General features: G+C 38.2%; 2 protein-coding genes across 2 annotated transcripts; both read left to right on the top strand.

The window, feature by feature from the left end:
* Window positions 1–10,925: 10,925 nt before the first annotated feature.
* TMEM128 (transmembrane protein 128) lies at window positions 10,926–24,305 on the top strand. Its single transcript, XM_020992289.2, has 5 exons — window positions 10,926–11,131; window positions 14,878–15,019; window positions 16,810–16,968; window positions 21,273–21,380; window positions 23,630–24,305. The coding sequence occupies exons 1-4, from the start codon at window positions 11,020–11,022 to the stop codon at window positions 21,370–21,372; spliced, it is 513 nt and encodes a 170-aa protein (XP_020847948.1). The 5' UTR covers window positions 10,926–11,019; the 3' UTR covers window positions 21,373–21,380; window positions 23,630–24,305.
* A 9,769-nt stretch (window positions 24,306–34,074) lies between these two features.
* OTOP1 (otopetrin 1) lies at window positions 34,075–71,346 on the top strand. The gene is given in 7 exon segments (XM_020992063.2): window positions 34,075–34,456; window positions 52,759–52,895; window positions 56,324–56,382; window positions 62,214–62,344; window positions 64,381–65,022; window positions 65,025–65,308; window positions 71,075–71,346. Coding segments are annotated over 7 exon segments (1,806 nt in total). The 3' UTR covers window positions 71,246–71,346.
* The last annotated feature ends 743 nt before the right edge of the window (window positions 71,347–72,089 follow it).

The following is a 72,089-nucleotide window of genomic DNA, read 5'->3' as shown; positions in this document are numbered from 1 at the left end:
CCCAGCTTTCTGCTTCCCTTCTAATCTTAGTTGCACTGGCTTTGTTTGAGCAAAAACTTTTTAATTTAATGTAATGAAAGTCCTCCATTTTGCATTTCATAATGTTCTCTATCTCTTGTTTGGTCATAAATTCTTCCCTTCTCTATATATCTGACAGGTAAAATATTGTAGGAAGGAACTTCTTAACAAGCAGAGCCATCCAAAGATGGAACATGTAGTCTCCCCAGATGGCACATGACTAGGCCCTGGAGCCATCTAAGAAGAGGCTATAGAGCACCCTTGTTGGGGATTATGAAGAGGGTACTTCTTGTTTTCGAGGCAGTTCAGGAAGTCACCTAAGCTTCTTCCCTTCAACTAACATCTACAAAACTGTGGGTGGAGGGAGATCCTTTGAGAAAATAACAAATCCTTGAGGTAGGGGTTAGACTAGATGACCACTTCTGACCCTTTCCAATTCAAGAAATCAAAGTCCTTTTTTCTCCCCTCAGACTTGTGACTACATTAGAAAGGGGAACTTCAGGTAAAGAGACTCTCCACTAATACACATCAGTAGCTGTACCTTACTTACCATATTGGAGTGTCTAGACCAGGGGTGGGAAACCTATGGAACAAACCAGATTTGTTCTGTGAAGTTTGGATTCGGTCAAAGGGCCGGCCACACTCAAGGACCTAGAGGGCCACTGGCCTCAAGGCCACAGGTTCCCCACCCCTGGTCTAGAGACAAAAATACAAAAATGAAATAGCCTGTACCCTAAAGGAGATTACATTGTTCTGAAATTTTAGATTCAATTTTTCAAATTCTATTTTCACAGAATTTTAGAGCCGGAAGGGACAAGAGTATAATAGATTTTTGAGCTTGAAGAAACATTGGGGGTCATTGAACCCAACCCCTTCATTTTGCAGAGGAGATATCAGAAAGGTAAAATTACTTCAAGTATCCAGATGATTAATAAATGTTTGGTGAATGAATAAATGAATATATATTGTTTACAAAATGATGGTATGGCATAGAGGAATAAACATAAGCCTTAATCACTGAATGGATGTTGCCTCAGTCAAATTGAGACCTTTTAAAGACCTTAGCTTAAAAAGGTCAAGTTTTCCTACTCCATCGGGTCCATCTCCAGTCATTCTGCTCTATATCTTGCCACTGGACTGGATGGCTCCAGAGGAGAAAGTGAGGCTGGCGACTTTGCATAGCTCTCCCTCACTTAAATCTAGTTCACTTTCGTCACCTCCTCTTCAGAACAAAGGACAAACAACAACAACAAGAGATTGGGAACCAGGACACTTGGAAGTTAGTTCCAGCTCTGTTACAAAGTCCAGGCATTTTCACTGACTGTCACCTGTGTCTGGAAGCTCTTCCTCCTTACCTCTGCCTCCTGGCTTCCTTCACATTCCAGCTAAAATTCCATCATCTGCAAAAAGTCTTTCCCAATCTCCCTTAATACTAATTAGGCATTAAGATTAACTCCAATTTATCCTGTCTATATCTTAATTGTACAGAGTTTGTATGTTGTTTTCCCCATTAGACTGTGAGCTCCTTGAGAGCAGGGATTTATTTATTTATTTGCCTTTCTTTGTATCTTCAGCACTTAGCACAGTGCATGGAACACAGTAGTTACATAATAAATGCTTCTTGACTTGATTTGACTCAAAGCCAGGTCTTCCTGACTACTATACAAAAGAGAATTCTGTACTCCCAGAGGCTGCTGTGAAGTAAAAGGGATAGAGCCCTAGGCCTGGATTCAGGAAGATGTGAGTTCAAATCTGATCTCAGATATTAGCTTGTGATCCTGGGCAAAGTCACTTAACCTCTTTCTGTCTCAGTTTTCTCAACTATAAAACGGGGATGACAATAGTAACTACCTCATAGGGTTATTGTGAAGATCAAATAAGATAATATTTGGAAAGTGCTTAGCACAATGCTGGGGACACTTAATAAATACTTGTTAAAAATAAAAATAAATACTCCAGGAGATTAAAATCAATTGGAGTACATAAGACAGGTATATGTGCACATACCCTTGCTTAGCAGTCTCTAGGGTTCAGGCTCTGGAAATCAAGGGACATGTTGGAATGTTGGTTTTTCCTATATGTTTGTGGCTCCAGGGATTCCTGTCTGCCATTAAAAGTCAGTGTCTTGCCTTTCACCCAGTCTCTCCTCCACTTTCCTCTCTTTCTCAAGTCTCTCAACAATTCTGAAGCAGTTTCCCTACCCAGGACAATCCAAGCATATATCAGCCAGGGTTGTTATATAGGGATGCAGGGGAAAGCTATATACAAAGAAGCTCAACATTGAGATGACTGTTAAGGATAATGATACATATCTCAAACTATTCTGCTTTCTATTAAATGCGTTATAACTTACTTGAACTGAAATCTAGTAGATCTTATTATATAATTGAATAGGGTTTTAGAGATGGTAAGGCCCTGTAAGGTGGTAAAATGGTAAGATGCTGTGGTAAGAGCCTTGGATCTGAAGTTAGAAAACCTGGGTTTGAATTCTATATCTGTTAACCTGCTACCTGTATGGCTTTGGGCAAATGATTTAACCTCTTTAGGGCTCAATTTATTTGACAATAAAAAAGAGTATGGAGTTGATGATCTCCAAATCACTTAGCTTGAAATCCTAAGAGACCACAGATCATCTAGTAGCCAAAGCAATTTAGGCTTCAGGTACGGCTGGAACCTTGACAGCCTTTCTACTGTCATGAAATTCTTAGGTCAATTCTACCATGAATCTATAGCTGGCTCTCTTTCCTGCTCCTTGAAGCTGCTTCTTGCTTCAAACCTTGACTCCCTGGGTCAGCATGTCTGAATGCTTCCTGCTGAATGCAGTATCTCCTCCTGGGCAAATAGCTCCACTGTAAATGGCATGGGGGAGGAGAGAAAATTCCCTGTCTTTGTTGGGGCCTCTTGTAGGGGCTCTGGGGTCATACTCCACAAAGTTGATTCCTGCATCAAATGTCTTAACTGCCTTTAAAGCTGGCAGGCTCAGCTTTTTTTAAGACCACCAGGTAAATGGCCAATCTTTTGTCCCCTAATGTCTAACTCCCCTTCTGATTCAAACAGAAAAACTTTTTCTCACTATGTAAAAGAATAATAGGGCAGGGACTTCCTTAACATATCAATACATCATTACTTCTGGTTTTTGACTACTATATGTTGTGATTATTTCAACTAGCCTAGGTGAGATGGGAACCAGCTCTCACTCCCACCCTCTACAAATATAAGTTTGATTCAACAAATGTCATAATTTTGTGAACTTGCTGGAAGATTACTTTCAGCTTCCAAAATGTGTGGGAAATATTGGCCATTTGTCAATAAGAATTTTAAGGCAGATAAACCTATGTTCAAATAAATTATAATGGACATTGTATTTCTTGATTATCTGTCTCTTATTGCAAATATTTGATGGATTCTGTGTTTCTTAAGTACCAGCCTCACATCAAATATCTCATTCCCATCCTTTTAATGTCTCAAGAAAACCAACAAACTACTCACTAGGAGGGATGATTGCTTTGGATGACTGACCCTGTGATTACAGTCATTTTTGTCAGGCTTCAGTCAAGGCTACTTTATTTTGCTTTGTTTTGAAACTTATGGATAAAGGGGTTCTAAGAAAAACATTTGTGCCTCAGGGAAATAGAGGTTTCTTTGTTTCTCTTACTCAGAGTGAAAACAGTACTTCAGCTTCTTTTTTCACTTGGTCAGCTAAGAAATCCAGGGAAACCTTAATTTATTCCTTGATAACAAAGCTATTAAAAGGTCCTTTTTGTCGTTTTAATTGTAATTACCTAGAAAATACATATGTTCATTAAAGTTGAAGGTCTGACACTGATGTAAAAGGTCGGTTCTTTGTTTATCCACAGAGCAGGTATTGTATAAGCTTCTGAATGGGGAGCTTTCCTGCAGTACTGTCCCATTGACCCAAGCCTGCTCCAATAACCATCAGTTTCTGGAAAGACCTCATTTTATTCAATGTATTGAGTTTCTGCATTGTGGATATTGCAAATTTGGTGAGGAAGAAATCCCCCAAGAGTTAAACTGAAGTTTCCAACACCATTCTTTCTAGGGTTTTGGTTTTAAATTTGAATTAGGGTGCTAACAATAATAAAGTAAAACAATAGTCCATTTAGCTTAATTAAATAAGGAATTTATATTTATATCCTATTTAAGTTGTACAAGTGCCATAAGGGTCATGCATGGATGTAAACTTCATGCAGGTAGGGACTGGGTCATTGCTCATCTTTGTAGCTCCCTGAGTGCCCAGAACATAATGCTCTAGTAATGATCAATTCTCTCTTGAATTGAAAAGTGGGTAGAGAAGGGGAATTGGCAGAAGGGTATGAAAAGTAGCTAGAAGTGTTATAGTACCTTGATATCCTGTGACCACTCAGTTGTTTGCGATATACAGGGAGTCATCTCAGTGGGATAAGTATATAGTATATCATGATATATTATTATGTAGATAAACTATATATGTATATATATCTTCCTACTGGTGGCTTTAGAAAAGTTGGATCTCCAATGTAAAAAAAAATGAATGTAGCACCCCCTACAAGGCTCGATTGGCAGATTGCACCCCCAGAATAGCTAATTATTATTTTCTTCAGGGCTTTAAGAGTAAACCTGAGGGGCTGTTTTTTCTAGTAGTGCTGCACATAAGCCCTTATCCAGTATGTTCCCAGTCATTCTATATGCTGCTGATTCTTACCTCTATACCAGTATCTCTGCTGACCTCCAATATTTAAAAAAAATTTTAAAAATTCCATTTCTAGCTACATATAAAAACAATTTTTTTTAACATTTGTTTCTTGAAATTTTGAGTTCCAAATTCTGTCCCTTCCTTCCCTTGCCCCTCCTTGAGAAGGTAAGCAATTTGACTGACATAGGTTATAGATATGCAGTCATGCAAAACATATTATATTATAAAAAGAAATATAGACCAAAAAAATAAAATAAGAAAAATAAACTAAAAAAATATGCTTCGATCCGCATTCATACTCCATCATTTCTTTCTCTGGAGGTGGATAGCATTTTTCATCATAAGTCCTTGGGAATTGTCTTGGATCATTGTATTGATAGAAAAGCTAAGTCATTCACAGTTGATCATTGCACAATTTTGCTGTTACTAGGTACAATGATCTCCTGGTTCTACTCACTTCACTTTGCATTAGTTCATATAAGTCTTCCTAGGTTTTTCTGAAAGCATCCTGTTCATCATTTAGTATAGTACAACAGTAATCCATTACAATCATATACCACAACTTGTTGAGCCATTCCACAATTAATGGGCATACCTTTAATTTCCAGTTCTGTGCCACCACAAACAGAGCTGCTATATATATTTTTGTACATATAGGGGTCTCTTTCCTTTTTTTTTTTATGTTTTTGGGATATAGGCCTAACAGTGGTATTGCTGGGTGTGTTGGATTTATAATCATAGTTCCTGGGTTCAAATTTGAGTGTGGCTACTTAACTAGCTAGTATGACCTTGGGTCAATAATGTAATTTCTTGGGCTTCAGTTTCCTTACTTGTAAAATGAGGGAGATTGGACTAGATGATCTTTAAGATTCATTATAGCCCTAAAACTATATAATCTATGAACAAACTTTAGTGCTTTTTTCATGATAACCCATTGCTTCTCAAATAATGATGACAAAAAGAAGATGGTAATTGCATAAGAGAAGCATATTCCCTCCCTGGACCAGAGCTCTGGCAGGTACTATCAGGGCAATAAATAAAGGATGTATAAAATACAACTAGTTCAAAAATCTTGTTGGGAATAGAAGACTAACACAGTGATAATGTGTAGTATTGTTTAGAAAAGAATAAAAAGGATTGTAGGATATTATGCTAACTTGACATGCTAAATTTTATAGTATTTTTCTACAAAGGTGGCCATGAACACAGAAAATTACATAAAATATTATTGGTGCTCTGAAGCTACCTGGTAGTAGAATTTCAGGTCAGGCTCACTATTCTCCTCCTTGGTAGTCTGCCAAAAGACTTTGGATATACAGAAATGGAGGAGAGGCAATTTAATAGTGTTTGTCTCCAGCCTTCTTTAAGTATCATCAATGTGAGCTGAAAGCTCTTTGGGACAAAATGCAAATCCCCTGAAACCATTAAAGGGTAAAATCCAATCTGATCTGCACCTTATACATAAGCAAACTCTTGAAGTCAAGGTTGAATTCTCAGGGGTATATTGAGTTACAGGACAACCCTGAATTGACCCTTTAGGAAAGAGGCAATACATATAATAGTGCATTTGATAGCAGGAATGTACTCCATATAAGCCATAGACTCTTGCTTGTAATTGAACTGCATGAGGGGTGGGATAGGAAAAGAGGTACAGTAGGTTTTAGAAAGGTGAACAGGGCATCTTTGGGAAACTAAGAAAAATGAAAAGAGAGGTATTGTTGGGAAAAGTGACATGATCTGCCCAACTGTTAACTCCTTTGTTCAAAAGTACATTGGTGGAAAGGCTAGGGAAAATAACTGTAATAAATGCCTTGCTTTGAGTAGGAATTTCTACTTCAAATTTTTTTTGAATGCTTAATCTCATATTTATTATGGAAATGCCAAAAACATATCTGTGGATAAATTTTTCATTAAAGGAAATAAAACAGGAAGCTGAAATGGTATCTATGCTACCAAAAGGTTAGCCCAGGTGCACCCTCACTGCTTATATGATCCTTGTATGATACTTGTATGAGATGACACAAGTCATGCCATCTCCCTGTGACTGTTTCCTCCTCTGTAGAATGAGAAGAGTAACAATTGTACTCTCTTTCATACGGTCATGAGGAGAAAAGTGCTTTGGCTATTTTAAAGCACAGTGTACATGTAAGGTGCCATATTATGTTGAAAGGAATACAGATTTAGAGCTGGAAGGGAAATCATGAAGGAACTGGAAGCTAGAAATCATGTAGGCCAACTCCCTCAGTTTTCACAAAGTGAATGCTCTAATAGTAGCCATCCCAAACTCCTATTAGCATTGGTAAGCTGCATCCCCAGAGGGTGGCTACCAAATCTTCCCTCAATGTTCTAGAGGTAACTCTTGAGGGGCTGGGAGTGACTTTCTAATGCTATAGCTTACAAGTCCTCAGTGCTGTGCTTCTTTCCCTGATTCTCAATTGATATCAATTAGGCAGCCAGATTTAATTTACTTTTAGAAATGAATATTAACTATAGTAGTATAATTTGTATAAACCAACCCCCCCAAAATGTGTATCATACTATTCATACAAGTACACAGAGAGCCCAGGCCAATAGATTTGGAAATTAAAGGATAACTGGTAACTCTGGGGAGAACAGTTAGAGTTAAGTGATGAAATCTGAAATTAGATTGCAAAGGGTTGAGAAGAAAATGAAGTGTAAGCACCAAGAGTAGATAGCTTCTTTGAGGCATTTGGCTGAGAAAGGGAGGAGATATGTAGGTATAGAGATATAGGAGAAGGTAGCTTGAAAGGATGGTAGAGTTTAGTAAGGGTTTTAAGGATGGGGAGACTTGAGTAATTTTTTCAGTCATTCTTACTCTCCCAAAGATACTCATCCAGTTTGTTTTCAGCTATTTGCTAATACACAGTGTTGCCATATTTCTATATATAAGAGACGTTTCCTTCTGTCTTTGACCTCTTTGGATATATGACCATTAATGAGATCAATCTATGTTAAGTTTTCTCTCATAATTCTGAACTGCTTTCCAGAATGGTTGGAGCAATTAATAACTCTACCAATAATTCATTAGTAAACTTGTTTTCTTTCCAAAACCCCTACAGCATTTACCATTTTTATTTTTATCATCTTTGTTAATTTGATGATGAAACCTGAGTTGTCCCTCTCTCTCTCTCCACTCACACATTTGTCACCCTGCTTCAGGCCCTTATCATTTTTCATCTTGACTACTGCAATAGCCCTTTATTTTTCCTCCATGTTTTCAGTCTCTGTCCATTCCACAAGGCTGCCAAAAAGACATTCCTAAAGTACAGGTCTTACTATGTCTCTTCTCTGCTCAGTAAACTTCAGCAACTCCCTTCAGGATCAAATATAACTTCCTCCATTTAGCATGTAAAGCCCTTCACAATCCAGTTCCAAAGTTCCTTTCTAGTCTCATTACATATTACGTTGGTCCGGCAAACTGGCCTTCTTACTCTTATTCTAACACAACATTCCATCTCCATGTTATTGCACAGGTTGTCTCCTCTCCCTTCCTCCCCCAACAATACCCTCTTCACATTTACCTTTTAGATTCCCTAGATTTCATCAAAACTCAGTTCAGATTCCCCCTCCAACAACTAGTGTCTCTCCCCAATTACCTTGCATGTATTTTATTTTATATATACTTATGTTGTCTCAGCCAATAAAATATAAGTTCCCTGAGGGTAGGGATAGCTTCATTTATGTCTTTGTATCCTATGGGATTACCTTAGCATAATGCCTACATAGTCCATACTTTAAAAATGTTTGTTGATTGATAAATTTTCATTTCATTTATTATTAGTGACTTGGAGCATAATTTTATAACGTGTTTGATAGTTTGGACTTCTTCATTCAAAAACCATTTACTTGACAAATTATTGTAGGATGGCCCTTATATGTATATATGGGTGCATGTATGTGTGTGTGTGTGTGTGTGTGTGTGTGTGTGTATGATGGCAGATCTTTATCAGAGAAAATAGGTATGAAGATTCCCCCTAGTTTTTTCTTTCCACTGATTTTGTTTTTGCAAAAGTTTTAACATTTTATGTAATCAAAACTGTGTTTTATCTTTCATGTTCACCTCTATCCCTTCTTTAATAATCCTCCTTATAAAGAAAAGCAAACTAGAAAGACTTGAGAACCCTGAACAATGCAATTAAAAAAACCATTATCCCAGAGTAACAAAGATGAAGCATGATATCCACCTCCAGAGAGAGAGAGAGAGAGAGACAGAGACAGAGAGAGAGACAGAGACAGAGAGACAGAGAGAGACAGAGAGAGAGAGACAGAGAGACAGAGACAGAGAAAGACAGAGAGACAGAGAGAGACAGAGAGAGAGAGGTGATAGTACTCAAAATCAAAATAATACAGTACAATTTTGGACATGACCAATTTGGGAATTTGTCTTGTGTGATTATGTATATTTGTTAGGAGGGTTCCTTTTTCTTTTTTTGTTCAGTTGGGGGAGGAGGAGAGAAAAATGCTTTTTAATTTAAAAAAATTAAAAATATTAGTCATATATATGAAAGGTATCCACTTTTATTTTCTTCAAAATTTTTAAATACAATCTTTTCTATTTCAGCTACCAATGTATTTGGCACTTACTGTGGTATGGTATAAGATGATGGCCTAAACGTAATTTCTTTTAAACTGCTTTTCAGTTTTCCTACCAGTTCTAATGAAAAAGGGACTCCTTATCACTAGTTTGTGTTTTTACATTCACTCAAAAGTAGGGTACTGTGTTTAACTGCTTCTGGGTCTTGCTTACTTTTTTTATAATACAATTTGAAAGGTAGTAATCCTAGCCCCTCTACAATTCTACTTTCTTTTTTCATCATTTCTTTGGAGACTCTCCATCTTTTAAAAGTTCATCCAAATTAATTTTGGATTTTGTTTAGTTCTACAAAGTAACCCCTTAGAAGTTTGATTGGTATGGCACTCTTACAGTGGCCCAGCCTAACCCTACACAATGAGCATCTTTAGGATTTTATCTTCTTTTATTTCTGTAGTACTTTGTAGTTGTATTCCTATAAGTCCTGAATGTGTCTTGTTTGTTGAAATCTCAAGATGTTTTATTTATTTTGTAGTTATTTTGAATGGAATGTAGTTTTCTACTTCCTGTTGGGTTTTGTTAGCAATATGTAAAAAGGCTGATGATTTTTATTGTAGAGCCTGCTACTTCAATGAAGGTACTGTTTTCATTCATTTTTTTTTTCACTCAATCTTTAGGACTTTCAGCCTCACAAAATTTTAGTATTGCAAGGGGCATTAATGGCAATTTAGCGGCCACCCATGGAATGTTCTAAGTAAGCCATCAAATGGGCAGAATATAAAAATAATCTTGCTTCTTTTTTATCTACTTTCATTGCTTCATTTTTTTTGGGGGGGGGAGAGGAAGTGTCCTTACCATCACCAACAGACATCCTTACTTTGCCCCTGATCTTACTGGAAAGGTTTCTAATTTCTCTGTTACAAATAATGCTAGCTCATGATTTTTATATTGATACTATAAAACATGTATAGATAGACTTTACTTATTCCTATGCTTTTTAAAATTTTTTTTTAAACATAAGGTGAGGTCTACATTTTGTTGAAGACTTTCTGCTTTTATGCCCAATCTGATTTTCAAAATCATCTCTTAATTCTTGTTTTGGGGATGGGGTGCTGAGCTTTTGAGCAAAAAAAGAAAATGTTATCCAATGGATCTTCTATCTGTTTTTCAGATGTGAGCCTGCATTAGTGGAGATGGCAAAAGGTGTCTGACCGAGGAATCAAAAGGACACAGACATTTAAGGTGGGAAGAGCATGTGAATTAAGGTGGCACTGGGAGGCAGGAGCCTGCAACCCTTGTTTACAATTTGAATGGTTCCAGTATCCTTTTAAATAGGCTTGACATAATTGTATAATGACATAAAGGTTATTTTAATCTATTTGCCAGTCCTGGGAAGTAAATTTGTACAAATGATCAAATTAATTGCCTATAATAGGGAATAGAGGAAATTAAATAAAATCTTTAACATCATTAGTATAGGCATTTTAAACAGTGTAATTGACCATAAACAATTTACGCCTTCAAATATCAACGTCGTCTGGTTGCGTACAGTGGAGCAGCCAGTTTATGTTGGAGGCAGAATTTGAATTCAGGTCTTCCTAAACTAATGTGTTTTGGCAACAACACGGCCAGGGTGCGATAAGAGACTTGCGGCTACTTCCCCGGCTTCCCGGTAATTTGGATACCGAAAGTCCTGGAGAAAGTGGGCGGAACCCGCGATCTCTCTCGATGACGTCACTTCCGTAGCGGGGCCAAGATGGCGACGGTAATGGGAGCGGGCGAACTCCACCAGCTGAGGCGGCGCTTCCAGGAGGAGGCCGAGTCCTTGCTGGGGGCCTCGGCGCTTGGAGGCCGCGGAGCAGAGGCCGGTAAGGTGTCCGCTAGGCCCACTCCTCAGAGCGGTACCTAACTGCCCGGGGTTGGAGGCGGGGAGGAAGTGACCAGTTCCCGGATTCTGACACAGGCTCCGCCCCTTTAGGGGTGACTCGCGCGCGCCCCTCACGTGCCCTTCCCCCGCCCATCTCCGCGGTGCGCGCGCATCTCCTCCTTCCCCCGCCCATTCCCGCGAGTGCGCGCGCGTCTCCTCCTCCTTCCCCCGCCCATCCCCGCGGGTGCGCGCCTCTTCCCTTCCAGTACGCCCCTCTCTTCCCGCACCCTCCCCCTGGGAGCGCGCGCCCACTTAGAGCCTGGGGCAGCGTGAGGAGGAGGAGTCGGCATCCACCCTGCCTTATAGGCCTGTGGGACATTAGAGCTAGGAGAAAGCCAGGCCGACAGGCGGGGAAACTGAGGCCCGGAGAGGGGCCTGGGTAGCAGCTGACCAAGTCTAGGCCAAGTTGTGTCCCAGAGGATGCTGGGAAAATGAGGGCTCCCACCCAGGATTCGTGTTCTGGTAATAGGAAAAGCCCGGTGCCCTGATGTGGCATTTCTAGGCCTTATTAATTGGAAAAAGCTGTGAGCTTGTGGATCAGAGTTCGAATGCTGGTGGATGACATCCCAGCCACTTTGGCTCCTGTTTCTACCACTGGCCTCAAGGGCTTGTTGAGGATTAAATGAGATGAAGTTGGGAAAGACCTTTGCCAGACTTAAAAGTGATACAGAAAACTGTAAATTTTTGTAGTCCCAGCAGGGTCAGGAGTGTGACCCTGCTTAAAATGTAAGATTTTAAATTCAGATGTTGAAATTAAAGCGCTTGGCTTTCAAATTTCCTGATCCATAGAGCTCTTGTGCCCATCCTTGACTTTCCTGGAGGCACCCTGTAGGAGCAGTGTGGTTCACTTAACCTGGGCTTTCAAGACCCTGGGTCAGTAAACAAGTATTAAGTGCCTCCTCTGTGCCAGGCACTGTGCTAAACTTTGGGGATACAAAGAAAGGCAAAAGACTGTTCCTGCCCTCAAGGAGCTGACTGTCTAATGGGGGAAGGCAATATGACGACAGCTGTGTACAAGTAAGCTGTATATAGCACAAACTGGAGATAATCAACAGAAGGAAGGCACCAGAATTAAAGGCTATTGGGAAAGGCTTCCTGTAGAATATAGGATTTGGGCTGGGTCTAGAACAAAGCTGCTGGCAAATGATCTTGGGCAAGCCAGTCAGTGAAGAGACTGGACTCTCGGATCCAGTAATGGAATTTTGTGGCTCCATGAAAACACACTGGCCTGAGAGTTTGGATTTGAGTCTTGGGCCTTGCCAGTCATTTAAGTGCCTATCCCTCAGTTACCTTGTGTGGAAATAGAGCTACTCACTTCGCAGGGCTGTGATGCGAAAAGTAATTTGCAAACTATTTTTCAGAAGGATGTGTGGTACCACTTCCTTGTGAGTCCTGCCCAGGAGGCTGCCTGAAAATAACCTTCATTTAGAGGATTAGTTTTGTCCCTGTGAATAAAGCAAGTAGACAGTAGGCAGCCAAACAGAGCATCAGGCTGAGAGTTAGTAAGTAGGTCAGGTTGCTAGTCTTAGCTCTGCTGTTAACTCACCCTGTGGTTTGGGGTAAGTCACTCCTTTGAATGTGAGTTTCCTCATATGTAAAATAAATGGATAGTACTATCTAAAGGCCCCATCTGACTAATGTTTTTTGAGTCTCTTGAACCAAATATGTTAAAGTACTCAAGTTCAAAAAAAAATTGTTTGTGGGAAATATGTAATAGCTCAAAGTTTCAGTCATGAGGAATCTCCCATAATCTTCTGAATGCTGAGGATATCAGGAATAGCTTTTGAAACGTCTCGTTTTTATAGACTAAACAGGGATGTGCTGGTAAATGTTTAACAACTCCCTGTTTAACTCCAGTTTAACAACAGGACACACTTTAAATTTAATTTGCATTATTAACATTTTCTCCATTGTTTACATATATCTAGACAATCAACAAAACAGTAAATCAAGCCCTGATTTATAGCATTTGTTGATTTCCGGGGTGTAAATGCTCACACTGAAAATTTAACAGTGGGCGGTCACATAAATAAGCTTTTGGCAGGTTGGTAGTGTATTGTATAGAGCACTCGATCAGGTAGTTGGTGATAAGTTTTCGGTTATATCTGAATTTTCATGATCCCATTTGGCATTTTATTGGCAAAGATACTGGAATGGTTTGCCATTTCCTTCTCTAGCTTATTTTACAGAAGAGGAAACTGAGGCAAACAGGGTTAACTGACTTGCCCAGGGTCACATAGTAAGTGTTTCAGGCTGTTTTTGAACTTAGGTTTTCCTGACTCCAGGCCCAACTCTGTATCCATTGTTCTACTAGCTGCTTAAGTCAGGAAGATCCAAGTTCCAATTTGGCTTCAGACCCCGTTTGCTAGCTGTGTGATTCTAGACAAGTCACTTAACGTCTTATTTGCCTGAGTTTCCTTAATTAATAATAGCATCTACCTCACAGGGTTAATGTGATGATCAAATGAAATAAAGTGCTATACACATTTTATTATTAGTAAATGGTTTTTAAGTTGGTCACTTATTCATTAAGCCATATGAATATTTCCTCATTCATTGAGGTATTATATATTTATTTTAAGAATTGCTTCTAATAGAATGTGGGGAAAATCCATTTTTAACGTATACTCCCATAGCTAAAGAATCATAGAATGTTAGAGCTAGAAGGAACTTTAAAATTCATTCAGTCCTCACCCACCCTTTGCTTGACAGATGGAACTGAACCCCAGAGAAGTGAAATTACTTGCCTAAGGCCACAAGGCAAGTTAGTGATCAAGCTGGGATTAGAAATCAGTGTTTGATATACGTTTTGCCCTTTAAGGTTCTTATTTGCCACAGGCATCAAATAGCATTTCACATTTTAAAAATAAGCCCATAGTTGAGCAAACTGAAAAGTTTTATTTTGGTAGGAAGAATAGACAAATTCTAATTTTTTTGATGTAATAGCTACTGTGGTTATACTTGGTGATTTTTTTTTTATCAAGGACATATGTGAATCTGTTTCATCAAAAGCTGTTCGATAAAAGGATTCTCCTGTATTTTCATGAGGCTGTAATGTATCTGAGTGATTTTTAAAGCTAAGTGTTTCTGGAAAATATTCCAACTCAAAAAGACAAAGTCAGGGGACCCCTTAACAGTATTCAGAATCATAGAATGCTAGACTTTAGCTGATAAGAACTTGGAGAAAATCTGGGATCAACCCCTCACTTTGTAAACAGGTCCCACAGAATTTGTGACTTGAGAGAGTTGTTGTGAGAGCCAAGACTAGAACCACAGTCTCCTTCGTTCAAGTCCACAATATTCTTTCCATTGACTCAGAATTTACTTTTTAAAAAAGCATTTCAGAAAGCAAGTAAGAGGAAGTTATGAAAGGGTTTTTGGGGTGATCAGAGTTTATGTTCTAATTTTGCCAACATGTTTTCTTCTATTTTTCTGAAGGTATCCAATATAACTGATATTAGCCTCAAAAATATTTATTTAGATGAAATGAGTCCAGTATTTTGAGAATAATATTCCTTTTCTCCTGTTTTTTTTTTCCCCTCACAAACATGTTTACATGTTAACAGTCTGGAGATGAGAGAGACAATCTAGGTTCTTTACCTGAAGTGATATTACTGTATTTTGTTTAAAATCAATGATTTGTTTCATTTTATGGAGTAATTGGACAAAACCTCTTCTTACTTGCAGAAGAATCTACAGCTGTTGAGAAGAAAGAAAAACCCCTTCCAAGACTTAATATCCATTCTGCCTTTTGGATTTTGGCATCCATTGTTGTCACATATTATGTTGAATTTTTTAAAACCGTGAAAGAAAACATACAAACAAGTGGGTAAGGAAATTCAGTTTCGTAAGTAAACATTTTAGTGAATCTGTTGCTTTATTTTTAATGTTTTGCTTTTGTCAACAAGTGAAACAGCATAGGTTCCTTTTGATGATCCCACTGGGAAGATTCCTGTATTATGTAGATATCTTTGGGTAAACCCGTTATTTCAGAACCACTACGTTTCAACTCTACTACAGCCTTCTAATAAGGATTCAGACTTCTGATGGATGATGAATTGAATCAACATCATTTTCCAGATGACAAAATAATCCCTAATATTTTCCCAGTAGAATCATTTATGATTATTAATATAAGAGAAAAAATGTGCTTCATTAAATTCACATTGCAGCTAATTTTTCTGTAACAGTGCATTCTAAAAAGTGAGGCATATATATTACATACATACATACTATAACATTATATCTTTATAGAGAAAGGGAGCAGACATGTGATTTCATAAGTAAGAAGGAATTCCTTGGGTAAAAAAACTCCCTCTATCCCTGCAGATCAGCACCTTTGCAATTTATGATCTTAGATCAGCTCTCTATCCATTTTACATGCTGCCTCTATATATCTTTTTCACTTCTGTGGTTTATTTTTTAGAAATCAAGATATTTTTGTTTAGTGGAATAAAAAAAGTCTCTAATAGAATCTAGGTTTTTTTGGTATTTTGGTTTTTTTTTTAATATATATAAGTCAAATTCAGTCCAGCAATTACTTGCTGGCATCTATGGAGAATATAGAAGAAATATGAAAGACAGTGCTTGTTCTCGAGGACCTTACAATCTGCTTGGTGAAATCTGACATGATTATAGAAGAAAGAATAATATGACATTGACTGATTTCCCGTTCTCAGAGATCATCTGTGAGCACTGAGTGCTCTAGGGCTTAGAGAAAGAAGAAGGGACGTGTGAGAAGGTTCTGTCCAGAAAAGTGTCAGAGGTTTTTGTGGCTGAGCTGGGCCTGAGAAATGTGGCTAGGCCATGAATATGGGGTAGGGGTTTGAAGATTGGACTTCTGAGAGGCAGAGGGAGGAATAGGTTTAGAGTCAGATGATAAGGTGGCATCCCCTTGGGAAAGTTGCTTCATCTCTCTGAGCTTCAGTTTCCTCCCTGTTAACAAAGATTCTTTAAAAATAGAGTTAAAAATAATTTAGAAAAACTAACCAATACATTGTGTCTGACTGTATTTAACATCACAAGATCGTAGTCCTTACTTTTACATTTTTTCAGGTCTTTTATGGGGCTGGGTGGTCATTAAAATTAGTTACTTAACATTAAACAAAATGGTTTGAGTTTTTTTTTATCTTTTCAATGTATATTATTTTAGTCTTTTTTGTATAATGTTTCTTTAGTTTTGTTTACTTCACTCTGGCCGTAACCAATATTCTCATCCTTTTTTGGTTTCTGCTGAATTTGACACTTTTCACCATTCCCTCCTCTCAAACACCTTCGTTTTCATGACACTTCAGTCCCTTGGTTCTCCTGGTTATCTAGGCTAATCTTACTCAGTCTCCTTTTCATGGTCACTGCACACTACCATCCCCGTCTGCCCAGTGCACCCAAGCATTGTTATCTTATGTTGCTTTTGAGTTCTTTCATGTGTTTATGCCTTGGCCTCCCAACAAGATTGCAAGGTTCTCAAGGGCAGAGTCAGTCTTCAGACTGCTTTATTTTCTCCAGTATTTTTTGTTTTTCTTTAATTGATAATGTATAGGAAGTGGTTTTGATTTCATGTTAATTGATGACATATTTGAAGTTTATAGCCCTTTGTTCACTGTTCTTTTTTTCCTTCAGGTGGCTTCTGGTTGGTATCAGCCTTTTGATCACAAGTTTAGCTATTGCATTTTACTGCATATTGTATCTGGAATGGTATTGTGGAATTGGAGACTATGATGTCAAATATCCAGTACTGATACCTCTTACAACTGCTACTTTCATTTTAGCAGGAATTTGGTAAGTAAGTTTTGATAGGAAACACAATAATATCTCATTTCTGGAAAAACTTCAAAAAATAACATAAAATTTTAAAGTAGATCTTTATGCCTCTCTTTTTTTCTGTATCTGAGACCCTGACATCTTATACTGCATTGATTTTGGTATAGTTATAAATTGTTAAAATTTGGAAACTGACAGAATTGCTATAACTAGCAATATTTGCAGGTGGGTCATAGGTAGCGGAGATTATGTTGAGTATGGCTGCTGAGACAACGGCGAAATCCGCTCTACGACATTGTGAGCTTTCTGTGCTGATGATGGACTAGCCACTGCAGGCAGAGAGAGGCAATCTGGGGTGGGGTGCAGACCACAGGGAGGAGGAAGTATACCTGGGATAAAGGTCATCTTAGAGCCAGGCCAGGCAAGGGAGGAATTTACCAGGATTAGTAGTGGAGGAAGTAGAGTTATATTGATCAGTTGTCATGGAAACCTACAAATTTCCATTTCATATATTGTAGCACTTCTTCTGTTTCCAAAAGTACAGTACTTGTGCTAATCATGGCAATGTAGTTGTTTTTCCTAAAATTTCTTTAGTGCCTTTTATTTTTTTATGCCAGAACCATTTTCCATTATGCCCTCCCTACAATCCTTAGAAAAAGTGAGCAAAACCAAGCAGCACAGAGACTAGCTATGTTTGACAGTGTCTGCAGCACTCTGTATCTGTGAGCACCTCCCCTCTCTACTGAGAAGGAAGTATGTTTTTCTTCTTCTGCTGAGATAACAGTTGCCATCTTCTTTTCATTCTTTACTATTTTAGTGGATCCATGATCTAATTAATGTGTGGGTACTCCCACTGTGAGTTTAGACACAACCTATCCATGTCTTCTCATCCTGCTCAATTCTTGTCCTATAAATTTTCAGTAAAGGACCCCACCCTACATGTTGGGGACCTTTCACTATGTTGTTTTGTTGTGTTTACCTTAGCTGGGGACCACCACAGTACGTAGGCCATACTTTTCTTTTTATATATTCCTAGCCTGTGTCCTAAATAGACCTTTTATACCACTTCTTGTATGTAAGCCATTGCTGATTGTATGTTGCCTTTTTGCTTCCATCATTTATTTCTGTGTTTCCCTTTGGGCCACTTACAACAATGATCCTTTAATTGTTGTAACATTTTCTATCCATGTAGTATAATCAAAAGCATGTGGTTGTTGAAAAAAAATGGACTTTTAGGTTTGGAAGCAAATTGAGATTGCATTGTAGTTTTCCACATGCAGTCTTTCCCCCTTTCTTCTGCTCAGCTCCAGGCTTGATTTGATATACTGCCTTAGTAGCTGTAGGCTTCATCTGTTAGTTTTTTTTCCTGTGTGGATTGTTAAACCAATCTTTTTTGAGTGGTCATAGATTTCATTAAGAAGCCCTTATGGTGTGGGAATTAATACCATCATCACGCTATATACAAGTAGGATCTGGAAAACCTTACTATCTCTAGGTAATCCTGTTACCATGTGGGACTGGGTGCAAGACACTTTCTTGAGATCAAAAAATAACTTTGATGAGCATGTCTCTTTCTTTTATGCCTTCCTTTATATTAATAAGATCATTGAATAAAGTTATCAAAACCATCATATGATCTTAACATATACATGGGAGATAACTTGTTGGAGGACAGTCTTTAAGATTGCATTTAGACTTATCAGATGATTTTTATAATCAAATAGTAAACACTTAGAGATTTTGTATGTGCTCTACCTTTAAGTCATTTGTGTGACTTTGAAGATGTCATCTTCTATAGAGAAGCCTGCCTCTTCCCTTTCGTATTTTTATCAGATAACCTCGATACGTGCATAACCAATTTTTATAAAGATTTTGTAGAGATAATTAAGATATTGATCACCTTTGTGTAATAATATCATCTGATATTTTTTTTTCAGTCTTTTAGTATGCTCTCTTTTCAGATATCTTTGGACATTTATCCCTTAATGTTTTCAAAATGTTTTGTTTCTAGAACAGATTTATTCTGGCTGTACCTGTTCTCGGTACCATCCCCTTTTCTTTTCTTTTCTTTGCTGAGGCAATTGGGGTTAAGTGACTTGTCCAGGGTCACAAAGCTAGTAAGTGTCAAAGTATTTGAGGCCAGATTTGAACTCAGGTCAGATTTGAACTGACTCCAAGGCCAGAGCTTTATCCATTGCCTCACCTAGCTGCCCCCATCCCCTTTTCTCAATTTCATTTTCTTTAGTGCCATTTTTACTTTATAAACATATCAGGGACTAGTAGATTAGAGTTCAAATATAGGTCCACTGTCTTTGATGATGAAAATAGTTTGTTGTAGAAATGTTGGCAAATTATATTTTGTCTCTTTATTTTCCTTCTTTCAGTTTTAGTATAATGTTTTTGGGGTGATTTGGCTTAGTGCTTTATGCCAAGTTTTGTACAGGCTCATTTTTTCCACTGGCACTTGTGACTATTTTTCGAGGTGATACTTAAAGTAATACTCTTCCATTATCTTCTATAATGTTTGGCAAGAAAGTTTATATTCTAAACTTGTATAGTCCTTAGCTGCCATGTGACTTTACTTTATAAAGAGATTGAGTGACTACTAATTGACTTTCTTATTTAATTTAAAACATAGAAATCAGGATGTTTTTCACATTTATCTTCATGTAGTATTTGAATTCAATTGAATTACGTATTTTAAAATTTCTAGTGGGAGAGTAGAAGCTACTTCTATTGAATGTTTGTTTTCTAAGCACCAATCTTAGCTAAGTTAGGAGCAACTCATCATTAGAAAGTTGGGCATAAGATGATTAATTTTATTGGTTACAGTAACTCATGAGAATGGTAAAGGGTTTTGTGGCCTGTACCATTGGGGGAATTTCTGACACAAGTGAAATAAAAGTTTCTTGAAGGAAGAGACTAGGAATTAATGAGTGTTAATTTTCATTATTGTGTTATCAATAAAATGATACTGAGAGTCACACTTGACTGCAATTAAATAAAAATTGCTAGGTGAAGTGATATAATTTTAACTATGCTGGGGGAAAAAAGTCAAACTATTTACATTTCCAGAGTGTAAAACCTTTATGCTTTTACCTGAGGAAGTCATCCGCTTCCTCTCTACAGAAGTACCATTTTCTTGCAAAGTTTTGGGGGGAACACAAAGTGTTAGAACTATACTTATTTACCCCACTGTTGAACATTTGGACCAGCTAGTATGAGGAGTATTCATTTTTTTGCTCAACATAATTCATTTGTCATCTAGTCAGATGGACCTCTGCAGGTTTTTGGAGTGTTAGATAGAGTGAAAGATATATTTCCACATTGAGATCTGTTGCTATGGTTTTAGGCGTGTAACTAAATACAGCCTCCAAAGAAAAGAAAGACATTTATAGAAGCTCACTTAAGGTAAATATTTTTGTCAATGAAGCCCTTTCAGTAGTTAGAGAAGACAGGGTATGAGATAACATACAGGGAGTATAAAACTGATTCCTTTTAGGGTCAAGACAATTTACTGCAAAATCACCCCTCCCCCCCAATCTTCAGGGCTGAATTAAGTACTTCTTTAACATTTTACACAATGCATTTCTTTTCCCTTTCTTTCACTAGAACCTCATCAGGACATGGGAAAAAGAACAGAAGGGAACAGTGGAATAGTACCTTTTGTTTCCTAGAGCTTTGCTGCCAGTGAAACTAATTGCAGTATATATATAAAATTTACTTGCATAGCCCAAAATTTTAGGGTATTGAATTATTTCATGTCTAATGTAATAGGACTATTCCTCTGCTGATAATTCTATCTCATAAAAATGTTATAGAAATAATTATAGTTGAAACATTTAAAAATTCTTTACAGAATTAAAGTTAATTTGTTTTCTATTCACTTAAATTTTTTTACTACCTCTATTTCCCAACATATCCTACTCCCACCCACCCAAAAAGACATTAAGTAAAAAAAAAAAAGGTTTTGAAAAAACCTTAATGCTAAGGGAAAATGTATTCAATTTATTTCTTGCCTTTTTTTCATTTCCAACACTTAGCATAGTTCCTGGCATATACTAAGTGCTTAATAAATGCTTTTTGACTGGACTGGACTGAGATGGGGAGACAATTAAGGCAGGAAGCCAATTAGAAGGCAATAATTTAGGTGAGAAGTGATTAGGGCCTGAACCAAGGTAGTAGCTATTTGTTGGATATTTTCAAGCAGTATACAAAATGAGGTCTTTTTTAGACACAACTTAAACTGGATTAAAAATTCCTTTGTACAGATATTATTCTAAAAAAGTGAAACCGACTCATTTTTTTCCTTTTCTTTTCAGTTTCAACATTGCCTTATGGCCTGTATGGACACTTTTCACTCCTTTGATATTATTTACCCAGTTTATGGGTGCTATAATGCTTGTCTCCCTCCTTGGCTGATATTCAAGGTAATAATAATTCATGAAATAGGAATTTGAAGCACCAGGTTAATGCTGTTTTATTTTGTGATATTTTAAGATTTGAAAAATGTAGCAACCTACTTTTGAAATGTTATTAATGGTCGGTTTCTTTTTAGATATTTCTGAATCAGGATGTGTGATTCAGGATGAGGAAGAGTGAGGTTTTCCTTTTGTTTATGTCTTTCAAGTTTGGAACAAAAGTATACCAATCAATTTGGTAGCCCTGTGGAGATAGATTGGTGGGGGAAGAGACTGGAAGTGTGGAGGTCAGTAGGAAGCTATTGCGGAAATGTAGGCAAGAAATTATGAGGGCTTGAACTAGAGTGCTGATTAGGTGAGTGGAGAGAAGGGCATGGATATGAGAGAGATTGTGGAGAGAGATCAACTGGACTTGGCCCCTGAAAATGAGGGAGGGTAAAAAATAAAGGGTAACTCTGAGGTTGCAAACTTGGGTGAATAGAAGAATGATGGTGTTCTTGACCCAAACAGGGAATTTAGAAGGCAGAATGGGTTTAGGGGGAAAGATAATGAGGGGTTTTTTTTGCTTGTTTTGTTTTGTTTTTGGTGAGGCAGTCAGGGTTAAGTGACTTGCCTAGGATCAGACAGCTAGTGTCGAGTGTTTGAGGTCAGATTTGAGCTCAGGTCCTCCTGACTCCAAGGCCGGTGGTCTATCCACTGTGCCACCTAGCTGCCCCTAAGATAATGAGTTTTGTTGTGGACTTGTTGAGTTTGAGATGTGTATTCCAGCATCCAGTTGGTGTGGTTTAGTAGGCAGCTAGTGATGGTAACTGTGTGTAGGAGAGGGATTTTGTTTAAATCCATAGACTTTTGAGTCATTTACATAGAGATATTAATAAAACCATAGAAATTGATATTCACTGAAAAAGGATAGAGGCAGGAAACCCAAGATAGAGCCCTCAAGTATACTTACTCCTAGTGGGTGAGACATGAATAGTGATCCAGCAAAGGCAACTGAGAAGATGTAGTCAGACAGGAGAGAACATTGTCTTGAAACCCAGAGAGAAAAGAATATCAAAGAATAAGGGGCTGTCAGCAGTTTCAAAAGCTATGTAGAGAGGTCGAAAATTAGGAGGCCATTGGATCTAGCAAATAGATCATTGATAACCTTGGAGAGAGGAGTTTTAGTAGAATGGTATGGGGTTGGAAGACAACAAAAGGTAAGGAAGTGGAGGAAGCCAGTATAAATGACTTTTTTAGGAGTTTAACTGGGAAAGGGATGTGGGACTAAAGCTTGAGGGAATGGCAAGGAAGTCTTCAAGAGAAGATTTTTTTTAAGCATGCAGGATGTGTGGGCATGTTAGGAGAAGGGAAGGAATCAGTTTATTAAAAAGATTAGAGAGAGAAGGGATGTATAAAGGGACGAGTTACTGGAAGAAATAGGACAGGGTGGGATCAAGGGCACAAGTAGAGGCATTGGCCTTGGCAAGGAGAGTGGCCACCTCTTTGTCAATGTTTAGAGAGTGGGAGATGATGTTGAGGAGTTTTAGGTTTATAATTAAGGAGAAGAGGCAGCTCATGACAGATGCCCTCTATTTTCTTCTTAAAGTGTAAGTGAGGTCCTTAGTCTCTCATCAGGGAGTGAGGGATATCTGTTATGGATGGCAGTATTGTTGTCTTGAAGAGAGAAGAGAAGGTTTGGAATAGCCATTGTATAGAGTGCATTAATTAATCAGAGAAAAATAAATACATTGCTATACAGTGTTGAGGACTCAGATGAGATTAGGTAATATATATTTGTGCTGGACTCGGTTGGCATAGTTGTCTTTTTCCTGCATTATTCGGCAAAAGAGTAGGAACAAAGAAAGGTGATGGTGAGGGTAACCTAGGTTGCAGCTTGCCAAGGCATGAGTGTGTTGTACCAGGTGATGGAGTTCTAGGGTAGGAGATAGAATTGAATTGAACTGGTTAACTATAGAGTTAAAATTATGTAAGGAGAAAAGAGCAGAGGGCATGGACTAAAAAAGCAGGGAAGGGTAGAGTGGAGCTCATGATGAGGACAGCTTTTACTCTCTTGAATAGTTAAAACTCTGGTCCTCGACTTGGGTACGTGTAGCAGGGTGGCTAGGTGCCTGATGTCTGGGCTATCAGAAGCTTTGAATAATGATGAAATTGTAAAATACTATTTTGAATATTTACGTTTTTTAAAAAACATCATAATTGATTTAAAATTCTTATTTTGGGGGGAATTTAAATGATGTCTTTCTTTTCGGTTTTAGGTCTGAAGCAAATGTGTAAACACTAATATGGATGAAGAATAAAACAGAATGTGGATGAAGAATGGAGCAAGCCATAAAGTATTTTTGCCTCTGAAAAGAGTTTCACTTGGAAAAGTGTTATAATAGACAGTTATTTGAAATCAAGATGGATTCTCTCTTTTTAGCACAGCCCTGAGCTTTGAGTTGTGGAATTGTACAGATTACTGTTAACATCTAAATGACTTGTTGAAAATTGCAATCTGAATTTTAATGAGTAGGGGAAAGTGATATAATTTAAAGATTCTAACAGGTCTGTGGGTAAAAGTGAAATTTATATTCTTGCTCTAGAATGCATTCCCAGTATTTTGTTTGAATGATTAATTTATTTCTGCCCCTCTTTGGGGGTAGATATGTAATTTTGTGTGTTGACTCCATGTATCTTTAAAAGAATTACATTGTCCTGTGCCTTTAAAACTCATTAGAGTAATTGTGGTATACTTTATTTTTACAATTTTTTTGTTAAATGAGAGTTCTTATTAAAAGTTGTGCTTTTTCTGTACCTCTTAATATTAAATTATTTCTTGTGTAAATGATTATGCCAAGTTTTCTGTATTTGTTTAATGTTAGGGTTTTTTAGCCATTTAAAATGAGTTTAATACAATTTTTTCTTAACATTAAATTACATTTTGCAAAGGTGCCTCTTTTTATTTTTTTAATATGTGTTTACTAATTGCGCATACCCTGGAATTTCGTCACCTTCTGGGGAGAAACCCTTCTAAGTTAGTTGGAGAAATGTTTAGGGATGCATTAAAAATCATTCCTAATTTAAATATAGAAATGCTGAAATTTAAAATATGGCTTTAATGTTGTGACATGGAAAAAAAATCCTTGATGTTTATTCTTTTTGTTGTGATAAATTTAATTCCACAAACATTATGAGTTTGGTATTGTCCCTTTCCCTCCCTTACCCAAAAATGAAATAGTGCTTAGCAAGTGCTCCCATGGAGTTCACATTTTATCCTTGGGGTGGGGGCGGAGGGTGGTGGGAAGCAATGTGTACACAAAGAACTAAATACAGGTTAATTTGAAGAGGAGGAAGTGCTGAGCCCTAAGGACATAGAAAAGCCAGAAGAGGCATATCTTATGTGAGGATAAAAATAATTACATACTTGTAGTGAAGCTCGTAAGATCTTAGATCTAGAGCTGAAAGAGACCTCAGCCCATTTGGTCCAAATCCCTCATTTTACAGATAAGGAAACAGAAGTCTGGGCAGCTTGTTGCCTGGTCTAGCATACATGAAGTCATTAGGTTGGAGTCAGACTGTAGAAGGTTTCAGCTTGGGGATTTTGCTTTTTATCCTAGGGAACCACTGGAAATTTTTGAGTATCAAATTAATGTGGTCAGACCTGTTGCTTTGGGAGGACATTTTGGCATCTGCTTGGAGGATGGGTTGGAGAAGGAAGTCTTGAATTGGGAAGACCAGTGAGGCTATTTTAGTAGTCCTGGCAAGAGGTGATTAGGTCTTAAACTAGGGAAGTGGTTACCCTGAAACAGGGTAGTGGTTATGAGTTCAAAAGAGATGAGAGATGGGGAAGTAGAATTGATAGAACTTGGTAACTGATTTGATATGGGGAAAGTAGAAAGTTAAGGATAACTCTGAAGATGTAAACCTCTCTGAGTAGGAGAATAATTGTGACCTTAAAAGAAATGGAGAGGTTTAGAGGAGGGACAGGCTTAGACATTTTGAACATGTTGAGTTTGGGATGCGTTGGGGACATACTTGGATTTCCAGCAGGCAATTTGATATGTGAATGGAGATAAGGAGAAATTAAGGCCAAATAGATTATATGGGAGCTGAAGAGGATGAGCAGTGTTTTACAGCACCCAAGCTTAAGGTGCAGGAGATAAGTGATCCAGCTGGGAAGACAGAGGTTAGACAAAAGGACTAGGAGAGAGCAGTGTCCTGAGAAGTCAAGGAGGAAAGGATGTCTAGGAAGACAGGATCAAGCAACTGTGAAATCTGCAAAGAGGTCAAGGAGAATGAAGATGGAGAAAAGTTCATTGTTGAGGTCATTGGAGGGTACAGTTTCAGTAGAGTAGTGACATTTTAAGCCAGGCTGTAATGGGATGAGAAGTGAGTAGGAAATGAGGAAGTGGAGGTAGGGCATGTAGACAGGTTTTCAGTGATGAAGTGTTTATTATGCACTCACTTACCTTGGTAGTGAACTTACATTGATAATGAAGTTGATGCATGCATTGACTCAGTGTTTGGGAGGCTCGGAAGGAAAGTGTAGGAGAGAAGATTAATGTGTTAGACTGACTACCAAACTGAAGATCTACAGAGCTGTTGTGCTGGTCTCATTGTTGTATGCCTGTGAAATGTGTTCAGTATACCAGCACCATACCAGAAAACTGAATCACTTCCATTTGAATTGTCTTAGGAAGATTCTGAAGATCACCTGGCAGGGTAAGATACCAGACACTGAGATCCTTTCTCAAACTAAACTGCCAAGCATTCAAGCTCTGCTTCAGAAAGCACAACTTCGATGGGCTGGCCATGTTGTGCAAATGCAAAATATATGCTTGCCAAAAGATTATTGTGTGGACAACTCACACACAGCAAGTGCTCACATGGTGGTCAGAAGAAGCAGTACAAGGACACTCTCAAGGTCTCTCTGAAGAACTGTGGAACTGATTTGTGACATGGAAGATACTGATACAGGACCACCCAGCAGAGTGTGCCCTCTTCAGAGATGGTGCTGTGCTCTGTGAGCAAAGCAGAAATGAAGCAGCTCAAGAGAAACACGAGATGTGCAACTTTAGAGAATCCACACCAAATGTTCGCCTGGAATATCTGTGCCTGACCTGTGGTAGAACATTCTGAGCTCATATTGCTCTGATCAGCCACACTCGGACACACTGTCACTTGACTCTAGCATAGTGATGTCATTTTGGTCGGCTTTGAGAATGAAGGACAATAACCAACCAGCCAATGCTGTACCAAGAACTTTGCTAAAGGTTGGGAATACAAATACAAGCAAAAAGTAGGGATGGTCTCTGCCCTCAAGGAGTTAACATTCTAATGGGGAAAGACTACATATAGAAAGGGACTGAAAAGCAAGTTGGGTTGGGAGGGGAAGGTACACGAGCTGGGACGAGGTTCAGAAGGAGACCGTCATGGACTTAAACAGGTTTGGAGTAAGCTTGGCTGTCATGGGTGCTTCTTCAAATAGAGATTTGGGAACTCACCAATCAGAGAAGACTAGAGGCAGAGGCACTGTTAGGAGATATAAGCCACGATATCATGAGGGAATGGCAGAATGAAGATTGTTAAGGATGGAGAGAATTGGGAATGTTTAGGGAGTCGGCTCATTATTTGATAATATGAATTTTTTGTGGGCCTGGTCATCTTTTTTAGGCAACCTTTAGCTGTATTCAGCAGCATGGAAAAAGGTAATTCACGATTGAGGTTTGGTTAAGGCAAGAAGGCAAAAGATTAAGGGACATGACTTACTAGCTGTGTGACCCTGGGCCAAGTCACTTAACCCTGATTGCCTTAACCCCCCAACCCTCCCCCCCGCCAAGATTAAGGGACATGGTAAGTTCAGTTGGTCAACTGTAGGGTAAGGACTGATTGAAGGGAGGTGAGATAGAGCAGGAGCATTGGAGGAATAAAGCAAGAAGGAATAAACTGGATGTCAAGTGAGAGGGATGGACAGGTTTAGGCTTAGCAGAAGTAAGGCAGAGGGAGAAATGTAAAAATGAGGTTATAATTACAGAACAATTTCACAGCTTGGGATCATGGAGATTAGTACAATTATGGGTGAGGTTGAGATTCTGTAAGGTGTGATCATCCTTTTGGGTGACTAGAGTGGGATGAAAATATATGTCGATGATATCAAACTCAAATAGAAACAAATCCCTGCAGCCACATATTGACTTATAAAACCACAAATTAACATTATGTTGTATTTTCATCTATCTTGCTAAACATTTCTCAGTTACATTTTCATCTCATTCTGCTTGCACTGGGGAATTGGCCAGTAGCTGTGAGTTTGACACTTCTGTTCTACATCATAGGAGTTGAAGTTGATGAATTTATAAGCTAGAGGATCAGAGGGAATATTAGTATACGTTTTGAACTCCCAAAGTATGAGGGCAGAGTGTGAGAGTGATCTGGAGGTCAGTAGTTACAGCAGCTGGGCTCAGTACTGGGTGATAACAGAAAGGCTTGGTAAGTCTCAGGAGTGGTTAATGATGGCATCAGAAGACACAGTCTGAATGTGGCAGCGGGGAACAAGGAGCATGCCCACTTCTGACACCTTGGGCCAAGAATGGAGGGGGTGGCCAGGGATGCAGGGTCTTCCAGAGGGAAGACACATTCCCAAGAACATGAGAATATGGAAAGAGTGTGAGAGGAAGAGGATGAAAGGGAATTTGATATGTTAATGATAGAGTGCCACAGAAGGCCCCGATGGAAGACAAAGGGCAGAGGAGATAAGGACTGAAACAGAGTAGGGCTGGAGTGGGTGATGAGTAGGCCACGCAAAGAAAAAATTTGACTTAGTAGATGGCAGTTAAATTACTAGGATTAGCAGAGGGGGTGGGAATTTGCTAACCATAGTATGGGGGGAAGTACTAGTTAACTGGGTAACCCACCTTCTAAGGTCACATGTTGAATTTAACTGATTTGAATGATGGAATGCAGTGTCTGTGATGGCACTGTGAGATAAGCCTTTTTTTTCCCCATTTCCAAACACTAGAGAACTAGGATGAAGGGGAATTTGTTCATTATAGAGGAAGGGTCTCTGAGGCATGAGGGAGGCTGGGTTGGACCACTGGGTCAGTAAATGGGGCCTGACAACTCATATTTAGTGCCAGTTCTTTTTCTTTATCCTCAGATCTCAGGGGTTGAATGATGCCCAGAAGATACCCTATAGATGGAGGATAGTTTCCATTTAGCCCTAGTGTCTGAGACAGGGTTCTTCTAATAGGTGCCTGGTGTGTGAGTGCTGGAGGGGAAAGGCTTCACACTCCTCAGATACAGGGCAGATTAGGTGCTGCTGTGCTTGGCTATACATTCCAAGGAAGCCTCAAACCCAATCTTAGGGAGGGGCCAGGGCTGGAGTTAGGACCCCCACTATCCTAGTTCTGGTTAAGGTAAACTACGGAGTAGGTCCTGGAGCAGGGTCTCAGTGACAGCCTTGGCTTCTGACCTAACTGGGTTCTAAGTGGTGATTGAGGGCTGAGCCCTTTTTCTTTTGTCAGGTGGTCCAGTGACACAGGGCCTCCACCTACTTGAAGTGATGACTTCTCCATCTTTTTAACCCAAGAGGATGTAATGCTGTCAAATGCCAGTTGTATGACTAATAGAAGGTCATTTAAACCTTTTACTTTTGCTCAATCTAATCCCTATTTACATCTTTACCAAAGGTTGTATAAAACCAAGGAGAGGAGATGAAATTCAAATCAATTTTATTATAGATAGCACTCTTCACCCCCACATGGTGTAACACACTGGGTTCTTGTAACACCCTGCATTCTAGAGATCTTCTGTCTACAGCAGAGTTTATCAGAGTTTGATAGGGTCCAAGGTCAAGAAGATTAAGGCAAATCATTAGACAGAAAAAATAAGCAGATCGGCATCAGAAAAGAGATCATGATCTGGCATAAAGAAAGTATAATAAACAGGAACGCAGAAGCTCAGAGTTAACTGAAGAGTATATAGGAAGGAGCACTGCATTTGGAGGCGGGAGAATAGGGTTCAAATCTCGGCTCTTCCCCTTATTACCAGCATGATCTTAAGGCAAGGCCTTTCTGGGCCTTTGCTCATCCTAAATGAGAGAGTTGCTCTAAATCCTCTGATTAAAAGGTTGCTAAATGAGGAGGAGAGATACTTGGGATAGCTATGGTGATGTAAGAAACCAAAAATATCAATAAAAACATTAAAAAAAAGTTGCTAAGCCCCAAGTCAGAGACAAGGAAGGCAGTAGGTGAGAATACAATGACAGCAATAGCACATACAACTTCTCTATAATTTGGGTAGTACTAAGAAGTCTGCCTTGCATGTTAAGCCCTACGCACTTTTCCATAGGACAACAGTTCTCAAATATTTTGGTCTTGGGACCCCTTTACATTCAGAAAAAAATTGAGGACCCCCCCAAAGAGTTTTTGTTGATGTTTTGTCTAATGAAATTTATCATATTCAAAATTAAAGTATCTTAGTATTATTATGAAAATAGCTGTGACCTTAGGAGTCACTGAAAGGGTCCCTGGTCCACACTTTAAGAACCACTGCTCTAGATGATTCTAAGGTTACTTCTAGCTCTTGCCTTAGTGAGCATTTCACACACACACACACACACACACACACACACACACACACACACCCCATTCCATCTTAGAATTTTTGAAAGAGGAGAGGATACTGGGGCATATTCTGACATGTACCCTGAATTTTAGGAGGATAGATTTCAAAGTGTTCAGATAAATGATTTCATGGTTTAAAATTGTATAGGGGAAGTTAACCTAGGAGATATGGGAGACATTAATGAACAAGATTCTGAAGACAGTCAACAGACCAAAACTCATAATGTGCTAGGTACCCTGCTAAGTGCTAGGCAAAACTAAGCCCTACCTTCAAGGAACTTACACTCTAACGGGGAGACAACAGTCAGATAACTGTACAGAAAAGATAGATGTAAGTGTATGTGCATACACATGTATGTATGTCTTTTTTTTGTGTGTATATATATATATATATATATACAATATGTATTATATGTATATAATACAGTATAGATAATAAATTGGAAATAAGAGAGAAGGCACAAGCATTAAGGGGGATCAGGAAAAGCTTATTAAAAAAAACCCAAAGGTACAGCTAGGTGGTGCAGTGGATAGAGCACTGACCCTGGATTCAGGAGGACCTGAGTTCAAATCAGACCTCAGATACATAACACTTACTAGCTGTGTGACCCTGGGCAAGTCATTTAACCCCATTGTCTAACCAAATTAAAAAAAAAAAGCTTGCAGAAGGTGGGATTTTAGCTGAGACTTGAAACCAGGGAAGCCAGGAGGCAGAAGTGAGGAAAGAGCATTCCAGGCACCAGGCATGCTTAAAGTTGAGAGTAGAGGGTCTTGTGGGAGGAACAACAAGGAGGTTGTAGAGTATATTAAGGGGAGTCAAGTGTAAGAAGATTGGGAAAGGTAGGAAGAGACCAGATTATGAAGAGCTTTAAAAACTGATAGTTCTGACAAGGAGGGTCATCTGTTTAGATCTGGAAGGGACCTTTGTTGTTGTTCACTCCTGTCTGACTCTTTGTGATCCCATTTGGGGTTTTCTTGGCAAAGATATGCAGTGGTTTGCCATTCCTCCTCATTCTACAAATGAGGAAACCAAGGCACGGGGAAGTGACATGACTTGGTCAAAGTCAAACAAGTAGTGAGTAACAGAGCCAGTAACAATTCCCTGATGCCAGGAATGAGCTAAATCTCGTGAAAAACACTAAGGACAAAATTAAAGCATCTTATAACACTAACATTTGTTGATTCCAGTGGGAATTTCAAAAGAAAATACTGCCAAAACCTTACAAAAATTTGTGGCATTGAATGCGAGCTCCTTGAGGGCAGAGACTGTTCTGGCCTTTTTTTGTATCATCAACACTTAATATACTGCCTGGCACGTAGTAGGTCCTTAATAAATGTTTGTTTCCTTACTGACTGATCTTTTCTCTACCCATTTTTCTCTTCCCCATCTTCACTCAGAATTATGCTAGCACAAATTTACCTTGGAAAGAAGCCTTTTTTTCTTTAGGCAATTGGGGCTAAGTGACTTGCCCAGGGTCACACAGCTAAGGAAAGAAGACTTTTCTTCCCAGCTCTCCGTAACTTTCCACCATTTCCCTTTAGGGATTGTATGATTAATGTATTACCTTGAAGTTCTCTGATGCTGCCTCATCACTGTTGTGCAGGTGACTGTGTCTTCATAGGCTGGGCCAGTGGACTTCAAGCTCTGACATGTTACCCAGCTGAAGAATCTTGGAAGTACAGGCCACTGTCTTGTTTGCTGCCCGAGGACCAGTTTAGCAACATGCAGAAAGGCTCAAGTAGACATCTGCTGGGGCAGTTAATGATTTATTGACTTGCTTTAATTATAATTTTTTCTTCCAAAAAAATAGAGAAATCAATGGGGATGGGGTAGAATTTCTATTCTATTCTATATCTTATTCTTATGAGAAAAAAAAAGGAACTGGTTCAGCTGGGGTGGAAAGTTCATGGCCATACCATTATAGAATTTGTGATAGATTGAAGAAGAGCAGGACACAGATTAAATGAGGAGGGTTGGAAGCCTGCTTCTGCTGCTTACTCGTGTGACACTGGACAAATCACTTCAGTTTTCTGAGGCTCAGTTTCTCCATCTGTGAAATGGGGATGCTTGAACTTGCACCTCTAAGGCTTGTGAGGACGAAATGAGACAATGCCAAGCCCTGTATAAATGCTACTTTGTGCTCCTGTCTTTATGTCCGTTAGTACACGTCCCCAGGCCAGTGGGTGTATAGTGGAAAGAGCAAATGGACTGTGAGTCTGGAGATTTAGTCTCCTTTCTCTCTTGTGTAGCTTTGAATCGATCTCTCTGGGCCTCTCCTGGCCTTTTTTTTTTTGTCATCTGTAGAATAAGAGACCTCACATCCTCACAAGAACCCTAGGAGGTAGGTGCTATTATTACCTTCATTTTACAGGTGAGGAAAAAGAAGCAGACAAAGACGAAGTGATTTGTCCAAGGTCACAGAGGTAGTAAGTGTCAGAGGCCAGATTTGAACTAGGTGGTTCTTCACCCCAGGTTCAGTGCTGTGTCCACTGCACCACCTAGCTACCTTAATAATGATGACTAGCATTTATATAGCACCTTAAGGTTTGCAAAACACTATGCAAATATTATGAAATAATCTCAGGTTCTAAGACTTTCTTTGCTTTGGACAGTGGGAGCATTTCCTTGTTTATAAGAAGGTCTTGGAGGGTGTGATGAAGGAGCTAGCAAGAGCTAGCCCTTTTCCCCCCCTCCAACACATATTCACTTGCACTTTCTTGTTTTTCTTTTTTCTTTTAAAAAAATTATTTTTTGGGTGAGGTAATTGGGGTTAAGTGACTTGCTCAGGGTCACACATCTAGCAAGTGTCAAGTGTTTGGTCTGAGGCCAGATTTGAACTCAGGTCCTCCTGACTTCAGGGCTGGTGCTCTATCCACTGAGCCACCTAGCTGCCCCTCTAACTTTTTTTTTAAAAAACTTAAAACACCCCCCAAAAATTTCCATATCCACATCAAACATAAAAAGAGAATTTTATATGAAATTGTGAACCTCCATTTTATATGGCTTTTTAAAAAGCTTATAACAAATTCCACATGTTACTTTTAAACTTGTCCTGCATTTTTGTGATTACTTTTGAACTTCTTTCTCTTCTATAAATATACAAAAAAAAGTTTCACTTTTCTGACATCTGTATTGCTAGCCCATGCTCTCCTTCCTATACCTCTCAACTTAAAAAAAAAGAGGGAAAAAAACCCCTTTTACTATGCATAGTCAAGAATGAATCCCCACAGTTGCCCTCTCCAAAGATATGTCTCTTTCTGTACCTGAGTCCATCCATCAGCTCTCTGTGAAGAAGTAGATAACATGTTTCATCACATGTCCTTTGAAGACATGGTTGGACATTGCATTGATCAGAGTTCTTAAGCATTTCAAAGTTGTTTTGCTTTGCAATGCACATACACACATTATCGTTATATACTATACACACACACCCATAGACATATTCTCTCTCTCTCTCTCTCTCTCTCTCTCTCTCTCTCTCTCTCTCTCTCTCTCTCTCTCTCTCTCTCTCTCTCTCTCCCTCTCCCCCATAGCCCCTTAGGCTGTGTCTTTCTGGCTGGATACTCCACTTTGCCAAACAACTGGAAAGTCTATCGGTCAACCCAGATAAGCCAGAGTCAAACAGACTTAAACAGGAACCAGGCAAACGTGTGAGGGAGACAGACAAAAAAAGAGAGTGGGAAGAAAGCCAAGAGCCTGATACAAAAAAAAGATTGATACAAAAGGCAGCGGAGGGTAGGGAAGGTAGCTATTAGCTGCCGTGTAATTATCCTTTCCTTGGTCGGCGGCTTTTATAAGCCAACGCCCGCTGACTGGGATCTTTTCTTCTCATTTTTCTTTCCCACTGAATTCGGGATCAGCGGTTGGGAGGCCTCCTGCGTCGAGGGCTGTAGGAATAGTGAGCCCTTTCTCCAGTCCCCTCCAGCACAGCGGACAGCGCCTCCATTCCCTCAAGGGCATTTGAACTGCTGGGTCACTGGCTCTGGGGTAGGGCGGGTAGGGGTGGTGGTGGCTCGGCTGGTGGAAAGGACTGAAGAAGAGGCCAGCTCAACTTTTCCTTCACGATTCCCAGAGGGTCTTCCTCTGCCTGCCAGGCATGGTTGCAAACCGCCACCTGCCCGTGTCTCCTTGGGGTCCGGCCGTCGCTGCGGGCCAGGGGCTGCACTGCGAGCAGGGAGAAGAGCTCGGGGAGCCGCCCCCGCCGCCCCCGCCAGTTCCCAGTCTGGCCGGCTATCCCCAAAAACTGGCCGAGGTGCTGAGCAGCCAGTACGGGCTGAATGTATTCGTGGCAGGGTTGCTGCTAGTGTTCGCCTGCGCAGTGCACGCCACGGGCATCAGCAAGGGCGACCTTCTCTCCTACCTCATTACCCTCATGCTCATTCAGCTCCTGTGGATGCTGTGGTACGTGAGCCGGAGCTTTACGCAGCGGAGGCTCATCCAGGAGAAGGACACTTACGCCGGGGCGCGCTGGCTCAGGGGTGAGTGAGTACTTCGCCTCCTTCTCCCATCCCGGGCCGAGTTCCTCTGCGGGAGGATGCATGGGGTGAGGGAGATGAGGGGATGGGTTCTCTGCCCCGCTTGGGCACACCGGGACGTTCTGGAAGTTTTCCTCCTACTTAATTATGCTTCAGAAGTACATAGGCGTTCGAGTTGAGAAGGACCTTAGAAGTCCTGTGCTGTAGAAATGGGCTGTGTTGTGTTGGAGGGGACCTGCGCTTGAACCCCTGATCTTCTATTTGACTACCTATGTGACTTTGATCATATCGCTCAACTTCCTTGGATCTCAGTTTCCTCGTCTGTAAAAGCCAAGATTGGTAATTTAAACTTCTGTTCAACACTAAATCTATGCCCCTATGATCAGCCCAAGGATTCTATGGATAAATTTCAAGAGTCATGTGAACTTGAATGGGAAAACATTGCATCTTTATTAAAATATATTTGGTTTCCTTTGTAAGTCTATGTATTTTATGAATTTAAAATCATTCTGAAAATGGGTCCACAACACAAACATGTTAAAGGAACCCCTGATTTAAACCAATCCTCTCTTTTTACAGGTGAGGAAACTGAGGCACAAAGAATTAAAATGAGTAGCCCAAAGGAACAAATACCAAACTATCATTTGAAACCAGGACTTAGTGCCAGTGTTCTTTTTACTACATTGCAGATTTATTCACTAGGACTTCTGTCCACCCACATGGCCTTTGTAGATGTTTTCCGAATTTCTGTGGCAAAAAAAAAATTAAAAAGTCACCAGCTTGTTGGCGTTGAGCTCTACACTTAGATTGAGCCTTGGATGACAGGGGAAGGTGTAACTTGGACGTACTAGAAACCTTTCCGGCAGAGTAGGACCTTGCCAGATTTTGGGATCTATCAGCAGTAACTTCAAAAACCCATAATCACCCGTATACAATAATAAGGCATCAGAAAAGAACTTTAGTAGAAATACTTTCTATTACCTTTGTTATAGTTCCATTCATATGGTATTTTATAAAGTGCTAGTAGGCAAGGAATTCAAGTATTATATTCCTCATTTCATTAGTGAAGGGGTTTGTCTTTGTCTGCAGTCACACATCTAAGTTAGTGACATAGGTCAACCCATGCCTTCTGGCTTCAGGTCTGGTGTTCTTCCAATATATCTGATCCTACCAGGCTGGAAAGGCTCAAGGCCAGGCCTAGGGATGGATTGCTGTCTGCCATCAGAAGAACAATCCAACTAAGAAGAGATAGACTCATCATCAGATGGATAGTCACTGGTGTGTGAGTGCGTGTGTGCATTTTCAGCCACAGAAAGTCAAGAAAACTCTATTAAGATATGAAAGTCATTACTTGCATCAGCCCCATAGACCAAGTTGTAAATTCATGAAATATTAAGGTATTCATCTCCTTTATTTATTAGTCTCTAATTCTTAACCTGGTTCTTAACCTAGGGACTATGAACTTGATTTTTAAAAATATTTTGATAACTTTATTTCAATATGATTGGTTTCCTTTTTAATCCCTTTTATTTTACTTCATGCATTTAAAAACATTATTTGGGTTTATAGGTTTCACCAGAAAAGGGTACCTAACATACAAAAGGTTAAGAACCTCAGCTAAAAGAATGATCTGGGGTGTGGAAGGGTGGTTTTAATACCTTACTGTGTTTTATATGTTTCCACCTTCCAAAGTTCTGTGTGTCATACATTCATTTTTAAAATTATGAGATAGAATGCCGGATTTATAGGACATCTTAATCACTTTAATCTTTGCAAAGAACTTTACGTATTATCTCATCTCATTTTATGTCCACAATAATTCTATAAAGCAGGTATTATTACTATCCCCATTTTATAGATGAGAAAACTGAGTTTGAGAGAAGTTAGGTTACTTGCCCAGAGTCACACAGCTAGTAAATGAGTAGGCAAGATTGAACTCAGGTCTCCTTGACTCTAAGTTTGTCACCCTATACCTAACTAGAATAGAGAGTTTATAAAGGAGAGCGATAGTAGACAAGGTCCCTAGTTTTGGAAAGTTTTAAATCCCAAGGTGAGGAGTTTGTATTTTATCCTAAAGGCAATGAGAAGCCAATGATGATTTTTTGAGTATATATGTTTGCATTTTGGGAATTGCATTTTGAGAATTTTAAATTTGGCATCTCTACGGAGGATAAATTGGTAAAGGGGGTTATAGGTAGGGAGTGTCATTTGCCTGTATTTCACAAGTATTCAGGTATCAGAAGCATTTGGGTGCATGGACATTTCCCCCCCCTACTTTTCCTCCACATACTTGGAGTTGTGGCTAGACATCCTTAGTTAATAGTTTACCTTCACTAGGTAAGCTTCTTAGGCTGGCCTTGGCTGGTGGCTTACAAGTAGTTCCTCTTTAACTGAAATGAATCTGAGTAAGAAAAACCAAAAATTCTTTGTAAGCAGTTATTATCTAACTTGGAGGAAGGTCAAAAGATTCCATACTCCAGGGATGTTCAAGGAAAAGTGTCTCTAATGGTAGCCATCTCCAGGGTGGGGAGGGGGGGAAAAAGGAGAAAAAGAAGAATTTACATGATAACTTGATTATATATTTAAAAGGAGTAGCAAGTTGTACATAATAGATTTAGTTTCATGTGCAATCATCTTTTTTAAAAATTATACTATGTTATGGAAATGCTTGTTTTATTCCATAAATTTTAAATTAAGTAAACAAATGTAAAAAAAGAAAGAAAAACAATGTTCTTGAAGGAGAAATTGGTCCATGGCATGTAGTTAAGGAAGCGTATTATTGTTATTTTTTTAATCAAAGATGAACTAGTCTAATTATTCTGGAAAAAACATTATGAGCTCCAGAACCCAACATAGACATTTTGCAGGTATACCCAAGGCATGGATGAATGGGTTAATGAGCCTATCTTAGCAGTGAGCACTGAAAAGAATAACTGGGAAACTCTAGTATGCTGAAAAACTGTGAAAACTCATCAAATTCCAATCCTGGGAAATTTAGAAAAGTTTCACGGATGATTTACTTTGAGGCCTCAATTGAAAATTGAGCTTCTGCTAAAACAGTATTATTCAGTGGTAGGTGGTACCTACTAAATTCGAAAAACTTGGTAGAAAGAAAATATATGTAAGTGTGACATAGTCTGGCATGGTCTGCTGTCTCTGAGCAGTTTTTTCTATGTACTGAATCTGTATCTCTATCATCCCTCTATATGCAATCAACTTATTGTGTGGCCATGGGCAGAATTTCAGAGCTGTGAAAGGAAACTCAGAGATCAGCTTAACTAAGCTGTAGCTTAACAAGAATAACCTTTGCAACGTAACTGAAGCATGATTATTCAACTTTTGATTGAAGACATATGGTGAGGGGAAAACTACTACTCCCCCTTCCCCACCCAGGAGGTGTATTCCACTTTTGGATAATTACAAAGTTACAAAGATTTTCCAGTATTGGGGTGAAATTTGTCACTCTGACACTTTTACTCCTCCTCCTAGTTCTTTCCACTGGGACCAAGTGGAACCATTGTTCCATCTTCATTGATAGCCCTTCAGGTATTTGAGGACAGATATCAAGTGAGAATTGTATGTAAGCTCTTTATAAATGTTAAAATGATGTATAAACGTAGGCTATCAGTATTATTATGTCTTTCCTAAGTCTTCTCTTCTCCAGTCTAAGCATTTCCTGCCCCTGGGAATTATCATCTCATTGTACGATCTCAGAGACCATCATCATCCTGGTTCCCTTCTTTGGAATGTGCTCCATTTTATTGATGGCCTGAAGTGAACACAACATTTCAAATGCAGACTAACCTGGGCAAAGTATAGCAAGATATCACCTCCCTAGTCTCAGTGACTATACTTCTTTTAATTCAGTATAACATTGCATTGACTTTTTTTTGGTCTGACATCATACCATTGACTCACATTGAGTTTGATGCTAAAACCTCTAAATATTTTTCAGGTGATGTCTAGCCACAGTTCCTTCTTCTTTTACTTACAAAATTGATTTTGGGAGCCTGAAACTTTACATTCATCCTTATTAAATTTCACTGTCTTAGATTCAGCCCAACATTCTAGTCTATTGAGATCATCTTGGATTCTGACTGTGCAAGTTAGCTTCTTCTAGATAGCTAGGTAGATCTGTAATCTGATAAGAATGCCACTCCTGCCTTTATTCAAATCATTGATAAAAATGGTAAATAACACAGGGCTAAGCACACATCCAGGCAGTATTCCTTTAGCATTAGTTTCCAGGCAGACATTGGACCATTAATGACTACTCTTTGAGTTGGATCATTCAATCAGTTCCAAATCCACTTGTCCTGTTGCCTATCCCACATCTTGCCATCATTTCCATGAGAATAGCAAGAGATTTTGTTAAATGTTTTGCCAACATCTAGGTAAGCTACAACTGACCTTTCCCTGGTCTACCAGTCTGGTAACTATCAAAAAATTAAATGAGATTGGTTTAGCATGCCCTATTCTCAATCAGTCTATGCTTTGTCTTTGGGTTTACGCTTCCTTTCCCAATGTCCACTGCCCATTCTTTTAATAATACATTGTAGTATTTTGCCAAGAATCAGTCAACTTCACCAGCCGGTAGTCTTATTCTTTTTTATAAAATTATTGCATTTCCCCTTTTTTATTTCTATTTCCCTTCCCTATTTCTGAAGTACTCTTATTCTCCAATATTGTCAATAGGTAAGTGAGAGTGGCTCAGAAGATAGGGTGGTTTTTTTTAAATTTTGGTACTCTATGATATAAGTTATTATGGCCTGCTAACTTAAACTCATCAGAGCAAGTTAGTTGAATATTTACCATCTGTCTAAAGTTGTGCAGAGTAGATTTGCAATTTCATGTTCAATCACTTTTTTTTATTGTACCATGTTACAGAAATGCTTGTTTTTCCCCTATAAATTAAAAATAAAATTTTTTTAAAAAAAGAAGCTAGGTAGTGTAGTGAATAGGGCCCTGGAGTTGGAGTCAGGAAGATCTGAGTTCAAATCTCAGACCCTTGCTATCTGTGTGACCCTGGGCAAGGCACTTAACCCCTGTTTGCCTTGGTTTCCTCAACTGTAAAATGGGGATACTAATAGCCCCTACCTCCCAGGCTTGTTTTGAAGAGCAAATAAGATAATATCGGCAAAGTGCTTGGCATAGTGCCTACACATAGTAGGTGCTTAACAAGTGTTTATTACCTTCCCTTTCCTCTTTCACTTGGGTTCAGTCCTTTCTTGTCCAAAGATCATTTTCCTTGAAAAAGAAGATGGAAGGAAAATGAATTAAACAACTTTGTCTTAATAAATGCTTGTTTTCTCCCTCCCTCCTTTTTCATCTGTTATGTCTAAGTCATAATCTCACCCTACTCTAAAGGTTGGGCCAAACTCTCGTTGTTATTCCTCCTTCACCCAGTAAAGCTAAAACCTTTTTTTTTTGGTTGTCCTTAGCTTTCTTTGCAAACAGCTTTAACGCTCCTAACATTATTCTTAGAGGACTATACCTTGTTTTTGTATATACTGTTCCTTATCTTCCCTTCCTTCCATGTTCTCTGTCTTTTTTTTTTTAACCAAGTTATATAAGGTCAGTGCAGTGGACAGCTCACTGCCCCTGGAGTCAAGAGGACCTGAATTCAAATCTGGCCTTAAACACTTACTAGCTGTGTGACCCTGGGCAAGTCACTTGTGATTGCCTCCAAAAACAAAACAAAAAACTCCAAGTTATTTATTTAAAAGGAGAATTTTAATAACTTACAAGACAGGGGTTAGAAACTACATGATGAAAACTGAAAATGCTTTGCTAGTACACTAAAAAGTTCTCCTTGTGACTTTTCATACCATGATAAAATAAGAAAGGAGGCCCCTTCCTGCTCTGGATCTATGATCTTTTGATACTAAGAGGAGAAGAGGAGGGGTTTTAGTAGACAAGGTTCAAGACAATTCCAAGAGAGAATTTTGCCAGTGTATTCATAGCACTTCTGACAAAATATGCTTTAGGCTTCCTTGCCTCATTAACTAGTCACATTTTTATATACATAAAAATGCTGGCTCCCTGCCTCCAATAAAATGGAAATACCATTGTTTTCAAATTCTTCATAGTTTTTTAGACACCGCACTTAAACATTTAAATGTATAGGATTTTAGGGGTTTTATATACTTTGTAATATGTTATTCTTCATCTTTATCCAAACATCTCAGTTTGGGGAAAGAGATTTTTTTAAAAATAATGATTGAGCTATTCAATTTCTTCAGTTAACATGTGACATTGCAGAGGGCTTGATAAGGCATCACCACATTGCTGCTGCTGGAGATCTCTAATTGGAAGCAATCAGTCATACAAATGTGGGATGGTTCAACATAGATTTCTCAGCAAAAAAGTGCTGATATTTGCTTATCAGAATCAAGTCATTTCATCCATGTAATTTAACCTGACTGACATCAGGCTGGTTCTCTTCACATCGAGTTTCCATCTCCTCCAAAACTTGCCCAATACTATCCTGGCTGAAGCCTCAGAATTACTCCTGAATCATCTTGGTGGACTTCAAGACCTCACAGAACATTCCCTGGCAGGTTGAGAGGCTGAACGGAAGCTTGAGTCAAGCCATACCAGGACTGCCACTATTTGGCCAACTCTTCTGTCCTCCTCAGGTCTCAGCAAAGTCTCCATAAATCTATTTGACAATGCTAAATAGGTTGGATTGATTTCCCAACTCCAGTGAGGCCAAATTCAGAGCTCCCTCTCTTTTTTGTTCTATTGTCCTTTCTAATTGTGCCCATTGGCATTGTTGGTTTGCCATTGCTGCTTTATTTAGGTCTCTAGAACCTTTAAGCCTGGCCTTCCCAGAAAGGCACCTCCCACCACCCAAGCAGAGCCCCATCCTCTCTATACCTACCCAGACCAGCTTATAACTGGGTACACAAAGGCCTCAGGAAAGTGGCTAATGTCACAGATACCTTTACAGGATGAATTCCCACACTTTACTCAGCCATGGGGCTGGCAAGAGACATTGTTAAAAAACAAACAGACAAACAAGCAAAAGCAATAGCCTTTATACAAATGATTACAAAATTCTTTCCCAGAGTCTCTCCATTCATTACAGCTCAAAGGATTATCTGTCAAGAAACAATTTATTTCCACCTTCCTCAGTCTTCTGTTGGTCTGAGAATGATGAAACCTGGACACCTTACAGTGAGCAAGTGAAGTACACTCAAATAAAAGGGCATTGAAATTGATCTCCAATATGGATAATATGGAAGTGACATCAGACCTAGATGATTTAATTCAAATTGAGAGTAACACAAGTCAGTCAGTGACCTGTTGGCCAGAGTACATCCCTCTCTACCAATTTGTGCCCAAGTACAGAATATGGCATACGGAACAACCAAATGACCTACTCTTGTGTGGTGAAGAGGAAACAGATGAGTATATGAGGTTTCATCCAGGAAAAACAGTAATTACAGTGAAAATATTGAGGTTTAGAGTTGGGAGAGCTGGTGCAGGTGTGAAAGAATTCACTTAGACCTTCTCTGTAGCCATTGGGAGCTTTATTACATGAAGTGCATGGGCCTGAGATTAGCAAAGAGCTAAACAAAGGGCACTGATATAGGAAAAGATCCAGGCTTATATAGACAGAAAACTATACAGCCTGTAGGAAGATGATGTATTTTTAGAGTTTCATGTGGGAGAAGAAGATGGTTGTCAAGATAAGGAAAAGTTATCATGACACAGGATGAGGAAGATAAATGATGAGATGAGGAACACAGGATTAGGGAAACAAAGGCAATTCTTTTGGTACAGGATGGGCTACAGAATAAGCCTCAAACCCCCTTAGTGGCCTGGGAAAGTAACCCTTAATATTATTTTTAATCCTAGGGCACTTTTTGCCCCCACTTCAAAAGGGAAAGAATGCTCAACACTGATGTAGATGTTGCCTTCAGATGTTTCATATCAGAAGCATTGCAAGCATTTCTGCTTCTCTGTGGATCTCCAGAAGGCTGTGATGTTAAGACCTTTCTGGCTATGCTCTGGGATCAATACAAGAGGTAGAAGATAAGGATTTCAATATCTATTAACAAGACTGGTTCTGTCCCCTTGGAGTATCATCTCTTCCACCAAACAACTCTGAAAATGGAGGAGGTGGCAATCAATAGCCCAGATGCTATGATAACCAGAAAGGTCACCTTGGGCTATGCAACCCATTTTTTTCTTACATGCCCAAACCATTTCTATGATGAACACAAATTGAGTTCCTGACTTTGGACTTATCACGGTATTAGCTAAAGCATTGGTTGGAGAAGAGGCTCTCAGGCAACCAAGTTTCCTGCTTCTCCCCTTAATGAAGATGGCTGACAGTGTGACTGTGGTGTAAATGTTCTACACATTCCTACTCTCTTTGAGATGTTTGAAAAAAAAGTATAGCTACTTCTTGGGCAGTTAGGTGGCCTAGTGGATAGAATGCAGAGTATTGAGTCAGGAAGACCTTGAGTTCAAATTCAGCCTCAGACACTAGCTGTGTGATCTTGGGCAAGTCACTTAATCCTGTTTGCCTCAGTTTCCTTATCTGTAAAATGAGCTGGAGAAGGAAATGGCAAGCCACTCCAGTATCTTTGCCAAGAAAGCTCAATGTGGCTGCACAGATAAAAGGTCTTTCAGCCTCTTTGGGCTGTATTAAAATGATGCACTTGATTTTTAGGCCTCATTTGGGGTATTCTTTCAATAAGCACAACTGGGTTGCTATCTTGCTCAGTTCTTTGCTTCATCTCTCATCCCTCCACTTTCCTCTCTTTCCTAATACTTCTGGGCTCTTCTGGCCTCCAGAAGGGGCAGCCTGGGGCTAAAAGGTCTGAAATGTATTTTGTGACACTCAATGTTGCTCAAACTCTTTACTCTATAAATAAAGTAATCAAGAACAACAACTCTGTTGATCAATGAGTTATCTCTGCAGCCACATCAAGCTGTTTAGATGATCCCTTTTCCTCCTCTTTTTAATTACTTCTTTTTGAGATTTCAAAATTTCATTCCTTTTAAATGGGGTTTAAAAATTGTCATAGTCTAGCGTTGTCTCTGTTCTACACATCTTTGCCATTTGGTTTCTTTTCTTTTTTAAAGTGATATCTGTTGTTCTAAAATCACACTCATTTTTGAGTATGTCCCTCACTCTCTTCTACTAAAAGTATACAAGTCAAGAGGAGAGCATTCTGGGAAGATGGCTGAGTAGGTCAGAAAACTTTTGGCTCTCCAAATTTCCTTCACAAAAAAAATACAGAACATTGCCTCAGAGGGAACCTAGAACAAAGTAAATAAACAAAAGTTGGGGTAAAGCAGTTGCCCTCCTAAGACAATTTGAGAAGACCCCAGCAAAGACTTGACTTCCAGGGACCGAGGTTCAGTCTGAGTGAAGTGCAAACACTTCGAGGTCAACTCTGCAGAATCACAAATAGCAAGCCCCGAGGGCAGCAGGATTTGAGAGGCAGCCTCACTCAGCCTTTGAAACTTGCATTTCAGAGACAGTGTAGGGGTTCAGTAGCTGAGTAGGAGAAGATTGAAGGACTTTCCACTGTCGAGGTTTGCCAAGCACAGCTGTGCTGACCAGATGTGTCCCGGACTGTGACTGTGACAGAGAAGGGCCTATCACACACCTGGAGAGTGCAAGTAGCAGAGAGGCAATTACCCTGCTGACTGTGGACACTTGCAAGAGAGCAAAGTCTCTGATTTTAGTTCCTAGGGCAGAGAGGACAGCTGTAGTTTGCAGCCAATAGAGGGACTGAAGGAAGTAAGATCATTTGTGGGACAGTATGGCTGGGGGCCCTAACCTTGGCTTAAGAGTGGAGGAGGGCCTAAGGTTGGTCCTCAGGACAGATCTCAGAAAAAAACAGTAAGAAGGACTTGAGGTTTAAGGCATTGTTCCCCATACCTAGGGACTAGAACTTGATTACACTAATAGCTGCTAAAAACAAAATAATACAAAAAATAAAAATGAATAAGCAAAGGAGAAGGAACCCAACCACAGATAGCTACTAAGAAGATAGAGAAGATATAGGTTCATATTCGGAGGAAGATAATAGAACTAAAAAACCCACTCCTTTTTTAATGAAAAATGTCAAATGGTCCCAAGAGCTAAAAGAGTTCTTGGAAGAGCTTAAAAAAGAAAACTTTACAAATCAAATAAGAGAAAACAAAGAAAAATTAGAAAAAAATAAGAGCAATCCAAGAAAACCAAGAAAACTGTGAAAAAAAAGTCAACCAACTTGAAATAGAGAATCAAAAACTTAAAGAAAATAATTCCTTAAAAACTAGAATTGGGCAAGGAGAAACTAATATTCTAAGACACCAATAAATAATAAAACAAAATCAAAATAATGAAAAAATAGAAGAAAATGTGAAGCATCCTATCAGAAAAACAACTGATCTGGAGAATAGATCAAGGAAAAATAATATAAGAATAGTTAGACTACCTAAAGATTATGATAAAAAAAAGAATCTTGATACAATACTACAAGAAATTATCAAGGAAAATTGCCCTGAAGTTTTAGAACAAGAAGGGAAAGCAGAAATAGAAAAAAAATACATTGATCACCACCTGAAAGGCATTTAGGGAGAAAAACTTACAGGAATAACATAGCCAAGTTTCAAAGCTCCCAGGTTAAGAAGAAAATATTAGAAGCAACAAGGGAAAAAACAATTTAAATATTATGGAGCTATATATTAAGGATTACACAAGACCTAGTAGCTACTACTTTGAAAGACCATTGGTCTTGGAAGCAGATTCAGCAGTATCAGACCTTAAACTATATTATAAAATGAGAGCATTGCTGAAGTATAAAATAGATAATTTTGATTATTTTAAATTAAAATGTTATGATATAAAAAACACCTATGTAGCCAAGAATAGAAGGAATGCACAAAATTGGGGGGGGACCCTTTCATACACAATCTCTCAGATAGGATATAATTGGGTTGGAATATTGTTGTGGTGTAGGAAATGATGAATTGGTTGATTAAGAAAAACATGGAAAGACTTGGACTTATGAAGGAAGATGCTGTCTACTTTCAGAGAAACAGATGACAGGTGGAAATAAGCATAATATGGTCTTACATACGTGTGTATGTTTATAGCTATCTATGTATATATATATATATGTGTGTATGTGTATATATCTATATCTATATCTATATCTACATCTATATCTATATCCATGCTTAACTGTAGCCTTCTTTAGGGTGGGTGAGGTGAGGAGGGAGGAGAAAAAATAAAATAATAAGTACACAGCAGAGAACAAAAGAAAACCTACAAGGAAGCAAAGAAAAGCTGGGCAGCTTTGAGAACAATGTGTAGTATTTTCTTGAAATGAAAATTTGTTGTTTTATATTGCATCCTCTCTTACGTTCTGCTGTGTACATTGAAATACTTTTTTTCTTTTCTCATTTTGTATTTAAGTTTAAAATAAATTAAAAATTTACCCCCCCAAAAAAGAAAAAAAATCAACTACAAATCAAGAGCAAATAATGCAAATTAGAATATACACATTTACCTGTCCTATGTCCTTTGCTTGTGGGTTCTGCCTACAGACAGCGGTCAGACTAGGAAGCATTTGATGAAAGTGTTGGATTTGGAGTCTGAGGGCCTGAGTTCTAATCTAAAGTCTGCCACTTAGTACCAATATAACTTTGGGCAAGTCCCTTAATCTCTTTAGTTTCCCTATCTATAAATTAGGAGGTTAGACCAGGTAGGTGTTATTTAAATAAGTTTAAAGCTCCAAATTTATGATACTTTGTGATAAATCAGCACCAAATTAATTACTGAGATCTAGAGTCAACTAACATCTTAAGGTAAAGCAATGGAACTCAAATGGATCGAATTTTAGATACCAGCTCCTGCCAGTAGGGAAAACATTTTTGTGTAGGGGGCTTTCCTGGTTCCCTCCAAATACCCCACCTAGAAAAGGTGGTAATCAAGACACATAAGCCTAAGAGACTATATGTAGCATCTGCATGCTGCAGCTTGAGTTACTGGATAAAGAAACATGATCAGGGTTCATTTGAGGATAGACCAGGGTGGAGTTGCCTACAGGGTTAATGCAACAATTCTGTGGTTTGGTAGCATGACTATAGTGTTTTCCCGTGGGAGTGGAAATCATTGCATGATTGATTCTATGAAGAGAAAAGGCTGTTAACATGTAGAATCAATCTCTGTGGGAGAGAATTGCCCCTTCCACTTCATTTCCTGCTTTCTGAAGTGCTATGGATTAATTTTCCTCTCTCTTCCAAAGATTGAGTTTTACCCAAGATTCCTCTAGTCATTTATTTCTGAGGCTATCTGGTCTTCTTGGGAATTGTGGTCTAGGGTGGAGAAAAGACAGAGCCAATGAAAATATTGCTATAGAAGTGCTGCCATTTGTACTTTTCTACTTCCTTATGACATCTAGATCACAGAATCATAGACTATCCCAGCTAGAAAGGACCTAGGGTTGAGGTGAATCTTTTTGTTGTTTTGTGGTTCAGCCATTTTGGTCATGTCCAATTCTTCATGACCCCATTTGGGGCTTTCTTGGCAAAGATACTGGAGTGGTTTTCCATTTCCTTTTCCAGCTCATTTTTACAGATGTGGAAACTGAGGGAAACAGGGTTAAGAGACTTGTCCAGGGTCACACAGCTAGTAAATGTCTGAGGCCAGATTTGAACTCAGCAAGATGAATCTTTCTTATTCCAAGCCAAATGCTCTATGCACTATGGCATCACCTAGCTGCCCTGAGATGAGTCTAACTCTCTTATTTCATGTGTGAAAAACTGAAGGTTAAGTGACTTGCCAAGGTCACACAGCTAGTAAGTTGCAGAGTTTGAACTCAAACTCAGGTTTTTAAACTTCAAGTCCATGGTTTTTTGCATCATACTGCCAGTGAGCCTTTTTTTTTTTTAGTTTTAAAAGTAATTTTTTTAAAAATTAAATTTTCAGGTCTGAGTTCTCTTCCTCCTACCATCCCCTGCCTCTGTATTGAGAAAGCAAGAAAAATAAAATCCATTCTCTCTTTCTCTCTCTCATATATATATATATATATGTATATATGTGTATATATATGTATATATATATGTATATATGTATATATATGTATATATGTATCTATATGTATCTATATTATATATATTATATATATACACACACACATGTGTGTGTGTGTATATATATGTATCTATATGTATCTATATTATATATATTATATATATACACACACACATGTGTGTGTGTGTAGTCAAGTGAATAAATCCTAAATTGGCCATGTTCAAAAAAATCCACAAAAAACTCTATAAAAACCATGATTCTCATTCTGTACTCTGAGTCTATCACCTCTCTGTCAAGAGATGGATAGTGTGTTTTATCATGAACACTCTAGAATTGTGGTTAGTCATTGCATTGATCAGAGTTCCTAAGTTTTTCTAAGTTGTTTGTTTTTACATTATTGTTATTACATAACTTGTTCTCCTGGTTCTGCTAATTTCACTGCATCAGCTCATACAAATCTAACTAGGTTTCTCTGAAATCATCCCCTTCATAATTTCTTATTGCACAATAATATTCCATCACATTCATATACCATAATTTGTTCAACCATTCCGCAATTGATGGGCAGTTCCTAATTTCTAAAACAACTGCTATAAAGTCGATTTCAGAAAAACCTGGAAAGACTTACACGAACTGATGCAAAGTGAAGTGAGCAGAACAAGAAGAGCATTGTATATGGTAACAATAACATTGTGTGACGATTAATTATGAATAATTTAGCTCTTTTCAACAATAAATGATCCAAGATAATTCCAAAGGACTCATGATAGAAAATGCTATCCATATCCAGAGAAAGAACCGATGTCATCTGAATGCAAATTGAAGCATACTATTTTCACTTTATTTTTTTATGATAATTTTCCTTTTGTTCTGTTTCTTCTCTCATAACATATGTTTTAAATGATTGCACATATATAATATAAAATTGCTTACTATTTTAGAGAAGGGAGAGGGGAGAGAAGGAAGGAGAAAATTTGGAACTCAAAAATTTTAAAAAATGAATGTTAAAATCATCTTTACATGTAATTGGAAAAAATAAAATGCTATTTGTGAAAAACAGAGAACTGCCATAACTATTTTTGTATATGTGGGCCATTTTCCTCTTTCTTTGATTTCTTTGCAGTATAGACCTAGTGACAATATTGCTGGGTTGAAGGGTATGCACAATTTAATAACTTTTTGGCCACAGTTCTGAACTGCTTTCCAGGATAGTTGGTCCAGCTTACAATTGCACCAACAGTGCATTAATGCGCCTGTTTTCCCACAGTCCCTCTGATATTTGTCATTTTCCTTTTTTATTATCTTTGCCAGTCAAATGGGTGTGTCACTGATGAGTCTTCATGTAGATTTTTTTTGTATTAAGTAATTTTCAAAAAATAAAAAGCATTTCAGAATGGGTCCAGGGAACATATAATTACACACTGATAGAATATTAGCTGGAAGGAACCTAAGGAGTCATTCTGAGCAAATTTTGTTATTTTTATAGGTGAGGAAACTGAGGCCCAAAGAGTTTAGGTGACTTGCCCATGGCCATACAAGTAATAACTAGCAGAGCTATTATCAATTTACAATTATTATCCTAATCTCAGATTCATAATTGATACTTTAATACTGAAATACTGAAAGATGAGTTTGGCCAATATGGGTAGTATTCATCCCTGCTTTATAAATGGTCCATAGGAGTTGCTGTGGTCAAACCATTCATCATGTAGTGGCAAACCCTCTGGTGATGAGCTCCCCTTACTTAATCACCTTGGTTCTCAGATGAGAGGCCCATTGTGTGTCACCTGGCTGTAGAGTCCATCTCAATACAAAGTATCAGAACTTGTGCTCTGCTATCCTAGCCTGTAAGAAACCAAAGTCACCCCCCATCTTGATGAGGCATTAGTGGAAGACTTTAGTGGATGAGTAAAAGACTGCATTATGTATATTCTTGTTATTTCCTCAAAACAGTAAACCTAACACAGTGCCTTGTACATAATAGTCATTGGCATATATACGCACACATACATATATGTGTATATGTGTATACACATATATACACAATTTAAAGCACTACAAATGTGTATATATATATATATATATATATATATATATGCACTTAAAGTACTATGTAGCTACATAGACATGTATCTATATGCGTGCATATAATGGTATATATATGTATATATGTACACACATATGTATATATGTATGTATCTATGCACATATGTGTATATCTATATATACATAGATTTAAGAACCGCAAAATGCTTTACTTTAATCATTTCATTTGAACCTTGCAACCACCTTGTGAAGAAAGTAATACAAGTTGATCTAAAAGTCTTAGTGCCATTAAAGCTATTAAAACTTAAAATTGCACTAAGTTTGGGATATCCTGCATAGCTATTATTCTTTTAAATTTAATATTTTTATTGTTTCTTTAATTAAATGTAAAAACAATTTTAAACGTTTTTAAAATTTTCCGAAGTTTAAAAAGTTCCAAATTTTCTTACTTCTTCCCCTCCCCCACCCAAAGAGATGGCAAGTAACTTGAGATAGGTTATATATATGTGCAGTCATACAAAACCTATTTCTATGTCGGTTATATTGTGAAAGAAAACGCAGACCGAAACAGCCCCCACAAGAAAAATAAAGTTAAAAAAAAGTATGCTTCCCTCTGCATTTAGACTCCATCAACTCTTTCTCTGGAGATGGATAGCGTTATTCATCATAAATCCTTTTGGAATTTTCTTGGATTATTGTATTGCTGAGAATAGTTAAGTCATTCACAGTTGAGTAGCGTATAATATTGCTGTTACTGTGTGTGTACGATGTTCTCTGGGTTCTGTTCACTTCACTCAGCATCAGTTCATGTGAATCTTTTTTAAAAAAATTAATTAACTAACTAACTAATTAATTAATTAATTATTTTTTAGTTTTCAAGATTCACTTCTGTAAGATTTTGAGTTCTAAATTTTCTTCCCCTCCCTCCTCTCCTCTCTGTCCAAGATAGCAGGCAATCTGCTATAACCTCTACATATACATTCATATTAAACATATTTTCATGTTAGTCATGTTGTAAAGAAAAATTAGAACCAATGGGGGGAACCATAAGAAAGAAGAAATTTTTTAAAAAAAGAGAGTGAGAGAACAAATAGTATGATTCAATCTGCATTCAGTCTCTTAGTTCTTTTTCTGCATGTGGATGGCATTTTCCATCATGAGTTTTTTGCACTTGTCTCAGACCCTTGCATTGCTGAGAAGAGCTATCTGTCAAAGTTAGTCATCGCACAATGTTGCTGTTACTGTGTACAATGTGCTTCTAGTTCTGCTCACTTCACTCAGCATCAGTTCGTATAAGTCTTTCCAGGTTTTCTTGAAATCTGCCTGCTCATCATTTCTTATGGAACAATAGTATTCCATTACATTCATATACCACAACTTGCTCAGGCATTCCCCAATTGATGTGCGTCCCCTCAATTTCCAATTCTTGGCCACCACAAAAAGATCTGCTATATGCATTTTTGTACAGTGGGTCCTTTTCCTGTTTTTATGATCTCTTTGGGATACAGACCTAGAAGTGGTATGGCTGGGTTGAAGGGTATGCACAGTTTTATAGCTGTTTCGGCATAATTCAAATTGCTCTCCAGAATGGTTGGAAGAGTTCACAACTTCACCAACAATGCATTAGTGTTCCAATTTTCCCACATCTTCTTCAACATTTATCATTCTACTGTTTTGTCATGTTAGCCAATCTAATAGATATGTGGTACCAATTGTTTTGATTTGCATTTCTCTCATCAATATTGATTTAGAGTATTTTTTCATATGACTATAGATAACTTTAATTTCTTCCTCTGAAAACTGCCTGGTTCATATACTCTGACCATTTATCAATTGAGGAATGACTTGTATTCTTATAAATTTGACTCAGTTCTTTATATAGTTTAGAAATAAGGCCTTTATCAGAGACACTGTTCGTAAAAATTGTTTCCCAACTTTCTGCTTCCTGGCTAATCTTCATTGCATTGGCTTTGTTTGTGCAAAACCTTTTCAATTTAATGTAATCAAAATTATCCATTTTGCATTTCATAATGTTCTCGGTCTCTCTTTTTTTGTCATAAATTCTTCTGTTCTCCATAAATCTGACAGGTAAACTATTCCTTGCTCTCCTAGTTTGCTTATAGTATCAGCCTTTATATCTAAATTGTGTACTCATTTTGACTTTATCTTGGTATATGCTATAAGATGTTGGTCTATGCCATATATAGTTATTATTCTACCCATTTTACAGACAAATAAAAAAAGTAAGGGACTTTCAAGAGGATAAATGACTAACCTATGGTTGTATAGCTAAGAAGAGTAAGAGGTAGGATTTGAATTCAGGTCTTTCTTGGCTTCAGTTCTAATATTCTGGCCCTCTACCTTGGCTGTCTCAAAATAATTGATGTTTGCTCAGAACTTTTAAAGTTTGCAAAGTGTCTTATATTCATCATCTTATTTCATCTTTACACCTGTTCTATGAGGTGAGAGCTACAGATGATATTATCCTTATTTCCTCATTGTCCTCATGACTTTTGGATGTGTCCAGAAGAGGCCATTAGGGTTGAAGAACTTAAATGATTTGCTTAGGGTCATCAAACTGCTGAGTGTCTGAGATGAGATTTGAATCCAGGCCTCTCTGACTACAAGTCCAGTGCTCCATGTATGGTACCATGCTTATGCTTCCTACTAGCTGTTTAATAAATGTTGAAGTGGAAATTGATGTCAACTTCAATTTAACTTTTCAACAAACATTTACTATTCCAAACAACTTCAAAATATTGTGGTCGATACCTGAATCTCTGCAAGGATCCCAGTGTCATTGGTTTCTTTCCAGAGGGAAAAAAAGGAAAAAAGAAAGCTCTTTGGGCTTCTTCCTATAATATGTGAACAATGGAAATGGAATGTCAAGTGGTTATGTTACTTTTCATTGGAGCATTCTTAGGTCAAGAACTGTACCTTTCTTGTTCTCCTTTGTCAGTGCCATAGATGACTGTGTTTGGTGCCTTGCTGCATGCTGTATGTGATACAAGGCCCTTTGTTCCCACTTTTATTGGGTCCAGTAGTAGGGCTCTATCGATGTAACAGAAGGCTTTAAGAAAGGCTTAAGCTAGAGACACCATGCAATGTTTTTCTTGTTACTTGTCTTCTTGAGCTATTCAAGGCCAATACTCTTGTTTATTGAGAAATGATTCTGAAATGTTTGCTGCCCATTAACCTTTTGTTTTTTCAGGCAGTATCACGCTTTTTGCCGCCATCACCATTGTTCTAGGTTGCTTTAAAATTGGATACTTTGTTGGGTTTGCGGAATGCCTATCAGCAACGGAAGGAGTTTTTCCAGTTGCCCATTCAATACATACTCTCTCACAGGTAAAACGATCTTGCTTTTTTCCTGTTAAGCTAATTATTCAATAAGTATTCTGTACCTATGCTAATTTCCTGCTGTGTGTAGAGGACTGTATTAGGACCTGGAGGAGACATTGAGTTTAGTGAAGACCTGATCCTATGATGAGATCTCTCTCTTTCTTTCCTGCTCTCATGGAATATGGTCTAGTTCAGTGGTTTTCAACCTTATTTTCCTCTCAGAATTGTGTTATTATTTGTAACAAAGAATTGTGGCACACTATGAGAAGACTGAGAATCTTGTGAAATCATAGGTTATTATAGTTGTAAGTTCCATATGTCACCTGGCACATGTAGCCTAAGTTCCTGGCACACCTTTTGAAAATCACAGGTCTATCACAGTGAGGAAGATACAACAAAAGTGCCTTATCTGTGATACAAAGCATTATGTGATTAAATGTGTCAGAGGGGTATAAAACAAAAGGAAATATAGGGGTTATACAAAGCGGTTTATCCTGTGGTGTCTACTCACTTGAGTTCATATTAAAGTCAAATTGTTGGGTAACAGCCAGGAACTAAAAGTGTTTTGCATTTTCATGCCTCCATTATTACTGATTCATAAGTTTAGTTGTTTCAGGTATGTCTGAGTCTTCATGACTCCATTTGGGGTTTGGCAAAGATATTGGAGAGTGGTTTGCCATTTCCTTCTCCAGATCATGTTACAGATAAGGAAACTGAGGCAAACAGGGTTTAGCAACTTGCCCAGTTTCACACAACTTGTAAGTGTCAGAGGCTGTATTTGAACTCATGAACAGTCCTCTTGCCTCCAAACCCAGAGCTCTATCCCTTGCACCACTTAGCTGCCTTATAAGATTCATGCAACCATTTATTAAGAACTCACTGTGTGCAAGGCACGCTGGTAGAGATTGCAGCTACAAAGATAATAATAGCAATTGCTCACATTTCTATAGCACTTGACAACTTTTAAAGCATTTTCTTCACAACAACCCTGTGATGCACATAAAGCAAATTTTATTATCCTTATTTTATAGATGAGGAAACCAAGGCATAGATCTTTATCCTGTGATTTTGTTTCATGGTGCCTCTGACACACAGTAACCCTATGTTTTTGCACAGAAAAGAGAATATCCCATCACTTCCCATCACTGTCTTTCACCTGTGGCAACAATGGCTAGTTTTCTGTCCAGACAGTGTTCTCTGCATACTGTGCCTCTGATCCTAGCGTAAAGAAGGAGAAAACTGAGTTCCCAGGACATTTAGGTGGCATTTTACAGTTTACAAAGTCCTTCCATCACAACAATCTTTTCAGGTACTTAGCATGAGTATTTTTAGAACCATTTCACAGATGAATGTACTGAGGCTCAGAGAAGTTCATTGGGAGAGAGGGTGTAAGCAGTTTCTGTGGAATGGGTGGTGCAGTAGATAGAGCCATGGACGAGGAGTCAGGATGGCCTGAATTCAGATCTAGCCTCAGGTACTTGCTAGCTGTGTGACCCTGGGCAGGACACTTAACCATTGTCTGCCTCAGTTTCCTAATCTGTAAAATGGAAAAAAAAAAAAGCACCTACCTCCAAACATTGTTGTAAGGATCACACAAGATAATATTTGGTAAAAAAAAAAAGTGCTTAGCACAGTGCCTAGCACACAGTAGGAACTACATAACTGCTTATTCTCTTACCTTTCAGTTCAAATCAATGGACACATGGGCCAATTGTGTATGAGGTCCTGTGTTAGCCATTGAAATGGTGCAGATGAATAAGACATTGTCTCTGCCATTGAGGAACTTACAGTGTAGTAGAGGGATTAAGGCAGTGGCACAAATGGCTATAATACAAAGAATACATATATAAGTGCAGAGGAAAGGGAGGGGAGAGTTTGCTCCTATCAAGAGTCTTCATGGAGTACTTGGCATCTGAGCTGGGTCTTAAACAAAAGGACCTGATCTGGAGCCCTTGAAGGTTATGCCAATGGAACCAAATGGGGATAATAATGGAACTTGGAGTGGTTTGCCATTTCCTTCTCCAGCTCATTTTACAGATGAGAAAACTGAGGCAAATGAGGTTAAGTGACTTGCCCAGGGTGATACAGCCAGTAAGTGTCTAAGGCCAGATTTGGGAAGATGAGTCTTCTAGACTTCAGATTGGGCATTCTATCCACTGTGCCACTTCGCTGCCAATAATATTCAATTAGAATGTATAATTATATAATGTATATGGATAACTGTTCAAATATTAAAAACATTTACTCTTGCTCAAAAATCAAGCAACTGTTTTGCCATCTATTTTTGTATCAATAATCTGGGTAAATTTATTTTTTGATAGCTTCATCTGAATTATACCTTTTATCTTATCTGACAATAGATTTATCTGACCATTTTCCATTTCACTCAATTTTACTGAAATGTTTAATTTTGAGGAAAATAGTTATTTTAATGATGCATTTCCAATAATAAGTAGCTGAGGAAAAAAATGACACTTCTTTGATATGCTACCTTATAATTTTAAATGGAAGAATATGGTTTCTCCTTGGAAACATAATTCTCATAAGTATGTTTTAAAAAGACAGCCACAGCTCAAAATAAAATCATAACAGAAATCTCATATTTTTATAATTTAATCCTTGGCTTTAGAAATACTGGGACATAAACTAGTATTTGACTAGATGGTAATATAAAGAAAGTTATAAATGATAATGTTTTTCCTTACACACAGAAAAGTATTGGTGGTCTTGGAACTAGCATTCCATTCTCTTAATAAAGGAAGTGTTTTATTTCCAAACTAGATATGGTTCTGAAATTGTTTAATAATAACCAGGTGCAGAATAAACTTCAGTAACACAGTGTAACGGAAAGGACACTAAATATAGCGTCAGAGGAGCTGGATTCAAATTGAAGCTCAGCTTCTTGTTAATTGTGTGACCTTGGGCAAATCCCTGACTTCCTTGGGGATTCACTTCCCTCATCTACGAAAATGAGGAGATTATACTAGATGATTTTTAGGGTGCTTTTCAGCTCTAAATTCTATGATTCTGGAAATTTATAGAGCATCAAAGATGTACAGTATAGTGAGAATGAGAATTTTTTTTTTTATGGATTTTAGTCTTAGCTCTACCACTGACTTGTGATTTTCCCTAAGGTCCCTTCTAGCTCTGACATTCTATGTCAGAATTTTCAAGATGTGAGGATATTTCAAAAAAAAATATTTTCCTCCAAAATGAATTTATGGTTGTGTAATTTATCCTGAATTTCACTTGAGCATTGGAACCACTTTAGGTCTATGGACACTAGACCATTGGAATGATTTTCATCTAATTAGAGCTATTCCCTCTCAGTCTCAGCCCTCCTTTTTGCTATTGCCTGTCTATAGGTTCTCATGTATTCAAAGATAGTGACAACTATCCAATTGATACTTTTTTTTGCATTTATATCTACCTAGGTATATTTCCTTTGGGGGCATGCAAAGGATATTATCCAGTCTTTCAAAACACTTGAAAGGTAAAAAAAAAATTGCTTCAAACACTGATTATGATATTCTTTTGGAAACATGTTTTATCAAACAAAATGTATTCAATCCTTTAAATAATGGCTTATAAGTATTATTAATTATTCCTCTCAAGGGGGATTTTATTTATTTACTTTTGGTGATACAATTGGGGTTAAGTGACTTGCTCAGAGTCACACACACAGCTAGTGAGTATTATGTGTCTGAGGTCAGATTTGAACTCAGGTCCTCCTGACTCCTGAACCAGTGCTCTAGCCACTGTGCTACCTAGCTGCCCCAGTCAAGAGGGATTTTAAAAGAGGCCACAGAAAGACACAGGTTATTTATGTTATTGATCTTCTCTTGGTTACCTTTTTTGGGTAATAATAAGATTCCACATTTTCTCACACCTTTGGTATCTTCTCTTCATTCATAATCAATCCTTTAGCATGCTCTCTGTCTCTGTCTCTCTCTTTCTACACACACACACACACACACACACACACACACACACACACACACATACACGCACACTTACTCCACACACTTAGTCTACTCAAATTGTTTTTCTCATCTGGAACTGTTTTTAGGATGCAAATGGCTCCATTGTTTTTGTTGGTGAAATTACTTGGTTATAAAACTCTTGTACAGATTTTTTCCATCTTTTAATGTTTGTTGTTCTTTTATCTAGTTTCAAACTTAATGCCTTTGGGATGATTTGCTTAGCTGCATCTCTTGCCAAGTTTTCTTTAAACCGATTTTCCTCTATCTGCTTCTGATTATTTTGTGATGTGTCACTGTTTATAGTCCTCTACATTTTCTGTAAAATTTTACAAACATCAGTGAACCTTCTAAATGAAGTTCATGATCACTCAAAATAATTGGTCCTAACTATTCACATGGGAAAAACCAAGTGAATGTAGAATGTCTACTTCTACAAAATGAAATATTAAGAACATACTTTGAGGGTGGTGATAGCGGTGGTGGTAAAACTGGGTTTCTCTGTCTCACCCAAATTAAAAATGAAAGGGCTACTCACGGGCCCAATCCTACTGCTGATCAGCACAGGAGCTTTGAACTGCTCCATTTCCAACGTGCTGATTTGGCCCTTCTTAGGCAGCTTGGTGGCCTCTTATTCCTTCGAGTTTGCCATATTGTGGTTGGACTTGATGAGGATACCCAGTTGGCTTTATCCTAGTACAATTTAGAGCTCTTGAGCTCAAGTGATCCACTAACTCCAGCCTCCTTAGGAGCAGGGGTCATGGGCATGTATCACCACACCAAGCAAGAAGATACATTTCTAAAATTGTGTTAATAAATATTAGATTAAGTTACATAAAAGACACGTTGTGTAAAATGAATCTAAACATGTACTCTCTAACTTTAATGTATGGTCCTGTAGCCCTAAGACATTCCTCATATTATGGGGGGGGGGATCTTTTCATAGAAGTAGAGAATAAATTCTCTTGGAAAGATCTTAGGAAAAATCAAATAGCCTATATCAATTAAAATTATAGATGAGTCTAGACCTTAGAGATCATTTAGTCCAATTCCTTCGTTTGACAGATTAGGACACTGAGGTTTAGGGAAGTTCAGTGTTTTGCCCAACATCCTATGATTGGAAATAATAGTACAAAGATTTGAATCTGTTTCTTCTGGCTCCAAACCAGGGTTCTTCCCACCATTTCATGCTAAGGCTCTGTTTTGTCTAAGTTAACCATGTCTACATATGCATTTGGTGGTTTGGACAACAGGACTGATTTATTAGGTCAGTCTTGCTCAATTTAAAGGGAAGCAGGGAATTGTACAGTTGACAAGTAAATTGTTGAAGATATGGGATTTTAGGTTGTCTGGAGAAAAACAAATCTCTGCTATTGACAAATGTGCTGTGGGTTCAAATGGTAAAAGATTTTTCCTTTAGTTATCCATGTTCAGTTCTACCAGATGTCAATCTGGAATGAAAGTTCCCTCCCCTTTCCCCCAAGTGACCCAGCATAATTTCATTTCAGGCCATTTCAATTCAGTGCAGTTCAAATTAATTTAAACTAACATTTATCAAATGCCTAAATGTGTAAAGAGCTAATAATCACTGGGAGAATACAAAGTTTAGATTATTCATGATCTCTGTCTTCATGAAGTTTATAATCTAGTGCAGATGCAAACGTAAGTATCCATAATAAAAATTATAAATGAAAATCATTTCTATCAGACACTTATTGAGTTATGTGAGCTTGGACAAGTCACTTACCCTTTGTTTGTCTCAGTTTTCTCAATTGTAAAAAGGAGATAATAATGACGCTCACCTCCCAAGGTTGTTGTGAGGATCAAATGAGATATTTGTAGGTTTTATGTAAATCATTACAAAATGGTTAAGGTAGGGAAGGAAGGTCAGGGAAGGCTTCCTGGGAAATGTGATATTTGATATGAGCTTTAAAGGATGGATGGAAATTAAACAGGGAAGTGGTGAAAGGAGATCATTCCAGACATAGAGAACAGCAGGAGCAAAGACAATGAAATATATCAATATCCATATCTATGTCATCTCTCTCTATCTCTTCCTCTAACTCTATCTGTGTTGCTTTCCCTATCTCTATCTCTGTCATCACTTAGCTATACTATATCCACACTCACATATGTATATGCACTTGTGTATATGTGTGTATATATATATGTATATACACAGATACATATGGCATGATGTAGTTGATAATAAATGACCAGTCTTGAAGTCATAAAGACTTTGTTTCAAGACTTGCCTTTGACACATTCTAACTGTGTAACCACAGAGAAGTTATGCAATTTCTCAGTATCCCCAGGAAACTCTTTGACTATAAATTACAGAGAAGTTTCTCAACTTCATTCATGAAGGGAGTTCTATATTTGGAATTCCCCAAATTGACGAAATTACAAATCTGGACAAATACAAATGCATGTGAGACACACATTCACATACATACAAACACACATGTTAACACACTGACATTATGGATTCAACCTGTGATTTTGTTTCATGGTGCCTCTGACACACAGTAACCCTATGTTTTTGCACAGAAAAGAGAATATCCCATCACTTCCCATCACTGTCTTTCACCTGTGGCAACAATGGCTAGTTTTCTGTCCAGACAGTGTTCTCTGCATACTGTGCCTCTGATCCTAGTGTAAAGAAGGAGAAAACTGAGTTCCCAGGATATTTAGGTGGCATTTTACAGTTTACAAAGTCCTTCCATCACAACAATCTTTTCAGGTAGTTAGCATGAGTATTTTTAGAACCATTTCACAGATGAATGTACTGAGGCTCAGAGAAGTTGATTGACTTGCCCATAGTTATGTGGCTGGCAAATACTGGCATGGGGATTGGGGTCTTCTGATTATCCTGGGCTCTTTCTGCTATACCCTACAATAAAAGCTCACATATATGAGGCCCTTTCTATACATTACCTCAGGGCATCTAGATCCTCATAATTCTAGCAGAAAAGAGCACCTGGATCTTTTCAGAATATACTTGTAGACATACATCACTGTTGGGAAAAAAAAGACAAAAGAATAGGGTTTTTCCTAAAAGGGCTTCCTGGTAGAAATAGGGAATTTTCAGTGCTGAGGATTCCCGTCTGTAGCTAGGGACCTAACTTCATTTATTCTCTTGGGGTTGTCTTTTGTCCCAGTTTGGAAAGGAGACAAGGAGACATAAGTTGAAACCAGAATTGCTGGGAAGAGAGTTCTTTCTTTATTGTGGTCTGGAGTGATTAGTATCAAGCTACAATAAAGGTAGTTTGAGGAAATTTTTTCCCCAATCCCAGAGAAGTTTCCAAATCAAACCAACACAGGGAATATAGCCAGATGTAGCTGCTAAAGGCAATGACTGTTGGCAAAGGAAGGGCAAAAATTAATTTATTGTGCTCAAAGTCAATTGGACAAGGAAGTAAGAACAAAAGAACATGGAGCCATATGTATTATTAGCAAATGAAAGACAGTCTGAATCAAATATTATCATCTGTGTTTGTTAATTGCTCAACATAATACCTCATAGACATTTCACTACACTGATAAAATGTACAAGGGCTCAACAAATGTCAATAGCAAATAAATTTTACACACATATTGATTTAGAAATATCATCTACGGTTCTATTTTATTCTTCATTCCTTCCTGGAAATTCCACCCTTGACAAAGATAAACATTGTATTCAAGTGGCAAAATGCTGTTCCTCCAGCTAGCACTGGATAGTTGGAGTTTTTGTCAGAATCCAAGTGGGTTTCAGTACCGGCTCTGCCTCCATCTGACTTTGGGAAAGTCAATTTGGGCTTCAGTTTCTTCATCAATAAAACGAAGGGATTGGATTAGATAATGTTTAAAGTCCTATCCACCTTTAACATCATATACATACATGTATACATACATATATTTAGACACACACTTATACATACACACATTCTAAAAACGCTTTCAGTTCTAACATTCTGTATCCATCTCCTATGTTTACTTCCAACTGTAGTGTTTTATATATGTAATATAAGATTCCTTTCACTTCTAATTCAATTTGACAAACCTTTATTAATTAACCTGGTAGAAAAAAGGGTGAGGGGTGATTTGGGGATGTCTTCATAGAAGAAATAGCACCTGTGTTGAACCTTAAAGGAGGGGAAGGATTTCAGTGTGGAAATTAAAGTGGAGGGAGACAGCATTGTAGGCATGGTGACAGGGCAGAATAAGAGCAAAGGACAGTTCAGTTTGACTAGAATGCAGAGCATATGGAGAGGAATAGTATGCGGAACTGGACAGATAGTTTGAAGGTAGATAACAAAGGGCCTTGAATACCAGAGTAAGAATTTTATACTTCATTTGGCAGGCAATGGGGAGTCACTGAAGATTTTTAAATAGAGGAGTGATGTGCTAATAGTGGGGCCTTAGAAATTCTGTTTAGATAGTAGTGGAGGGTAGATTGAAGAAGCAGTCTAGAGAAAAGCTGGAGACAAGATGACCAGTTAGGAGGCTGTTGTAAAGGTCTAGATGAGAAAAGTGGAAGACTTAAGTCAGGGTGATTTTGTGGAAATAGATGGGAGGGGACAGATTAAGAGATATTGATGGAATAGAAGTTGTCATCAGCGACCTTAGAGAGAACTCTTTCATCAGAATGGAGGAGAATCAAAGTCAGATTTCAAGGTGAGGAATAAGGGGGTGTTTTGAAAAAGGTGATACCTAGTATTTATGACTGTTTTCTAGAAATTTGGAAGAGAAGTGGAGGAGAGGGGAAAAGATAAATAGCAGTCAAGGGAATTATTATTAGGATAGGGGATTTCTAAGAAAAGAAGAATAAAGGTTCGTGAGAAGGGAAGGACGGAGCAAGTTTACAGAATTGAAGGGAGTAGACAGGACTGAGAATGTGGATGGGCTTGAATAAAGGGTTTAGTCTTCTTCTGAGTCTAGAGGAAAGGAGAAATGCATGGGTGAAGACCCTGAGAAGATCAGGGAATCGAGGCACTAATATTTGCTATTCCACCTTCTAAGATTTTTTCTGCTGGAAGGGTCTTCGTTCCGATGTTTTAAGGGTCCCTCTAGCTTTAATCACCTATGTCTACAGCTACCTCAAGCTCCAGTTTCAGGAACTCTGCTTTTGGAATGCTGCAGATTATTAATTTAACACATGGCCAATTTTGCTGAATAACTGATTTTTGCCAGAGATGAAATTAGGATAGAAGTTCTAGATGATGTGTTTGGAGAGGACCCTCTGGCTCTGACCCCAAAGAGAGTGATTGATTGCTCCTGCCCTGGCCCTATTCATTGGTTATTCTGCTTGGATAGCCCCTTCCCCTGAGCTACTCATTAAGCAAATGGCAATGTTTTCTAGGTTCGGCTTGATCCATTCTGTATTCACAAATTTACTCCTCTGGGCTAATGGTGTCCTGAATGAGTCAAAGCACCAACTCAACGAGCATAAGGAAAGGCTAATGACTCTTGGCTTTGGAAACATAACAATAGGTAAGGTTTGGTGTAAATGTTTTGCTCTCCAGCATTGCCTTAGATGTATGGTGCCTCAGTTTCTTCATCTATAAAATGGGAATAATAATAGCACCTACCTCCCAGTTATGAGGATGAAATGAGATATGGTTAGTAAAGAATTAAGCACATTGCCTGGCACATAGTAGGTACTTAATAAATGATTATTCTCATCCCCTTCCTCACTTTCACTGTATAGATGAAGCTATGATGAATTCAATTTTCTTTTTCTCCCTTAATTCCTGTTGACAATCTTTCTAAAATATATGACTACTTCCTTTCATTATTAAATTAAGTCCACTGAACTTAAAAAAAAGCTATTTTAATGACTGAAGATTTTGCAGGGCTCCATTGTGATTTGCCTGAAGATAATTCCACATTGTTTAGTACCACACACAGAATATAGTAGTTATGAGATTGGCACTTGGGTTAAATGTGTAAATTCTGACCAAGACCAACCTAGGCCAGTTTAGTGATTCAGGCCTACAGCTTAAAATTCAATTAAACACTCCTGGTCCATGAAATACAATAAAAGCAACTTTATTGATAACAAGAGATTAAAAGAATACAAATTTTAAAGCTAAAAAGTATACTGACTCAGATAATACACATTTTTTTTCTGTCTACCTAGTCAGCCTACCTCAATCAGCCATGCTAAGTATTCTCTGTAGGCAGTAAGAGATCCAGTAAAACCTTTGATCCAAACTGCTCTTAGGCTGGGTTTTCTATACCTCAGGTAGCAAGGAAGCCAAAAGGTTCCCTAATGCCCTTAAAGGACCAATCTAGTCTACTTAAAACCCATGTTTCTCCTCCTACATCACATTTGTTCGTTTTCTTTTAAATTAAATCTATGATATTACCCCTTTCTCTTTAAAGTGTATGTACATGCATATACACACACGTATATATATGTACCAGTTAATCAAAGGTATAGTAGAAAGAACTCTAGATTTAGAATCAAAAGAGCTAGATTCTAGTTCTAGGGCATGTCACTCTCTGAGCTTCAGTTTAATTTTTTGTGAAATGCAAAAAAAGTTATGCTTTTGTTATCTATCTCATAGGTTCTTGTGAGAATCAAAGGAGGTAGTGTACTTTGTAGTCAGAAATCATCATATAAATGTAATTTTTTCTGCATTCTTTAGGAATCCTCTTTGAACACATCTATGCCAGAGCCTCTTGCTTAATATAAATCATAAACAGCTATTTGAACTGATAGCAAAGCTATAGTGAAAATTTTAGATCCAACGGAAATTGTTCCCTATGACTAGAATGCCTCTCTCCCCCCATTTCTGCCGGCTAATGTCCTATGTATCATCTTTCAAGGCAATTCTATCTCCTTCATGAAGCCTACCCTAGATTTCTTTCTTCTCTTCCCTCCTGGCAGTGGTTTCTTCCTCTTCTGGACTAACATAATTACATCTTAGCCCTCTCATTACACTTTCACACTCTAGTAGTTATAGCTATCTGTTTCCATGTCTTATCCTCTCACCATACTCTAAACTCCTCCGGGGCAGGGTGTATGTCCTATTCCTCTTTGTATGGTCCATCCTGCCTGTACAAGGCAAGTGCTTCAAGAATGACCAGAATTTAAGAATGCCTTAAAGAACCAAATTCTATCAATTGTTGCAGTACATTTTCTGAAATCCGTAAAGCAAAGAAAATAGATAGTATGAAAAATTTTATTTTAAAGTGAAACTATAATGTCAGCATACAATTATTTGCACAGCAAATTACAGTAAAATTGTTTTTAAAAATGTTTGTCTGCTGACGGGCTTAGTCCTTCTAGTTTTAATAAGAGAAAAATGAATTGGATTTGAACACAGATTGGTTAGCCTGGAAGAAAATGAAGTTTCAGTTCATTGCATGGAATAGATGCTTAATAACTGTTTCTGAATTGAATGAAACTTTGGATGAAGTAGATTCTGAGCCATCGTTGATATTGAAGAGTTTGTATTGTTGTTTCTCTGACTGAATGAAATGATTTTTTCATCCCAGTATAACCTGTCTTTTTCTTTTAGCCTTAGATGACCACACACCTGACTGTAATTGTACATCCACTGCTCTCTGCTCCACTATCTCACAAGGAATCTATTATCTCTATCCTTTCAACATAGAGTATCATATTTTGGCCTCCACAATGTTCTACGTCCTCTGGAAAAACATTGGACGCAAAGTTGAAACTCACCAGCATCCAAAAATCCAATTTAAGTTCCATGGTGTGATGATGGGCACAGTTGTAGGTCTGACAGTACTGGCCACCACAATTGCCATTGCTGTAGTCTACTTGATCCAGATTGGGTGTTCAAAGACAAAGAGTGAGTTTGCACTCATCATGTTTTACGTATATGCTACAGCCTCATTGATGGTGATGGTCATTGTTGGCATTGTAGGAGTTTGGATTTATAGGACAGAAGAGACATCATTGGATGAGTCCAAAAATCCTGTCCGGAAGCTTGACTCAGACCTCTTGATAGGAACTGCATCGGGGTCCTGGCTTATTTCTTGGGGATCCATCTTGGCCATTATCTGTGCTGACAAGCGCCCTACATACACATGGTACAGCCTGCCTTATTCTATCCTTGTGATTCTGGAGAAATATATTCAAAACCTTTTCATCATTGAATCCATACATCGCAAGCCTGAGAAATATAATGAAGACATCAGACTCTTAGGGTCATGGCCATATGCAATAGGAATTCCACTCCACTCACTCCTTCATGTCAAAAGAATTGTGGTATGGCAGGAGATGCTGCTTCCAACAGCAGAGAATTGTCATACATGTTCAATGGAAGTATTTGCTTGAGAGAAGACTATATGACAGATAGCAGAGAACAGAACCAAGAATACAACCCAGTTATAAACTGCAGTCCAAGTTCCTTGCCAGCTAACACCAAGAGAAAAATCCTGAGGAATATTGTAGCCTTTTTGTTCCTCTGCAACATTTCGGTAAGATATACAAAATATTATGTATAACCTATGTCATATTGCTTGTCTTCTCAATGGTGGGGGAGGGAGAGAATTTGGAACTCAAAATTTGAAAAAAGAATGTCAAAATTGTTTTTACATGTAATTGGGAAAAATTAAATATTAGATTTAAAAAAGATACACTAAGTATCCTGTCTACGGGGCAAATAGCAGAACCAAAAGCACTTGAACTTTATGGAGCCACAGAATGATAGAATCTTAGAGCTGGAAACAGGCTTGTTCTGGTAAATGTTTAACAACTCTCTCTGAAAAAACAACTGTCCTCAGGTTATATTTTGTTTAACCTGAATTATCAACATTTTCTTCTTTACTTTCTTAAGCCTGGACAATCAACAAAACACTAAATCAAATTCTGATATGTAGCATTGATTTCTGAGGTATAAAGGCTCACATTCAAAATTTAATAATCAGCTCTCTCCAGCTGGCTCCAGCACACCAAGGCTGGAAAGGATCTCAGTGGTCAGCTAGTCCAATCTCTATCTGGAGCAGGAATCTCCTTTATAATATCTTCAAAACTTTTCAGCCTCTACTTAAACGTGATGTCACATGTTGCCTTATGAAACAGCACATTCCATCTTTGTATAGCTCTAAATAGTTGAGAGTTTCTTCCTTATAAAGAATTTAAATCTGCCTCCTGGAAATTCTGCCCATTAATCTTAATTTTCCCTGCTGTTCCCAAGCAAAATTAGTTGTTTTTTTTTAAAATTAATTAATTTATTTTTAGTTTTCAACATTCACTTCCACAAGATTTTGAGTTCCAAATTTTCTCCCCATCTCATCCCTCCCCCCACCCTAAGATGGCATGCATTCTGAATACCCCTAATCTGTCCTCCCTTCTAGCTCTCCCCCTCTTCTCTTATCCCCGTCTCCTTCAATTTTCCTGTAGGGCAGGATAAATTTCTATACCCCATTTCCTGTATATCTTATTCCCAGTTCCATGTGAAAATTTTTTTTTTAAAAAAACTTCTGTTTTTAAAATTTTTGGTTCCAAATTTTCTCCCTTCCTCCCTCCCCACCCACCCTTATTGAGAAGGCAAGTAACTCGATACAGGTTATACATATGCAGTCATGCAAAACATTTCCATAGTAGTCATGTTGTGAAAAACTAAGTATATTTCCCTTCATCCTATCCCACCCCTCATTTATTCTATTCTCTCTTTTGACCCTGTCCCTCCTTAGAAGTGTTTGCTTCTGATTACCTCCCTCCCCCAATCTGCCCTCCCCTCTATCATCCTCCTGCTCTCTTGTCTCCCCCTCCCCCCATTTTCCTGTAGGGTAAGATAGATTTCCATACCCAATTGAGTGTCTATGTTATTCTCTCCTTAAGCCAAATCTGATGAGAATAAGATTCACTCATTCCCTCTCACCTTCCCCACTTTCCCTCCACTGTAAAAGCCTTTTCTTGTCTGTTTTATGTGAGATGATTTACCCCATTCTACCTCTCCCTTTCTCCTTCTCCCAGTATAATCCTCTCCCACCCCTTAATTTTATTTTTCAGATATCACCCCTACAACTTAGGACTATATTTTCTGGGCTTTCAGAGGTTGATAGGGTAGGGTGAGAGTGACTACCTTTTTATTCTGCCGTCTTGGCTCCCAGAAGTGGAAGTCCAGAATTAGTTAAATAGATAGGTATAGTGGATAGAGAGCCAGTCTTGACTTTGATTTCAAGTCCTACTCAGACACATAATTGCATCTCTTTAGCTACCATATGCCTAGATTTCAGCCAATTTTTGGTTCAGCCTCTATCTTGTGAATAAGATGGGCACTGGATAATACTGCCAATGTTCCAGGACACCTTCTAACACTGTTGATTGCAGAACAGGCATTGAGGTAGAGGATGTTTCCTCATTGGGAGGAATCACCAGTGAATTTGGGGATCACCAGTGAAATCATGGGCCTAGATTAAAGTAAAAAAAATAAAAATAAAATAACCCTATTTTTAAAAAGTTAAAAAAAAATTTCACAACGTAAAAATTATCCCATACTTGGTTTTCTACAGATTAATATTAGCAAACAAATAAGAAAAAAACTATGATACAAAACTGTATGAGAAAGTCAGCATGGTGGAGTGGAAAGCTCATTGGACTGGGTGTCAGGAGACCTGGGTATTCTGGGTCTTGATTATTTTATTAATTATGGTAGCAGTGTAACCTTGGACAAGTCACTTTCACTCTTTGGGCCTCAGTCTTCTGGTCCATAAAATGCAGGAATAGGCCAACATGATTTCTAAGATCACTTCCTCCTCTAACCTACTATACACATAAGTTGAATTATTAGTCACAGATGCTTAAGCATTAGTTGCAGAAGAGAATTCCTGGAACTATTTGGGGTGAAGTTGTCCTTACTGACTCCACAAATGGGCTTCTGGATTTCAGGGACAAATTCTTTTAATGATGAGATAAAAAATGACCTTGCTATGTGATCATCACTTCAGTTCAGGTAGCAATTATACTTCATGTCTTTTAATACCTGACATTTCATCTTTTTTCCTGATTCAGGTAGAAACACCAGTTCCACTTAGCACATTCTTTCTGAGAGGTTCCGAGACCAAGCAAAAAATAAGACCAACAATCACAATGCCTCACACTATATATTTTAAAGAATACATTCATATATGTTACTCCATTGGATTCTCATGAGAACTTTGTGAGGTTGAAAGAGAGAGTATCATTTCTCCCATTTTAAAGATTAATAATGAAGGAAAAAGTATTTTATTAAGTGACCTATGCATTGGGCAGAGGACAGAAATAGAAAAAGTGAGCCAGTACAGCTGGGTACTTAATTCTCAAGGAGCTCACACTCATTCACTCAATTAATCAATGAACATTTATTAAATGCTTACTATGTGTCAGGAACTGTGCTAAGTGCTAGGGATACAAAAAGATGCAAAAGACACTCCTGCCCTCATGGAGTTTATAATCTAATAAATATATGCAAAGCAACATACGTAAAAGCATTCAGCTTCACCATGGAAGGAAAGGCCCACAAGGCCTAAAGGTCTGTAAGCAGGGTTGACGGTAAGGCCTTGGGATCCTCAGATAGAAAAACAAGTCCAGAGCGGCAAAAGGACTTGCCTACAGTCACATAGTTGACTAGAGCCAATGTGCAAATCCAGTCAAGCAAAGCAAGTCGGATTAGAGTACTTATATATAGTCCCTTCCAACACTGAGATTTCATGATTCTGTGACTCTAAGTCTATATGTTCCAGTTTGGTCCCACTCCTTCATCTGCCTGAGAAATAATCAGTTTTCTTTCTAATCTGAATCTTCTCTTTAATTTAAACTTGCATCCTATTTCATCCTCTCCTGATCATCTCTGGGCTGCTGTCCTTGAGCCCTAAACACCTGGCTCCCTTTGTTCTCCTGCTAATCAGGTTTACAATTGAGCTAGACATGGGAAAAGCCCTCAATGAATGCTCTTCAAATTGAATTCTCTAAACCACTTGGCCAAATCAACAAATGGTTGTAGAGCACCTGTTGTGGGAGAGAACAGCATTGGGGAACTACAAAGAACATGACATAGGATCCTACCCTCAAAAGGTCTAATTGAGGTACTAAGAAATATATGGAAAATCACAATTGAGAATGACAGGTTGACTATGATAGGAGCAGTTAGTGCTATAGAAGGTCATAGGAAGCAACTAAGTGGAATACTAGATAGAGTGCTAAGCTGAGTCAGGAAGACCTAGGTTTAAATGCTACCTCAGATACCTTACAGTTAAGACTCAGAAAATCTGGATTCAAGGCCATTTGCTAGCTGTGTGCCTCTAGGAAAATCATTTAACCATTCTAGAATCAGATTCTTCATTTATAAAATTAGGATAGAAATATTTGCACTGCCTAAATGTGTAAGACCAAAAGCCAGTCCCCAGTAGATAAATAGTCAAAGAACAGAAAGAGGCTGGTATGACGATACATGCCTGTAATTCCTGCTACTTGAAAGAATAGGGCTGGTGGATTACTTGAGCTAGGTAGCTCTGAGATGGAATAGGGTTAAAACTGTTAGGAACCTGCATTAAATCCCTCACCAATATGGTGAGTCCCAGGAGTGTGGGGAGGAGGGGACCGGGTTGTCTAAGGAAAGGAGAACCAGGCCAGGTTGGAAATAGAGAAGGCTGAAGCTTTTCTATTGATAAGTAAAGGGTTTCAAGCTTGTGAGTGGCAGCTACATTTCCTGCCTTAATGAGAATGGGAGAAGTAGTCTCCAAAACCAAAACCAACCAAACAAATAAACTATAAAGGATATGAATAGTTTTCTATAGAATAATTGTAAACTATTCACAACCATATGAAAGAATGCTCCAAATAATAAGAGTTCAATAACCCTGAAGTTACATTTCACACCCAGAAAACTGGCAAATATGACAAAAGATGGGAATAATCAATGTTGGAGGCTTATGGAAAGACAGGCACATGTATCCCAAAGAGATTAAAGAAAGAGGAAAATGATCTATATAGACAAAAATATTTATAGCAATTGTATTTGTAGTAGTTCAAACCTGGAAACTAAGGGGATGCCAACCTATTAAGCAATGGCTAAGCAAATTATGATATATGAATGTAATCGAATGTTATTATATTGTAAGAAATGACAAGACAGAGAGTTACAGAATTCACTGAAAGTAAGTGGAACTCAGAGAACAATTTATACAGAAATAACATTGTAAAGAAAAACAACTTTAAAGACTTTAAAACTCTGATGAATGCAATGAAAAAAAACCATGGTGCCAGAGGACTAAAGGTGAAGGATGCTGCTTCCTTCTTGCCAGAGAGGTGATGGCCTTTAAATGCCGGATAAGTCATACATTTTTGGATATGGCCAGTGCGGGGATTTGTTTTGCTGGACCATGTATATTCATTACAAGAGTTTTGTTTTTATTTTATTGTTTATTATTTAATTTGGGAAGGAAAAGTAGGAGAGACAGATGATAAATGTGCATTTTTAAAAAAAAAAAGAATAAAAAACGAAAGACAGTTATACTAATACATTCTTGATGGAGCTTGAAATTAACCTAACCATTATGGAAAGTGATGTGGAATTATGAGAAGAAAGTGACTAAAATGTCCACATCCTCTGACTTAGTGATTCCACTGCTAGGCATATACCTCAAGGAGGCCAATGACAAAAAGAAAGGCCCCATGCATCATAAAATAATTGTAACAGCATTTGTAGTATCAGTGACTCAGGAATTCAGTGACATCCTGTTGGGGGGGGTATTATATACTTCCCAGTGGGCTAAGTAAGCACTGGGATTATTTGAGGAGGAATCAAGTCAAAGATAGTGAGCAAAAGCAGAGATAATGTGGCACTCCAAGACATTGAATTGACCAAGAATAGCAGCAAAGCTGACCTTGACTATTTTTTTTGCTATTTCATTTGATTCTCCTTGTATTATTTCATTTGATCCTCATAACAACTTTCTGAAGTAGACAATTCTTCAAACTGCCTGATTTTACAAGGGATTCCTGTTCAGGTATGGCTTGGGATAGTTCACCTGTGTGGTCTCTTTCAGCTGTCAGATTCTGTGATTCAGGGTAAGTTCCTTACCCTCTCTGGGACCAAGCTTTCTGTAAGATGAGCCTCTTGGACTAAGGCGGTCCCAGAGAGCAGAGGTCAGCTCTGGAGAGGTGAGGCTATTTTTGTCTGGGCTTTGTGTGGACCCCAAGCAAAGGCTTCTCAGGAGACAAGAACTGATGACAATGCAGCTCTTTCCCCTTCTCAACAGCTTTGGATCCCACCTGCCTTTGGATGCAGGCCTGAATATGACAACGGATTAGAAGAAATTGTTTTTGGATTTGAACCTTGGATAATCGTGGTTAACCTTGCAATGCCTTTTTCTATTTTCTACCGGATGCATTCAGCTGCCTCTCTGTTTGAGGTCTATTGTAAGTTGTAGACTCCTCGGTATCCATGAATGGATGGACAAATAAACAAATCCGAAAATTCATTCTCCTGCCATCTGATAACCACTAGATTCTGCAAATATTATGTTAGCAAACAAAGGGACAGTAAATAGGTTGTGTTATTGCCTTTCAATTTTTATATGCAATCATGGTGTTTACTATATTTTTAGGGGAATTTTTTTTATCCTCGATTAGAGTTCAAATTTTTGATGAACAAAAATCCATAATAAAGTTGAATTAAAAAATTTAATGAAATTGCATCAATTTTTTTTCCTGGTTCAGTTTCCTTTTGAAATAATTCCACTGAATAGCATGTGCCTTGTAATTAGAGAATATATTACTAGTTTGGAAAGCCTTATATTTAATTTTTGAACAGATAGAATGTTATTTGTAATTTTCTCCAGGGTAACTTGTATATACATAGATACTGATAATAATAGTATTCTTTATTGATAGAATTTTGTGCATGTTTTTACTCATGAACATTTTGGATTTTTTTAATATTCTTTTTAAATGACTATGTCTATATTGTAATAAAGTTGGTTCTTTTTCAACAAATTGGCATTTTTATTTAAAGTCAGTTTGATTCAACTGAACAAAAAATGATTCAGGAAGGAACGAAACAAAGCATTTATTAAGTGCCTACTATGTGCCAGGAACAGTTTAGAAATATGATCTCCTTTCATCCTCACAACAACTCTGGAAAGGTAGGTGGTTTTGTCCTCATTTTACAGATGAGGAAACTGAGGCAAATAGAGGTTAAGTGATTTGCCCAGGGTTCCATAGCTACTGAGTATATGAAGTCAGATCTGCTCTTCCTGATCCCAGGCCTAGTAT

Source organism: Phascolarctos cinereus, unplaced genomic scaffold, assembly GCF_003287225.1.
Source record: "Phascolarctos cinereus isolate Bilbo 61053 unplaced genomic scaffold, phaCin_HiC Scaffold_9;HRSCAF=440, whole genome shotgun sequence".
Classification (NCBI taxonomy): Eukaryota; Metazoa; Chordata; class Mammalia; order Diprotodontia; family Phascolarctidae; genus Phascolarctos; species Phascolarctos cinereus.
The sequence above is the reverse complement of the archived record's forward strand: the minus strand, read 5'-3'. Positions and strand labels throughout refer to the sequence as shown.

Excerpts from the sequence above, each read along its gene's own strand:
- TMEM128 (XM_020992289.2), top strand. The coding sequence starts at position 11,020 with ATGGCGACGGTAATGGGAGCGGGCGAACTCCACCAGCTGAGGCGGCGC. Across the intron at positions 15,020-16,809 it reads GAAAACATACAAACAAGTGG|GTGGCTTCTGGTTGGTATCA; the intron begins GTAAGGAAATTC and ends TTTTTCCTTCAG. Across the intron at positions 16,969-21,272 it reads TTCATTTTAGCAGGAATTTG|TTTCAACATTGCCTTATGGC; the intron begins GTAAGTAAGTTT and ends TTTTCTTTTCAG.